The sequence below is a fragment of the Hemitrygon akajei genome, unplaced genomic scaffold (assembly GCF_048418815.1).
Source record: "Hemitrygon akajei unplaced genomic scaffold, sHemAka1.3 Scf000074, whole genome shotgun sequence".
In the NCBI taxonomy this organism is placed as follows: Eukaryota; Metazoa; Chordata; class Chondrichthyes; order Myliobatiformes; family Dasyatidae; genus Hemitrygon; species Hemitrygon akajei.
Genome location: NW_027331960.1, coordinates 4,045,046 through 4,117,134, shown reverse-complemented (window position 1 = coordinate 4,117,134; position 72,089 = coordinate 4,045,046). Strand labels below are relative to the sequence as shown.

The window sequence follows — 72,089 nt, the reverse complement described above, 5'->3', positions numbered from 1 at the left end:
TTCTTCATCTCTCTTTCTCATTAGCAGCATAGTTCCCGGGGCGTGGGTGGGGGGGGGGGGCGTGGGGGTTAGCTCTGGACCACATTTCCATCTAGTTTGTTCAGCACACATAACACCCCCAACCTTCAAGGAATTTTCACCGGGTGAAAATTAACTAATAAGGCACATTACAGAATCTAATATAATACAGAAGTGTTCATTAACTAACAGGGTAACACAGATATATTTTCAGATCTAACACCTGGATAAAGAATCAGCAATTACATTGTCAGTTCCCTTCACATGTTGTATTTTAATATCGAATTCTTGTAACAACGGACTCCAACTATTTTTATGCCTCATGTTAGTCAAAAATACCAAGGGGTTGTGATCAGTATAAACTATCAATGGTTTCTGTGCCGACTAAATGTAGACCTCAAAATGCTGCAACGCCAGGATAAGTGCCAGTAATTATTTTGCTACAGTGGAGTAATTTCTCTGGTGCACATTGAACTTCCTAGAGACATCCGCCACTGTGTGTTCAATTTCATTCCCAGCTTTCTGCAATAGGACTGCCCCTGCAGCCTCGTTACTTGCGTCGGTTGCCAGGGAGAAGGGTTTCGAAAAGATCAGGTGCGTTTAACACAGGGTTGTAGCACAGTCTGGTTTTCAGCCTCTCAAAGGCTTCTAGCAAGGATTGCTCCACACAAACTTTTCATCCTTCTGCAAGAGCTTTGTAAGCGGGAGGCCAATATCCGCAAAGTTCTTACAAAACTTCCGATAGTACCCCACCATTCCCAGAAACCTTCTCAGTGCCCTCCTATTTGTTGGGACAGGGACTTCAGCAATAGCCTGTACTTTCGTCTGCACTGGTGCTAGTTGCCTCTGTCCTACCACATACCCCAGGTACGTGACCGTGGCATGGCCGAACTCACTTTTGGCGAGGTTCACTGTGAGATTGGCTGAAGATATTCGTTTAAACAGTTCCTCCACAGCCGCAATGTGCTCGTCCCCCGTATCACTCCAAACTACTAAATCGTCAATGTAAGCCTCTGTTTTCGTTAACCCTTTAATCACTGTCAATGATTCTCTGATATGTCCCTGGAGCATTTTTCATTCCAAAAGGCAAAACATTGTACTCATATAACCCTGATGGAGTGACAAATGCTGAAATTTCTCGTGCACCGGCAGTTAGTGGAACACACCAGTATCCTTTTAGCAAGTCAATCTTGGTGATGTTCTAGCCTTACCCACTTTATCAATGCAATCATCCACCCTGGGAATAGGGTAAACGATAGATTTTGTGATGGCATTCATCCTTCTGTAAACTGTACAAAGCCTTACACTACCGTCAGGCTTCGGGACAACCACGCATGGAGATGTCCAGACTGAGGAAGATTCCTGGATAATACCAGCAGCTAGCATATGTTCAATTTCTTTTTCCACTAGCTTGCTCTTTTCCAAATTCTTCCGATAAGGGGGTTGGTTAGTAGGCTGGTCTGAAGTAACAATAACATCATGCACTGTTTTCTTGCTCTTCCTTGGAACATCTTGACATAAATCTTTATGCCGGTTAATTAGCGTTGTCAGCTGCTCCCATTGTCCAGGCTTCAAATGACTGACCTTATCAGCAAAATTAGCTAAAACAACAGAGTTCTCTAGTCTAGTGGGCACTATATTTATCTTTTCAAAATGTTCGAGCCCCTCCTTATCTATCCTTACTGCTTCAACTGTTTTCGTGACAGCACCAACCGGCGCGGGTTCAGCATGTTAACGTGTACTAACTGGCTCGGCTTTCTTCTATCAGGAGTATCGATCACGTAATTCAGGGAGTCTATTTTCTTGATCACTTTGTACGGCCCTTGGAATCTCGCCTGTAGGGGGTTGGTAACTACAGGGAACAGAACCAAAACCTTATCGCCCACCTGAAATTCTTGTTCTCATGCTCGTTTATCATACCATTGCTTCATTTTGGTTTGGGAGTCTTTGAGTTTTTTCTCTGCAAGGTCGCAAACCTTGTGGCGCCTCTCACAGAACTTCAAAACATAGTCAATCACATTGACATGCACTGTCGGGCTAGACCATTTCTCTTTAAGTAAGGTCCTCTGGGCCTATGACCAAAAGCGAGCTCGAATGGACTGAACCCCAGAGATTCCTGAACCGTGTTCCTCACTGCAAATAACAGAAGTGGTAATGCATCATCCCAGTCTCGATTATTTTCCGGGCAGTATGTTTTAATCATGGTCTTTAGAGACGCGTGGAATCTCTCCAACGCCCCTTCCGATTCCGGGTGGTATGCAGAGGCCAGAATTTGTTTAACTCCCGTTTGAGTCAACATCTGCTGAAATGTACGGGACGTGCAGGTACTCCCCTGATTTGACTATCTCTCTAGGTAACCTTACCGTGGTGAAAACTTTACCACCGCAGGAGTCCTAATGTTCCCCAGGGGCACAGCCTCCGGGAAACTAGTGGCAGCACACATCATGGTCATCACATACTTCCGCCCACTCGCTGTTCTAGGCAGGGGACCCACAAAATCCACAATGATTCGGGAAAAAGGTTCCTCAAAGGCGGGTATAGATCTGAGGGGTTCCTTAGGGATAACCTGATTTGGCTTTCCTACTACCTGACAGGTGTGACACCTTTGCAGTAGTCGGTAATATCCTTCCTCATATTTGGCCAGTAAAAATCCTTCATAGCACTATCTACTGTCTTCCTCACTCCCAAGTGTCCACCTAGGGGTATCTTATGGGCCAGGTTCAAAATTTTGTCCCGATAAACCTTCACGTCCCTGCTCCTTTATAAATTCCTTCCTCACTAATGGTAAATCCACCTCCTCTCCTTTACTTTCCTTAACCCAACCACCCTTTTTCTCCTGATCCGGTAACCCCTTCTGATATAAATCTGGCAAAAACGTCTCGGCTAAATTCACGCTGGATTCATTTAAACTGGTTCCTGTCTCAGCCGCCCTTCTCGACATGCTGCGAGTTACTGCGCAGGCGGGATAAATCTTGGAATCTATGGGCGGGTCCCCAGCACTTACAGGCTTGCTTGTCAGCTTCACTGCTGAATACACGTCCACACCGTCCATCGGTAGTTCAGACCGCACCCCTATTTCGACTTGTCCAGATACCAGGTCACATTTCTGAAATATCTTGTGCAAAGGTACCTTTTCCGTTACCGTTTATCACAGTTACCTCCCCAGTCTCGGTCTCAGCACCGAATTCTAACACCTTCCTTAGGATCAATGACTGACCAGCCCCAGTATCTCTCCAGATCCGCACTGGAACCGGGGTCTCTCCTTCCTTCACCGATACCATCCCTTCCGAAATAAACTTCTCGCGCCCCTCTTGGCCTCTGTCTAACCACGCCTTCCTCATTGGTCTGCTGACCGGCTCAATGCAACCAGTCGGGTTTGTCGTCTTTCCTCTCCCTGTCTCCTTCTTCGAGGCAAAGCACTTACATGCTATGTGGCCAGCTTTCCCACAATTATAACACGTAAAGCTGGGAACCTTCTTGCCAGCCTACTTTTCCTCCTCCTTGCCTTTTCCGGTAGGCCCCAGCTCATTGTCTGACTTAGCCGGTGGGCTTTCCCTACCGTCCCTACTCCCTCTCTGGTATCTCTTATTTGGAAGAAATTTTGCCTTGTGGGTTAAGGCGTACTCGTCTGCTAACTTGGCAGTCGCAGAGAGTCTCTGCCTCCTTCTTATCTAGATAGGTCCGCATACCTTCAGGGACACAAACCTTGAACTGCTCAATCAGCATTAGCTGTAGCAGTTTGTCATAATCTCCAGTGACCCCTTTCGAGGCGCACCAACGCTCACAATACATTTGCATCTCACGGGTAAACTCTAAATACGTGCGGTCCCACGGCTTTTGCAAGTTCCGGAACTTCCTCTGGAACCACCTTGCAACTCATAGAAACATTGAAAATAGGTGCAGTAGTAGGACATTCGGCCCTTCGAGCCTGCACCGCCATTCAGTATGATCATGGCTGATCATCCAACACAGAACCCTGTACCTGCTTTCTCTCCATACCCCCTGATCCCTTTAGCCACAAGGGCCATACCTAACTTCTTCTTAAATATTGCTAATGAACCGGCCTCAACTATTTCCTGTGGCAGAGAATTCCAAAGATTCACCAATTTCTGCGTGAAGAAGTTTTTCCTCATCTCGGTTCTAAAATGCTTCCCCTTTATCCTTAAACTGTGACCCCTCGTTCTGGACTTGCCCAACATCGGAAACAATCTTCCTGCATCTAGCCTGTCCAATCCCTTTAGAATTTTACACGTTTCAATGAGATCCCCCCTCAATTTTCTAAATTCCAGTGAGTATAAGCCTAGTCGATCCAGTCTTTCTTCATATGAAAGTACTGCCATCCCAGGAATCAATCTGGTGAAACTTCTCTGTACTGCCTCTATGGCAAGAATGTCTTTCTCAGATTAGGGGACCAAAACTGCACACAATATTCTCGATGCGGTCTCACCAAGGCCTTGTACAACTGCAATAGAACCTCCCTGCTCCTGTACTCAAATCCTTTTGCCATGAATGCCAACATACCATTTGCCTTTTTCACCGCCTGTTGTACCTGCATGTCCACCTTCTATGACTGGTGTAGAATGACACAACTGTCTTGTTCCACCTCCCCTTTTCCTAATCGGCCACCGTTCAGATAATAATCTGTCTTCCTGTTCTTGCAACCAAAGTGGATAACCTCACATTTATCCATATTAAATTGCATCTGCCATGAATTTGCCCACTCACCTAACCTATCCAAGTCACCCTGCATCCTCATAGCATCCTCCTCACAGCTAACACCGCTGCCCAGCTTCGTGTCATCCGCAAACTTGGAGACGCTGCATTTAATTCCCTCGTCTAAATCATTAATATATATTGTAAACAACTGGGATCCCAGCACTGAGCCTTGCGGTACCCTACTAGTCACTGCCTGCCATTCTGAAAAGTTCCCGTTTACTCCCACTCTTTGCTTCCTGTCTGCCAACCAATTCTCTATCCACATCAATACCATACCCCCAATACCGCGTGCTTTAAGTTTGCACACTAATCTCTTATGTGGGGCCTTGTCAAAAGCCTTTTGAATATCTAAATATACCACATCCACTGGCTCTCCGCTATCCACTCTACTAGTTACATCTTCAAAGAATTCTGTAAGATTCGTCAGAAATGATTTTCCTTTCACAAATCCATGCTGACTTTGTCCGATGATTTCACCTCTTTCCAAATGTGCTGTTATCACATCTTTGATAACCGACTCTAGCATTTTCCCCACCACCGATGTCAGACTAACTGGTACAGACTCCTCAGTACAACCCTTTTTACTTCATCCTAATCTTTAGTCTCCTCCATAGATAATGCCGAATAAGCTTGCCGAGCCTTCCCCTTAAGTACACTCTGTAACAGAACAGCCCACTCTCCTTAGGCCAGACCTGATTCATAGCAACTTTCTCAAAATGGAGGAAGTAAATATCGACATCCATCTCCTCGAATAGGGGTACCAATTTAACCTCCTAACCAATCTTGAACCCCTTGTTTGAGTCTGCCTCCTGGTCATCTCCCCTCGATGCCTTTAACCTTTCTTTTTCCAGCTCAAACGGCCTCTCTCTCTGCCTTTCTTTCCTCTGCCTTTCAGCTTCTTCCCTCTTCATTTCTGCCTCTACGCACTCCAGCTTCCTTATCCTGAGCTCATGCTCCCTTTTCTTTTCCTCCTCAGCCAACCTTAATTTGTCCAACTGAAGCTGGAGCTCACCCCCATCTGGTTTACTCTCAGGGAACAGCTCCAACACCTCTACCGGGAACACGTTCTGGGATACATAATGCGAGACTATTGCTCTCTGTATCGCCGACTTCCGCATCGCCGGTTTAACCGCCGAGAGATTCAACCATCTCGCTATACTCAACAATTCCAACTTTCTGGCATCCTCTAATGCCTCCGAAGTCGGTCCCTTTATAAATTTTTCAATCTCCATCTCTGCTGGTTTCCTTTCCGGATTTCCACGTAACCAGATCAGATAATGGAATTCTACCCCGATTCACTTACCCCACAATTTGTTAATCAAATCTCGGAGACGAGGCCCCAATTTGTTACGTACCCCATAACTGGGTTAAAAAACCAGCAGAAATGAAATGATACGTTGGAGTCTGGTGGTACTGTAACTAAAGGTGTTTATTAGTAAACTAAACAATACAGTATCAAAAATGCCGATATACATATAAATCAGGTTAACAATAATAAAAACAGACGTATAGGAATAATAATCAACAGTAAAATAAAAACAAGCTCTATTAAAGTCTAGGGGTTAATGAATTGTCATAAAAGAATATAGAGTTCAGTTCAGTTTAGTTCGTGCTGAGATAATTGTTGTTATGTTGCAATGTTGGAGAGAGAGAGAGAGAGAGAGAGAGAGAGAGAGAGAGAGAGAGAGAGAGAGAGAGAGAGAGAGAGAGAGAGAGAGAGAGAGAGAGAGAGGGAGAGAGAGAGAGACAGACAGAGAGAGAGAGAGAGAGAGAGAGACAGCTGCAGCAGGCAAACCTTCCGTTGTCTTCTTGTTCCGTTGTACTGATGCGGTCATTCGGTTATGATCCCTCCGTTCTCGGCTAGACTGTTCTTCTGTGATGGGCTCGTCACTCTGGCATGAGTAGACACACTCTCCCACAAGCCCCCACCGGCCCTGCCATCACACTCGGAGCTTTATGACCGATCTCCTGATTCGGTCCTCTAAGCCCCCACATTCCTGGGGGTGCACAAAACTCTTTCAGTGTTCACTGCTGTGTTTGAGGGTGTCTCCCCAGATCCGTCTTTTTATCCCTACTGACAGGGCATCAGCCATCCATCAACTCAACATGGCCATGTCCATCAAACTCGTCCACTCTCTGCTGCCTCAGCATGAATGTTAACGAGCAAAGAAGTGTCCTTGCTGCGAAAGATTGTTTACCTTTCCATCAGTGAAGAAGCCATAATACATAAATCAGTCATCTCTCTCTCTCTCTTATCTGTAGCAGATGCCTTTACCTCTGTTCTTCATCTCTCTTTCTCATTAGCATAATAGTTCTGGGGGGGGGTGGTAGCTCTGGACCCCATTTACATCTGGCTTGTTCAGCACACATAACATTAGACATATCAACATTTTTGAGGGTATAGGTAGGGTAAATGAAAGCAATGTTTCCACTGAGGTTGGGTGGGAAAGACAACCGATGGGGTTGGGTAAGTGGGGAAGGTGAAAATTTAACGGAAACATTTGGAAAAGCTCTTCTCTGAAATCTTCGTGAGAACATGCCAGCACAAGTGAGCTCGGTTTCAGCATTTAATGAAAGGTCAGATTGGAGCCTGGATGGTAATGGTATGGAGGGCGATGTTCCCAGTGCATGTAGATGCATTGGAGAGCTTAAAATTTTTTATCAGCATTGACTAGATGGGCCAAATAGCCTGTTATCGAACTGAACTTCTCCATGACACAGAAGCTGGCCAAATTGTTTGGAAGAGAAAAGGTAGGAATGTCAACGGAGCAGCATTGGCTGGAGTTTCTGTGATCAATTCGGGAGCTGAATGATCGATACATCCCAACGAAGAGGAAGCACTGAAAAGGCAGGAGAACACAACCGTGGCTGAAATGAGAAGCCAAAGCCAACATAAAAGCCAAAGAGAGGGCAAACAAAAAGCAAAAGATATAGGCAAGCTTTTAGCAACCAACAGAAGACGACTAAGAAACAAGTCAGATTAGCCCACGAGCTCATGGCATGGAATTATGATATTGTAGTAATTAATGAGACTTGGTAGCACCCAGCAGTCTGAGGCATATAGAGGAACATAATATCAGGGGTGTAAATTTCTCTTGAAATCCAAGTTTCCCTACAACTGTTACCTTTCAGCTTTCATTCTGACAGGCACATACAAACTCTACTCCCTCTTAATTTCACTTCTGATGGCATCCCACTTATCAAATACTCCTTTGCCAGAAAACCGCTTGACTATATTGTCAAATGCACTTCAGGAAAATCTTGTCCATCTGTTAAGGCATTCCCCAACAATAGAGAAAAATCATTCACAGGCAAGACGGTTTGTAGTCCTACTTTACCAGGTCTTGTAACTAACTCTGACCTTAAATTATTCTATACAATGTAGAGGCATAAGAGCACTCCCAACACCTCGTACATAGTTTTCCTCACCAGTGTCAAACTCATCACTAAACTTTAACACATTGTCTGACATTAGAGATTGAGAAGCTCCAGTACCCCTAAGAATATTTATTGGCACCGGAGTGGATCCCTTTTTCAAGGATACAAATCTTTCGATTGTAAACTGATTATGCCCCCAACCCCCTAACTTGGCAGGCTCTGACAAAGCTTCATTTATTTTTATCGGAACCTTGGATTTACAGGCGTTTCAATGTGGTGCACTCAAGTATCTGGAACTGCTTCCATCTCCTTCTTCTTCAATCGGAAACAGTTAGTTATTACGTGACCAGGTTTCTTACAATAAATACAATGGGACCAAACTGTCTTTCCTTCACATGTTTCCCTTCCTCCTTACCTTTCTCACTAACTTCTGATTCAATTTTTGTTTGCCTTGACTCTCTGTCCCATTTTTCCTTTTAAAAGATCTATAATTTACTCTTATGGATTAAAACATACTCATCAGCTAATTTAGCAGACTCCTGCAATGTAGCAGTGTCTGTCTCCTTTAAGTATGTTCTTATTTCAACAGGGATGCCACTTTTAAATTCCTCCATTAAAATCAGCTCTTTCAATGTATCATAGTCCTCATTTACATTTTTAGAAGAAACCCATCTCTCAAAACACACAGCTTTATCATAGGCAAATTCCACATAAGTTTTTTCCACAGACTTCTTCAAACTTCTGAATCTTTCTCTATACGCTTCTGGGACCAATTCATATGTTTTAAAATATGCATTTTAACTTCATTAACTTCTGATTTACCTTGCGTCTCTGTGTTATTTTTCCTCTTAAAAATTCTGCCCTGAGGAAATTTATTCTTATGGATTAAAACATACTCATCAGCTAATCTAGCACGGTCCTGCAAATTATCAGTATCCCTCTCATTTAAGTAGGTCCTTACTTCAACAGGGATGCTCCTTTTAAATTTTTCCATTAAAATAAACTCTTTTATTTTATTATATTCCCATTTACATTTTTAGAGGAAACCCATCTCTCAAAACACACAGCTTTATCGTAGGCAAATTCCACTTAAGTTTTTCTCCACGGATTTCTTCAAATTTCTGAATCTTTCTCTGTAAGCTTCTGAAACCAGTACATACGTTTTCAGTATATGCCGCTTCACAGTATCATAATCAAATGTTTGCTCAGCAGTTAAAGCTGTATAAACTTGTTGTGCTTTTCGTTTAATTACACTCTGTTACATCACTGGCCATTTCCCTTTCTGCTACTCTGAAATCTGAGCAACAGTATCGAAATGTTGGAAATATTTATCCACTTCTGTTTCATTAAATGGAGGAGCTAATATAACTTCTCGACTAGCAGCAAACTGTTTCTTAGAATCAGAGGACTGTTTCTCGGACCTTAATTTCGCCAAGTTCGAATTCCCTCCTGTTATTTGCTTCTTCTAACCAACTTGGTTCCAAGTCTGCATTACATTATTCTAACTTCATTTGTTCGATTTGTAACTGCATCTTTAGATTACTTATTTGAAACGTATCTGACACCGCTTCATCAAAATCATCCGACTCTACATAGTGTGAGGCGATTTTTTTTTGTCTGAATTGCAGGTTTTTGTTGTAGCCTTCGAAATACCTTTAAGTTCCAACCTGCTAGCCATCTCAGATACATCACTCTTTCTCGCCTTCGCTAATAATTCCGGGTCTGGCGATACCAGAAAGTCGTCAATATTCACAATTGCCGAATACCACCACAAATCAATCAAACAAAGAAATCGGGAACTACTTTTTTCCAAATCTGACTGATGATTTCACAAGCCCTTAAGCAAAAAAAACCGGAACAATCTCGGACGTGCACTCAATTGTTACGGTACGTTTCCGGCAACAATGGATGTAGAGTTGAGACAGTTTTTCTATAAACAAATAAACAATTTATTAAAATCTGCTCAACAAAAATGAAAAGTATATAAACGACTACCTTAACCGGAAGTTAGCTGCTATACGGCAACTTGAACAGTTCTTAAAGTGATAAATGCGAAGACAGTTCTTAAAGTGGTAAATGCTAAAGTACAAATGATTTTTACAATCAATTAAGAGAGACTTTCATAAAACGACGAATTTCTCGGCGTTGTGACGTTACTGCTGATTCCAGCTGAAATATGCCTTGCCCGAAAGACTCACGATGAAGGAAATAATAACGGCTTAAAGGAATTGACCTTTCCCTGGGCGAACAGCACTGCCCCAACCCTTTCTGCTCTTGCAGGTAAGGGTTATTTCGGATGCAGCTGACTATTTCCTGAATGAAGATCTAATAAGGTCGATCCTGTTTTACCGCCGACCATACCAACTTTACTCGATTCTTCGGGTTTCCGTACGTCAATACATTCTTCACTCTCCAGCTGAATTGTAAAGGTAAATCAAACCAAAACTGGCAGCGTTTGGCGAAACTGCAGGCAATAACATTTCAGACTTAAGATTGAAAGTAAAACTCCAGTTTAAAACAAACTGTGTCATGAAACTAATAACGGAGTAACAGACGACTTAAACGATGTCCCAACAAAATCTCCTGCGTCAACGCAGGCTTTCCCCTTTTTATACCTCTTGGAACAGGCCATCGCATGACCTCACACTGGAGGGAAAATTACATCATGTAACCTCACACTGGCGGGAAAATACATCGCCCAACCATCACAAGGCCATTACATCATGCTCAACAGATTCTCAATTACATCATGGTCATAAGACAGTCACAAGATACCCACGGGGTATGTACGCTATTGTATATTGTCGGTGGGATGAGATCGGTTGTAAATTTTACTATTCTGTAGGCCTTCAATTTCTCCATCAAGCAGCAGGTTTCTGTTGCGTTTCAATTATTTACTGCTGTTTGTTATGTGTTTTATATCTGTAATGCAATTTGTTCTGTTTATTTATCCTTGAAATTGAACCTCAGTGTTTTTTCTGCCTTTTTATATCAGTCGTGAGGATGTCTTCCATTTAGAGTCATGCTTTTCCATTACTTCACTGTTTTCTATATTTTATGGTAAGTACTTCATTTTCCTGGGCCGTGCTTTCATTTCAATTTAGCGCTCTGTACTTTGTACCAGAATTGCACATGCTTCCATGGAGTACTATATCCTCTCTTCGATGATGGAAATATACCCTTCGCAGTTTTATCTCACTGTTCTGCACGTATTTCATGTCCGCGATTCTTCTTCCTCCTCCTGTGCTAAGTAATGCATTCGAGTGCCTAGTGTTCTCAAAAAAGTCTTATCAGTGTTTGTTTTTCTATTAAAATTTTCAGTTGGATTTTAAACCGAAGTATTATGCTAAAATAATATCTTTATATTGGTAGAACAAGCGTGGTTATTGACTTCATTATATATTTATTTTTACTTTTAAGATCCGATTGTCAGATATTCTTAGCCCTGAAGGAAATTATGTTAAAGTTGTTGTTGTTGTTGTTGCCTCATTTGTTGTTTAATTCCTAACTTTATCTATTTTTCTTGATTTATCCTTGTTCCGTTTTATATGCTCTCAGATCTATCTCATCTTTCGTTATATTTCATGTCTATGTCTTTCGAAAATAGTGTTAGAATTTCACGTAATTGTTTTAGCTTTACTGATCAAGGAGCGTACATGTTTAAATTTCCTTGTATATAAGTAACGTCAACGTATGATGAATTTGTTTGCTTTTGATTTAATAGCCACCGTTCATTCTTTTCAGCGATTTAAAAAGCGTGTTTTACATTGTAGAAAAAAACACAATGGTCTTAGAGAGTCGCCCTGAAAAATATCTCGTTGTATTTTGATATCGGCAGTTGTAGTTTCTTGGGTGTTAATTAATACTTCTTCGGATGTGGTACAACTGTGTGTTATTGTGATTACCAGGCAGCACACACAAATGCAGGCCGAACTCCGCAGGCCAGGCAGTCTTTATGCAAAGAGTACAGTCGTCGTTTCAGGCCGAGATCTTTTAGTAATGAATCGTAGTATTTTACTTCGATTTCGGGAATCTTCAGATATTCTCTTGTTTGCAGGATGACACCACTGGTTAGCGGCATTATCTGCCAACTTGCCGTTGAACAAGTTAGGTCTCTATTCATTGGAGCGTAGAAGGTTGAGGGGGGATTTGATCGAGGTATTTAAAATGTTGAGAGTGATAGATAGAGTTGACGTGAATAGGCTGTTTCCATTGAGAGTAGGGGAGATTCAAACGAGAGGACATGATTTGAGAGTTAGGGGGCAAAAGTTTAAGGGAAACACGAGGGGGTATTTCTTTACTCAGAGAGTGATAGCTGTGTGGAATGAGCTTCCTGTAGAAGTAGTAGAGGCCAGTTCAGTTGAGTCTTTTAAGGTAAAATTGGATAGGTATATGGACAGGAAAGGTTTGGAGGGTTATGGGCTGAGTGCGGGTAGGTGGGACTAGGTGAGATTAAGAGTTCGGCACGGACTAGGAGGGCCGGAATGGCCTGTTTCCGTGCTGTGATTGTTATATGGTTATATGGTTATAATTTATTCAAGTTGAAGTTCGGCCGTGAACCAGGAAGATTACTGCTTTGTCCCCATGGGGGCATAAGTAACTGGACAGGGACGAGGAGTGGGAAAGCGTTCCTGCCCCCGGGGTGAAGACCATGTGTCAGTTTGCCATCACCGTGAACGTAGAGCGGTGGATCAATTGGGAGCTTCTGATGACGCCATTCTCCAAATTTACAGATCAGCTGCTCAAATTGACATCAGGGAAGTGGTACCTGCTATGCAAGACGACCAGCTATAAGTATTATTTGGTCAGCGGTCGAAAAGGGAGACATGGCTCAGGCAGAGAAGGCGAAACATGCGGCGGTGCCCTCAATTACTCGGTTGGAGTTGCGGATTCACATGCAATATCCGGTCACGTCACACACGGACTAACTTCGCCGTTGCCAACTTGTTCGACTGGAGAAGTATCGGAGGATTTCACTGAAGTGACCAGGATGATTCTGGACATTTGGGGAAAAGACCCATGGATTGCTTAGAAATCGTCTTTTCTGGCCCGGGATGAAATCGGAGTTCTAGGAATTCTGCCAGTCATGCATTCGATGTACAGGCGGAAGACATTGCCTACGTGGGCAGCTACCTTGTCCAACCTTGTCCAGAGTGCGGTGTCTCTGGACCTGGTGTGCATGGATTCAGGATTGGGATTTCGAGTGCAGACTCAGCAATGTGTTACTGAACATGCTTGGAGTCGGGAAGTCAGGGACCATGTCCTCTCATCCGCAGGGTGATCCCCAGCCCGTGAGGTTTATTCGGACTTTGCTGAACATTCTTGGGGCTTTGGGGATTAGAAAGATGAGCAGGTGGAGTCAACATATATTACATCTGGTCCTTAGTTACTACTGTACCCGAAATGAAGCTACCGGGTATTTGCCATACTATCTGATGTTTGGACGCGAGGCATGGCTGCTGATTGAACTTTGCTTTGTGACTGACGAGGGAGATTTACTACCGAAGCATTATCTGAGGTATGTGTCTGATATGAGAAGAGAGCTGAAAAGGGCTTATGAACTATTTGGGACCGTGGCTGCTAAGCTGAATCAAGGAAATAAGAGGAGTTATTATCAAAAGGTGAGGTTCCCCCAACACTTGCCGGGGCAGAGTCATCATAAAGAATTTGGCACTACCCGGGAAGCATAAGCTGGCGGATCGCTGGTCGGGAACGCCCTATGTGGTGTAGAATCAGATGCAAAACCTACCAGTTCTCCAGGTGAAACCAGAGGATGGGAATGGGCCTGACAAGATTCTCCATCCAAAGCCCGACCGGAAGTCTGCAACTAGGACTAACCCCAACTCAGAGAGAGATTTTGATTCGGAAAATGGAGACCTGGATGTGTGATATATGCTGCCTTTCGATAACTTCCCATTGATTGAATAAGTGATTCCCGGACCTTCCTCCGCTGAGTCAATTGAAGTGGAATGGGGGCTGTGTGCTATCTCTGGGCAGCGTGGGCTGTAGCGGGGCTCTGCAGGGGATGAACCGGGACTTGGCCAGGGGACAGAGGGTTCTGAGTTGCAGTTTGGCACGAGTGATAAGTCGGGGAAGTCCTCGTCAAGTAAAACGTGAGTTCCCAGTCGCGCCTGAAGCTGAAGGGTTGGCTGAGGGCATACGGAGGTGTCAGAGAATTAGGAGACCACCGGATAGGCTGGCCAACATAGCACCGGGTGAACAGAGTGTGACCCCTACCTTTTTGGAGAGCTATGTCACTGCTGTTTAAATCTACTTTGGACTCTGTGCTTTGCAGGAAGGATTGGTGAATTATCTCTACGTCATTTTATGTCATTCTTATAGACCTTTATATGGAATACCTGCATTGCCTGAATGGTCGCATTTGTGTTTTTCCAGAGAGTGAGCCTGATATTATCAAAGGATTAAGCGAGATCAGGCTGGAGTAAGACAACTATCTGGAAGGTTTCTTCTTTCTCTTTACTTTTCATACCTTGTGTATTACGGCACAGTTAGTGCAGAGTAACTGACTGCATGGACTGTGTTTGCTTTGTGTGTAGTGTCTGGGATTTCTGGGATCCCCACAGCCTCCCAAATAATCACATTTGTAACACCTGCACAGACTTGTAGCCTAATGCCCTTCCTTTCCTAGGGAAATCTGAGGAAGTGATAGATAGGAGTTAAAGCGACTAATCACCATTTGGATACAAGTGGAATGTAGCTGAGTGACTGTCACAAGGACGGGGTACGGTCAGCCAATGCAAAGTAACACTGAATTTGTTCCTATCAATAATAGTTACACCACTTCGGAGGCTGTTAAGGGGGACGATCTACTGAGGGGATCCGCAGCGACAAGGAAATTTCTAAAATGGTGACGGATATAGGATTCAGTGTGTGAACATTCAATCACTGACAACAGCAGTCCAGTAATGGAGAATGTTGAACACTGACCCATACACAATTTGAGATCGTTTCCTAAAAGTAATCATATTTTGCACCCTTTCTTTAGACATTTTCTGCCTACCGTCAGTGGTGGCATAACGATGGATTGTAATGTTCATAAGCTGCTTATACAACCACCCACCATCTGATTCAAGAGACCATGATCAGGGCTGGGGTAGTTGTGCATTCGCAACACCTTTCCAATTCTGACCCGCTGGATAGCGGAATGAAGGAGAGAACCACATTAGTTAGGGACGTATGACCACCCTCCAACCCGCTGATCTACTCTCAGTAAATCCACTACTGTGTTGATAGACACCAATGCAAACTAGAATTTCGGCGATTACTCAACTGGTGTCAGAATATCAGAAGGTGACGACTAAGAGTGCATGAGTGACATATATTGCCTGGATGTTTGTTGTCGCAGCAACAACTTTGATACATCGTAAGTAGGAATAACGAATTAATTGTGCACTTTTGTAAGGAAAAGTCAAGGAAACATAGGGCAACTCTGATCATAAGTAAGGGGTGGAAAAGGTGAGCGATTTCAATGTCTCGTGTGTCACCTAATTGAAGATCTACCCTGGACAAAACTTTTTGATGTAATCACGATGGAAGCAGTACGTCATTTATGACATGAGGAACGTTAGGATATCTTGTATGTCACTATATCATCTAGGAAATCCCTACAGATATACAATGCAGATCATTCAGAATGATTGCATTACGATGCGTTATGAGGAGGCTACTGCACCGGATCGGAAGAAAAGCAGCCCAGGGTTGTAAACTGAACCGGCTTTATCATTAGCATTGGCCTCCTCATCATCTCGGATATTTTCAAAGAGCGATACCTCAGGAAAGCAGGATCCATTATTAAGGATTCCCACCACCAAGGATATGCCCTGTTTTCAATAATTCCATCAGGGAGGTGGAACAGGAGAGTGAGAACTCACAGCAAAATTTTAGTAGCAACTGCTTCCCCTGTTCCATCTAATTTCTGAACTGATCATTAACTCACAGACACTACCTCAATATTTTGATCACTTTTTGCATATTTATTTTACAGCATATTTCTTCATGTTGTTCATCAACGCTTCTGCAATGCATTCCATCCTTTTCTCCTTGCAGCGATGGAGGATGGGACGTGACTTGATGTAGGTGTACAAGATGATAAGAGGCATTGATCGCGTGGATAGTCAGAGGCTTCTTCCCAGGGCTGAAATGATTGCCACAAGAGGACAAAGGTTTAAGGTGCTGGGGTGTTGGTACCGACGAGATGTCAGGGGTAAGTTTTTCACTGAGAGAGTGGTGAGTTCGTGGAACGGGCTGCCAGCAACGGTGGTGGAGGCAATACGATATGGTCTTTTAAGAGACTTTTGGATAGGTACATGGGAAGACACAAGCAATCTCCCAGATGTATGGATGGGCCAAGGTCATAGGGTAACACAGGAAATGAAACAGATTGACGTTAGAAAGGAAACGGTGATGAGTAGACTGATTGGACTGAAGGCTGACAAATCCCCAGGTCCAGATGGTCTGCATCGTAGGGTACTAAAGGAGGTGGCTCTGGAAATTGCGGATGCATTGGTAATCATTTTCCAATGTTCCTTAGATTCAGGATCTGTTCCTGAGGATTGGAGAATGGCTAATGTTATCCCACTTTTTAAGAAAGGAGGGAGGGAGAAAACAGAGAACTGTCGTCCTGTCAGCCTAACATCAGTAGTGGAGAAGATGCTAGAGTCCATTATTAAAGATGAAATAGTAGCATATCTAGAGAGCAGTGGTAGGATCGGGCCGAGCCAACATGGATTTACCAAGGGCAAATCATGCTTGACTAATCTATTGGAGTTTTTCGAGGATGTAACCAGGAAGTTAGACAAAGGAGATCCAGTGGATGTAGTGTACCTTGATTTTCAGAAGGCATTTGATAAGGTCCCACATAGGAGATTGGTGGGTAAAATCAGAGTTCATGGCATTGGGGGGCAGATGTTGACATGGATGGAAAACTGGTTGGCAGATAGAAAGCAAAGGGTAACGGTGAACGGGTGTTTCTCGGAATGGCAGGTGGTGACTAGTGGGGTGCCACAGGGCCCGGTATTGGGATCACAGCTGTTTACGATTTACATCAACGATTTAGATGAAGGCATTGAGAATAACATCAGCAAGTTTGCTGATGATACTAAACTGGGTGGCAGTGTGACATGTGATGAGGATGTTAGGAGAATTCAGAGTGACTTGGATAGGCTGGATGAGTGGGCAGATACTTGGCAGATGACGTTTAATGTGAATAAGTGTGAGGTTATCCACTTTGGGAGTAAGAACAGGAAGGCAGATTATTATCTGAACGGTGTCGAGTTGGGTAAGGGAGAAATACAAAGAGATCTAGGAGTCCTTGTTCATCAGTCACTGAAGGTGATTGAGCAAGTGCAGCAGGCAGTGAAGAAGGCTAATAAAATATTGGCCTTTATTACAAAGGGAATTGAGTACAAGAGCAAGGAAATCCTTTTGCATTTGCACAGGGCCCCGGTGAGACCACACCTGGAGTATTGTGGACAGTTCTGCTCTCCAGGGTTAAGGAAGGACAACCTGGCTGTAGAGGAAGTGCAGCGATGATTCACAAGGTTAATTCCTGGGATATCTGGACTGTCTTACGCAGAGAGGTTAGAGAGACTGGGCTTGTACACACTGGAATTAAGGAGATTGAGAGGGGATCAGATTGAAACATATAAGATTATTAAGGGATTGGACAAGATAGAGGCAGGAAATATGTTCCAGATGCTGGGACAGTCCAGTACCAGAGGGCATGGTTTGAGAATAAGGGGTAGGTCATTTAGGACAGAGTTAAGGAAAAACTTCTTCTCCCAGAGAGTTGTGGGGGTCTGGAATGCACTGCCTCGGAAGGCAGTGGAGGCCAATTCTCTGGATGCTTTCAAGAAGGAGCTAGATAGGTATCTTATGGATAGGGGAATCAAGGGATATGGGGACACGGCAGGAACCGGGTATTGATAGTAGATGATCAGCCATGATCTCAGATGGCTGTGCAGACTCGAAGGTCCGAATGGTCTACTTCTGCACCTATTGTCTATTGTCTTAGAAAAAGAGAGGGCTATGGATAGGCCTAGCAATTTCTAAGGCAGGGACATGTTTGGCACAACTTTGTGCGTCGAAAGGCCTGCGTTGCGCTGTAGGTTTCCCATGTCTGTGTTTTAAAAGCAGAACATTGATCTCAGAGTATAGTCTGCGTCTACTACCCGTTAATTTGAACATGGCATGTGACACCCACCTTCTAAATTCATGTACAATGTTTATCTATGTCATCTGATGGCCATTGACATCGATGAAACACTTCTACGAACTGAGATTCTTACAAGCTAACTGATGCATCATCGGTCTCACCACACGATAATGAAAAGTTGTATTTTGCTTTTTCATTAAAAGACCCGAATAGGAACAGTGGTTAAAATGTCTGCTTGATATCTTTTGTTCTTACTTTGAAGGGATTAACATTCGTTGGAATATAGGTTTGTTGTCTTGTAGTTGTCGTTGTTTTTCAACCGAAATGACAACATTGATTTCGAATTCCGTCTGATTTTTTAAAAATTGTATTTTATGTTTCAATCATATTTATGTTGAAAAATGCCGCGTTGCACATCCGTAACCATTAAAGGGGAACGCTTTCTGAAACCAAACTCCATCCAATTGAACGCCGTGCCAAACTTTGCCCACACCCCGTGCTCTATTTGCACCTGTTCGGGTAGCAAAAACGCTTACGAAAATGAACAAGATAAATTAATCGATAAAGAAATGTAATTCATTTCCAGAGTTTGAATGTCATAATTTATTCATTCCACCTGTGAGTATTAAGCATAATAAAGAATATCTTTTGCAAGTTATATAAGAAAAGGATAAACATCAACTTAAGTAGTTTCTGACCAAACACGGAGGTCCACTCAGCGAATTCCAGAGGTGCGATCAGCCTTGGGAGCAGAGGACATTGAGGAGATGATTCGCAGGGCGGCGAAGCTGGTATAAACAGGGAGTTTTGTGGGCATTCCAGAGACCCAGTCAGTGTTGGAACAGAGCTCTTTGAATTAAATAAAAGTATGGAATGGGCATGCGGGACGGCATTGTCTTGTGTAGGTCCCCGGTGAGACTAAGGGCTTCATACTTTGTGTCATGAGGCGTGGACGAAAGGAAACAGAAGCCAAATAAATACATTAGTGAACTTGGTCGTGGTTGCCCATTGTACAAAGCAGGCAGGATGGTGGAGGAATGCTCCTCCTGTAGGATGTGGAAAATCATGGAACCTCAGGATCTCCCTGATGACTACACATTCGAGAAGAGCAGCAAACTCCAGCTCATGAAATACCGCATTAAGAATCCGGAGCTGGTGTTGGGTGATCTCAGGACCATCCGGGAGACAGAACATCTAATAGATAGGACTATTAGCCAGGTGGTTACACCCAGAGGGCAGAATTCGGGCAATCGATGTATGAACACCGAGAGAGGTAAAGGAAGAAGTAAGTAAGTGCAGGGTCTTTCTGTAGCCGTTTCCCTCAGCAACATGTAAACCCCTTCGGATACTGCTGAGGGCGATGACATAGCTGGGCACTGTGGTCGGCTCTGATCCTCAGAATCGGGTGAATTCAAGCATATGTTGAAAGATTAGAGCGACTAGGCTTGTATACACTGGAATTCAGAAGGATGAGAGGGGTCTGATTGAAACATATAAAATCATTAAGGGATTGGACACGCTGGAGGCAGGAAGCATGTTCCCGCTGATGGGGGAGTCCAGAACTAGAGGCCACAGTTTAAGAATAAGGGGTAGGCCACTCAGAACAGAGATGTGGAAAAACTATTTCACCCAGAGAGTGGTAATATGTGGAATTCTCTGCCCCAGAGGGCAGTGGAGGCCAAGTCTCTAGATGCTTTCAAGAAAGAGTTAGATAGAGCTTTTATAGATAGCGGGGTCAAGGGATATGGGAGTGGGCAGGAACGGGGTACTGATTGTGTATGATCAGCCGTGATCACGGTGAATGGCGGTGCTGGCTAGAAGGGCCGAATGGCCTACTCCTGCACCTACTGTCTATTGAATGACATTGGTAGTTAACCTCCTTATGCATAGCTCATTTCCACATTATGAGTCATTTTGCCTGCTTCTAAAGGGTTGTTAGAAAAAAAAACTGTCCTCTAGAGACTGAAAGCAGAATTGGAAACCATTAGTTGGATGTTCAACGGAGCAGGGTCAGACACCAGAGGTGGGTCTGCACAGGGCAGAGTTTGGGGCACTGGACGCCGGTTAGGATAAGAACGTATGATGAAGAGAAGGGAATCAGCAAAGGGGCGTGACTGCAAATGACAGAAAAGCAGCATTTGGATGCTAATTGGCAGAGAAAATAATTTGCTTGTCTCACTGATGACACAAACAATGCCTGTAGTGTGGTGTCCCATTGGTCGAGGCACATGTGTGTGTTGAGAAGGGTTATAGCTATTGAGGCAGTTGTTCCTGTTTGTTTACAATGTAATATTATATCCAAATGTTTATTTTAGATTATCCTATCTGTAATAATGTATTGATTATCATATAAATTGTGAGATTCTGTCCCTTACTGTATCAGGCTTGAACTTATGGTGCCCTAATGAAGTTACTGTGGTCATTCATGTTAAAGCAAGATTTTGGTGAATGATATTTGCCACTTGATTGTACCTGCATAAGTAATCAGATTCAGTTAAACTGCTGCAGGATCCCAGAATGTGTTGGATTGTGTCTGGTTTCTCTTTGCATTTTCTGCGTATTGCCTTGTTTGTTTGTATTGTATGTATTTTTTTGTTTTATTTTTCTCTTTGTTAATCATCTTGTCCTGTATTTCTGCAAGGAACCCCTCTTTTTCTAGGAAGATGTCTTCAAATCTCAGTCAGGTTCTCGGTGCTTCCTTGTCAACATCTAGTCTGCTCAGATTGTTGGGATGTCTCCCATGGAGGGTCATACTCATTGTTAATGTTTTCCTGCCTATAAATGATTTATTTTTCTGGGTTAGCCTCTCATTTAACTTTTCTGGTCTGTATCTCTTATCACAATTGCATTTACACACATGGAGCATTGGATCCTTCTAATTTTTGATGAAGATATACACTTAGAAGTTTTATCTGACTGTTGTGTGATTTTTTTTCATGTGTGTTATTCAGCTTCCTCCTTCTGTCTAAGGTAGTGTTAATCTACTTAAATAGAGTTTGAGTTTAAATAGGCTTTTCTAAAGTTTCATTTCAGTTCTTATTTATCTTTGCAATTCTTTTTTCTGACTGAAATGGGACCAAGATATTTTCATTTTAAAAAGCCATTGATGGAAGTGTTTATTTCCTTTGTTGTATTTGTTAACTATTGAACTCTGTTTGGCAGGGTTTTTTTTTTAAGCCTTGAACTAAATTTTGTCAAAGTTTCTCTTGATTTTTGCACTACTTTCTATTGTCTTTGCTTGTTGATTTTCCAGATACGTGGGTATCAAGAGTCCTGATGAAGGGTCTTGGCCCGAAATGTTGATTCCCATCCATAGATGCTACCTGACATGTTGAGCTCCTCCAGCAATTTTTGTGTATTTCTCTAGATTTCTAGCATCTGCAGGTCCTCTTGTTTCCCAGGTATTTCTAAGTTTCTTGAAAGAACAAGCTGGTAATGGGGTTGTGTGGCCCTGTTTCTAAAATATTAAATAAAATCATTCGAAAGAGGTGGCATAGGGTTGGAAGGTGTAGAACTTGTGGCTAGAATTAAGGAACAGCAAATGTAAAAAAAGTCCCTGATGGGAATTGTATAGAGACCACCCAAGCAGTATTAAAGTATGTGGTCCACAAATTACAATGGGAGATAAGAGGGCAATGTTACAATAGTCATGGGGGATTGTCATGCAGTTGATTAGGAAAATTAGTAAGATCCATCAAGAAGGCAGTATCCATTATTAAGGATTCCCAGCACCAAAGATATGCCCTCTGTGCAATAACACCATCAGGGAGGTAGAACAGGAGCGTGAGAATACACATCAACATTTTAGTAGTAGCTGCTTCCTCTCTTCCATCTGATTTCTAAACGGATCAATAACTCATTGACACTACCTCAATATTTTGATCACTTCTTGCAGTATTTATTTTACTGCATATTTCTTCATGTAGTTACTTAACTGGGCACATCGATCCTTGTGGAGCACAGACCATTAACAAACTCCTATCTCTATCGTTCTCTGGAGTCGTGACATGGCTGAGGTTCATCAACGCTTCTTCAATGCATTCCATCGGCTTTACAGGCGTATAAGAGTCCTGTGGTCCGGCCTTGCCCGCTTCCACCCCTCACGACGCAGACGTAGGAAATTTCTTATTGCAGTGAACTGCTGCACAAAACAAGACCTTTCACGACATATGTCAGGGGAAATAATCTTGATTTTGAATGTGAGATCTTCAGTATTCACGCGTGGAAATCATAGACAGGGTGCAGAGGAGATTTACAGGGATGTTGCCTGGATTGGGGAGCAAGTCTTGTGAAAGCAGATTGAATGAACTCGGCCTTTTCTCCTTGGAGCGACGAAGGATGAGAGGTGACCCGATGGAGGTGACCTGATGGAGGTGTACAAGATGATAAAGGCATTGAAATTGTGGCTTCTTCCCAGGGCTGAAATGGTTGCCACAAGAGGACATAGGTTTAAGGTGCTGGGGAGTTGGCACCGAGGAGATGTCAGGGGTACGTTTTTCACTCAGAGAGTGGTGAGTGCGTGGAATGGGCTGCCGGAAACGTTGGTGGAGGCAATACGATGGGGTCTTTTAAGAGACTTTTGGATCGGTACATGAAGCTTAGAAAAATAGGGGGCTACGGATAAGCGGCGAATCTAGTATAAAAAGAGAGCTTTGGGGACATTCCAGAGACCCAGTGAGTGTAGGAACAGAGCTCTTCGAATTAAATAAAAGTATGGAATGGGCAAGCGTGATGGCATTGTCTTGTGTAGGCCCCCGGTTAGACTAGGGGTTTCATGCTTTGTCTCATGTGGCGTGGACGAAACGAAACAGAAGCCAAAGAAATACATCAGAGAACTGGGTCGTGGATACCCATTGTACAAAGCAGGCAGGATGGTGGAGGAATGCTCCTCCTGTAGGATGTGGAAAATCATGGAACCTCAGGATCTCCCCGATGACTACACACGCGAGAAGAGCAGCCAACTCCAGCTCATGAAATACCGCATTAAGAATCTGGAGCTGGTGTTGGGTGAGCTTAGGACCATCCGGGAGACAGAACATTTAATAGATAGGACTATTAGCCAGGTGGTTACACCCAGAGGGCAGAATTCGGGCAATCGATGTATGAACACCGAGAAAGGAAAAGGAAGAAGTAAGAAATTGCAGGGTCTTTCTGTAGACCTTTGGATACTGCTGAGGGCGATGACGTATCTGGACACTGTGGTCAGCTCTGATCCTCAGAACGGTAAGGTGAATTCAAGCGGAGCAATAGTCATAGGGGATTGGATAATTAGTGGGTCTGATAGGAGATTCTGCGGCAGCAAAAGGGAAGCCGGAGTAATGTGTTGCCTCCAGGATGTCTCCGGAAGTTTGCAGAATATTCTTGAAAATGAGCGTGAGCAGCCAGAGGTCGCGGTAGATGTTGGTACCAATGACATAGGCAGGAGAGAGGTAGAGGCCTGGGCAGTAAGTTTAGAGAGTTAGGAGGGAGGCTGAAGAGCAGGACCTCCAAGGTGGTAATCTCCGGATTACACCCGGTGCGAGGAGCTGGAGAAGGTCACAACAGGAATATAGGCAGATGAATACGTGACTGAGGAGGTGGTGCAGGGTTTCATATTCTCAGATCATTGGAATCCTCTCTGGGAAAGGAGTGGCCTTTACAAGTGAGACGCGAGGCATGTGAACTGGAAGGGAATCAATATCCTGGAAGGGAAGTTTGCTGACGCTGAAGTGAAGAGGCAGAGGATGGGGCGGTTGCCGCACAAGGAATGACAGATAATGAAGCACTGAGCTCGATGGTTGGAAATGTGACTATTTTAATGCAGGTCGAACCATAAACAGGGCAGGGCGGATGAACTGGGATCAATACGTTAAACTATGATATTTTGGCCATTACCGAAAGTTGGATCCCTCGGGGCAGGAATGACTGCTGAGTGTTCCGGGAGTCAGATATTTCAAAACGGGCAGGGAGGGAGGAGAAGAGGTGGGACAGTGGTACTCCTAATCAGGGCTATTATCACGGCTGCAGAAAAGGTGGAAGTCATGAAGGGTCTGTCCACTGAGTCATTGTGAATGGAAGTCAGAAACGGGAATGGGAAAATAACACTACTAGTTGCTTTTGTAGTTAACACCCTAACCCCGCAATTGTAACAGAAGCATTGAGGAACGGTTGGGGAGGCAGTTTCTGAAACGCTGCAAGAATAATAGGGTTGTTGTGATGGGTGATCTTAACTTTCATAATATTGACAGTCACCTCCTTAAAGCAAGCAGCTTTGATGTAATGGAGTTTGCTAAGAGTATTCCGAAAGGTTTCCTGACACGATATGTAGGTAAACCAATTGCAGGAAGGGCTGTATCTGATCTGGTACTGGAAAATTAACGTCGTCTCGGTGGAAGAGAATTTTGGAGGTAATGATCGCAAATCTATCTCCTTTACCATGGTGCATGAGCGAAATAGAAGCAGACAATTTGCGAAAAGTTGTAGAAAATCTAGTTAAGAAGAGAAGAAATGCTTGTGAAAGTTTCAAGAAACTATGTACTTTTTCAACTCTAGAAAATTATAAGGGTGCCAGGAAGGAGCCCAAAAATGAAATTAGGAGAGCTAGACGGAGCCACGAGAAGGCCTTGGTGAGCAGGATTAAGGAAAACCCCAAGGCATTCTACAAGTATGTGAGGAGCAAGTCGATGAGCCTTGTGAGTGTAAGACCAATCATGAGTGAAAGTGGAAACATGCTCATGGAGCTGGAGGAACTAGCAGAGGCCCTTTAAGAATACTTTGCTTCAGTAGTTACCAGTGAAAACGACCTTGGCAATTGTGGGGAGTGAAACGGACTGAAACGCTTGAGTGTATAAACATTAGGAAAGAGGCTGCACTAGAGATTTTGAAGCTATTAAGTTAGATAAGACGCCGGGACCGGATGAGTTGTACACCAGGCTACTGTGGGAAGCGAGGGAAGGGATTGCTGAGACACTGGCGGTGACTTATCGGCAGCAGGAACGGGAGACGAGCCATAGGATTGAATGCTTGTAAACGTTGTTCTTGTGTACAAGAAAGAGAGAAGAGATCATAAATTATAGACCAATGAGTCTTGCTTCAGTGGTGGGCAAGTTATTGAAAAGGATACTGAAAGCCAGGATTGATGAGCATTTGGAGGGACATAATCTGCTTTAGCATAGTCAGCATGGCCTTTTCAAGGGCAGGTGCCTAATGAAACTGTCTGAATTATTTTGATGATGTAACAAAGTACATTGATAAAGGTAGAGCAGTGGATACTCTAAGGATTATAACGATTTCAGTAACGCACTTGATATGGTCCCCCATGCGAGGCTCATTCAGAAAGTAATGAGGCGTAGGATCAAGGAGACATTGCTTTCTGGATCCAGAATTAGATTGCCAAAAAACGGAAGTGACGATTGTCCATAGTTCATATTCTGCATGGAGGACGGTGACCAGTAGGGTTCCACAGTGATCTTTTCAGGAACCTCTCCTCTTTGTAAATATTATAAATGACCTGGATGAGCAAGTTGAAGTTGGGGTGGGGGGGGGGGGTGTGGGTGGGTAGCAAGTTTACTGATGATACAAAAGTTGGTGTTGTACTGGATAGTCTGGAGGTTTGTCAGAAGTTACAGCGGGGCATTGATAGGAAGCAGAACTGGGCTGGGAAGTGGAAGGTGGAGTTCAGCTCAGATGTGTGAAGCGGTTCATAATGGTAGGTCATATTTTAAGAAAATGTTTTATTAATAATAAGTGTCTTGGCAGTGTTGCGGATCAACGAGAGCTTGGGCTCCCTCCCCATAGGACAGGCAAAGCTGCTGCGCAGGTTGACAGTGTTGATAAGAAGGCGCATAGCGTGATGGTCCTCATCAACCGTGGGACTGAGTGAATGCAAGAGCCTTGCGATAATGTTACAGCAAGGGAAGACCATAGTTAGACCCCACTTGGAGTACTACGTTCAGTTCTGATCATCTCTCTGCAGGAAAGATGTGGATATCATGGACAGAGTGTAGAAGAAGTTTACAAGGAGGTTGCGGGAGTGGAGTGAATTCCTTCTGAGAACAGGTTGAGTTAACTTGGCCTTTTCTCCTTGAAGCGAGGGAGAAAGAGAGGTGACCTGACGGAGGTGTAAAAGAAGCTGAGAAGAATTGATCGTGCGGATAGCCAAAGGCTTTTTCTCACCCAGAGCTTAAATGGCTACCATGAGTTGGCATAGTTTTAAGGTGCTTAGAAGAAGGTAGACAGGAAATTTCAGAGGTATATTTTTCACACAGAGAGTGGCGGGTGAGTAGAAAGCACTGCCAACAAAGGTGGGAGATGCTGATTAAATAGGTTCCTTTAAGAGAGATAAGTAGATGAAGCTCGGAAAATAGAGAGCCATGCTGTAGGGAAATTCTCGGCAGTTTCCTGAGCAGTTTATATGATGGGTACAACACTCTATGCCAAAGACCCAATAATGTGCCGTAGATTTCCGAGTTTCTATGTTTTCATCAATACGTCCGTTAGTGGGAACAGAGCAATAGAAAATAACAATCTGAAAATCAGCATATTCATCTTTCTGCATTGGAGGAAAGGACATGCTGTCAGTGTACTACATTTTATTTGATGTGAAATCAATACTGTAAATAATAAAAGAAGTTGTGCACTTGTTTATAAATTTGGCCTGCCAAATAAATCAAAGTTATTTCTTGTTGTATAAAAGGGATTGCAATTAAATTCCAATACCGATAAGAATAATATTTTCGTGAATATATTAAAGTGTCCAGATTTTAAGAGTGCAATGTAATCGCACTGACAGTGACATTAACTTTAAAATGGATTACAAGCATCGCTAAAGTATGCTACCTCAATAGAAATGTGCAATTTAATTCAAAAGCATCATATGGAATTCTTCCCTCATTTATTATAGCAGTTCCAGAGCCTGTCGCTAATATTTGACTACGGCACACGTTATTGTGCCTATATTGAACAATTCTACAACAGCGTACTTCACAGACAATAACATATAGAAAGTGCAAGCAAAAGAGTTTGTTTTTCGGTCTTCATCGGGCTGATGTGAAGGATGGGAATAAACCGTTGACGATTTGAGCTGCAAGTGACTTGGAAATCCTGAACTGTTGTCGTTCATTTCATCGTTGTTGTCAGTCGAAGAGAAAACACGGAAAGCCAGATGTAAGCGAACCTAGGACTTGGGCTCTGATATAGAGAAAATTACTGGCGTCAAATTGAGCACAAAACACAGTTTCACCAAACAAACAGCACACACAAACTGCTTGTGGAACGCAGCAGACCAGGCAGCATCTATAGGGAGAAGCAGTTACTACGTTTCGGGCCAAGACCCTTCGTCAAGACTAATTAAAAGGGATGATAGTAAGAGATTCGAAAGTAGGAAGGGGAAAGGGAAATGAGAAATGACAGGAGAAGACCGGAGTGGGTGGGGTGAAGCTGAGAGCCGGAAAGGTGATGGGCAAAAGGCATACAGAGCTGGAGAAGGGAAAGGATCATAGGACGGGAGCCCTAGGGAGAAAGAAAGCGGGAGGGGTGCACCAGTGGGAGATGGAGAACAGGCAGAGTGATGGGCAGAAACAGAGAAAAAAAGAGGGTGGGGGAATCTAAATATATCAGGGATAGGGTACGAAGGGGAGGAGGGGTATTAACTGAAGTTGGAGAAGTCAATGTTCATGCCATCAGTTTGAAGGCTACCCAGCGGTATATAAGGAGTTGTTCCTCCAACCTGAGTGTGCCTTCATCTTGACAGTAGAGGAGGCCATGGATAGAAATATCAAATTGGGATTTGTCTATCTGATATCTGATATCTGATATGTCTATCCATGGCCTCCTCTACTGTCCATTCCCATTCTGATTTGTCTATCCATGGCCTCCTCTACTGTCCATTCCCATTCTGATTTGTCTATCCATGGCCTCCTCTACTGTCCATTCCCATTCTGATTTGTCTATCCATGGCCTCCTCCACTGTCCATTCCCATTCTGATATGTCTATCCATGGCTTCCTCTACTGTCCATTCCCATTCTGATATGTCTATCCATGGCCTCCTCTACTGACAAGATGAAGCCACACTCAGCTTGGAAGAACAACACCTTATATACCAGCTGGGTAGCCTCCAACCTAATGGCGTGAGCATTGCCTTCTCTGAGCTTCCGTTAATGCCCCTCCTCCTCTTCTTAACCCATCCCTGACATATTTAGTTTTTCCCCGCCTAGCGGAATATCAGGACAACCACTGTCCGTAATTTTCACACAGTCTAAGGAATAATTTATGACACTCACAACATCATTGCGATCGTCAGGAACCAGGTCAGGGAGCGATTATATATAAAGCATTATTTCTGACGATTGCCACTGTGCAGCAAATTACTTGGGATGATGACCTATTTTGTCATACTCCAAGTATGCTCGTTTATTTCATATTTAAAGGACTATAATTCAAAGTGAATTAAAAGGGGTAAATCAGACCTTTGTTAAATTGAATGCTGACTACAGGCTTTAATAACACGCTTCTTGTAACGCAAGACCCTTACAAAACCACGAGATTGTTCAATCACATCAATACGCACAAGTTACGACAATTTTCTTTGCCGGTTTATGATCACAGACAGATTGAACTAAAGTACAGCAAAATGAAAATAAGTGTACCGACCGTGTATACTGGAAAACAAACCTTCAGGGTCTTGTGGAGCATGACATGTACTGTATAGATCGTCGTCGGTGTGACATTCGACTTCATTAATGGAATGAGTGGATCCAGTAACTAAAATTCAATGAAATAGATATTCAAGACATTTATTTGGTATTTTTCTTGTTTTTGTAATGAACACATCATTCAATCATTACATCAATGACAGTATCATCATTACCATACATGGCATAATCCTTGAATACTCTTCAATGGAAGATAAAAGGAAGATGTGTGTTCCGCCTTGAATTGATAATAAAATAATCTAAATGTGTACATGGAATCGATTTTATTGCGAACTCGTGTGCGTATTGCTTTTGGAAACGCTATCATTGACGAATGAAGATAACTACGGCAATCCTGCAGCAGGTGAATGAGAACAATATATAGAATGAAAGATAGATAGACTGATAAAGTAATACGATGAAAGGGTACTTATCACGGCTTTTCTTTAAGTGGGGACAGTTTATGTTCGGTTACAGTTCAGTCGATATACTAAGTAGAAGTAAAAGAAGCTAAAGTGACTGAAGTCGTCATCCAGTTAGCAGAACATGTTCAGAGGGAGAATGAGTTCACGTTTCTAGTTAATGTCTTCGTACTAGAATGTGAGTAGGCATGACCCTGGAAAGTTTGGAAGAGTGAGTCATAGTTCGTGGTGGGTAAATTATTCGGGAGGATAGTCTGTGAAATAATTTACCTGATTAAATCACGCTTAGAATATCACATTCACTTCTGGTCAGCTCATTTTTAGAACGGCATGAATCCTCAGAGACGGTGTAGAAGAGATTTAACAGAATGATGCCCGAAGTAGGGGGCGCAATTTTTAATTACAGATTGTTCGGTATAGAGTGCTCCTCCTCAGAGCCTTTTCCAAGATCGGAAATGGCTGATATGAGGGAGCTACCTTTAATCTGATTCGAAGAAATAATGCAGTGTTGTCAGTGGTAATTTTGCTAGGGGTGAAAGCGGGGAACGCCCTTTCGAGGCTGGTATTGGAGATAGATATATTAGGGCCATTTAGAAAACTTTTTATGTGGCCACGTGTGGTCAATTGCTTTATGTGAAAGCAACTAAAGAATGTGTAGGATGGGAGAGCAAAATTGATCCCGTGTAAGTTAACAGGTCGGCACAACATCGTGAGCGTAATGAACCGTAATGTGCCATATTGCTCCATGTTCAGTGTTCTCTGTTCCACATTCTATTGCCGAACAGAGAAAAGTTTAGAAAGAAGGCTCTTCGAAATTGCTGAAAAAAACCTAGTTGTTTCAGGAAAGAGGAAAGGAAATGCCTCTAATACTCTGAGGATTATATCAGCAGATGCTGGCAGTGTATGCTTCAGATTTGTATTATTAATTGAGGTTCCGTACAATGATCGTGAGTGATATCATACCATTCCAGACTCCAGACTGAGATAGCTGAAACCTGGTTCACAGCATCCCTCACAATTCATATCTATTGTGCTACGGAACAATAGATATGCATTTTCATCGTCTATTTACCACACGTCTTTATGCCCTCGAAGCTTCTGACTTAATTTCCCACGTTCTATAAGGGTTCCTTGCCTCTCATCCGATCTCGCCTATCACCAACCAACCTACCCTCCTTTCCCATGCTCCAGCTCCTTATTTTGGCTTCTGTAACTCCTTCACAGAGCCAATAAAATGTTTTGGTTCTAAATGTTGACCGTTCATTCTCTACCATAGGTGCACCTTGATCTGCTGAGTTCCATTAGAATACTGTGTGCTTTGCCAAGATTGTCAGCATCCGCAGAATCTCTTGTGTTTATTGTATGATGCCCCATTATTATTTTTGTTACAATTTCATTTCTGAAGTACCTACAGAGCCGTGAGTTTTTGTTGCTCCTTGATTTTGATAACAATATTGGATGAATTGAGACGGTATCAATTTGTACATCGCGGATTTTGTGTCATAATACACACCTGAATCTTGCATCTCAGAAAAATTCTTGAATGGTGGAATATTCTCAATTTCCTCATAAATTGCTTGGTAAAAGTCAATAGGTAATCCTTGGCCACTCATTAGTGTACCTAATGAAGAGGGAGTTGAGATGAACATCGGCATCAACGAATTTGTACACGAATATTATGATTAAATTAAAATAAATTAAAATGATCTTAGTCAAGTTGAAGAGTCAGGGAACGTGATCGTTGAATCGGACTGATGTGTGCATCATAGCCCTGGCCAATCAACCGAATAAATTTGACATCAGAAGGACGAAGGGAAAGGTACAGAAGAACGAGTATATTTCCGATCTTTGTTTCATAATGAATACACATCACATTTGAATCGAAGACGAGTTTAATATTATTATTAGATAGATGTAGATGCCATCAGTATGGCAGCGGACGAAGACAGGATGGAAATTCACACGTCACTCCAGCACCTAACAGAGAAAGTTTGGCTGTGTCAAAGAAATTTAAAAGCATCGCGAATATTCAATGATAAAATGATAAGAAGAAAAGGAATGGGGAAAATGCATTGTCTTACTTCGATTGGGAGAACCGAATCAGAATATTCGAGAATACACAGCAGATTTTTGAAACTTATACGTCCAGATGTTCAGCGCATGGATGTTTTACAGTGAAATAAACAGTGAAGCAGCCACTTACCAAATCAGATTTAACCTTCAATTTCCATTACTGCATAATGAAAATTTATCATTAATCCACGAACAGTAAGGGACAGTGAAAGCCACCATTATAAATGTCTCACAGAAGTCAAATTAATTTCGAACTAAAGCGGTGAAAACATATTTAATTTAGTCTTTTCTGCACAAAAATATTTTTTGGGAAGACCCCAACAAACTGAAAGCGTCACAATAAAAGGTCGATGTAAAGATTGCCCCTCACCACTGATTGCTGATCGTCTCCACGTTATCGTGAACAGTATTAAAAACTCAATGATGAATATTAATCCAAGAGTTATGCAGACAGTAACCATGATGGATGGGGTCCAGTTTCCAAAAGCTTTAAACGAAACGTAAAAACATATATTTCAATAAACAGAAAGCAAACACTATAGATCCAATGCATCGAAATTTTGAGCGATGTTTAATGAATTTAATCACATATTCAGTTATCACGATTTTTGAAAGTTATATCCCTATACATTTCATGAGAGAAAGAGCGGAGCGGAAACACAAGGACTATTTCACAATAAAGCCGGATATGTCAGAAGTATTTCCCAGAGCAATAACCGTTCTCTCCAGCCACCTGGTATCAAATCAGGATAAACACCCCAAGCAACGTCGTGTTCAAATTCTATTTTCCCTCACATTGCTGGATTGGAACAGCAAGAAGGGAAGTGAGTGTAATTTTATGAAAACATTTCCAGGAAGAAATTATTTCAACGTACTTATCTATGGTTTTTTTTTCTCTTATCCGCCTCTAATCAGCAAACAGAGATTTAGCTAATAATTAGCTAATAATTTAAATAATAATTTTAAAGATAGTGTCACTCTTGGACCTCCGTTACTCTCCTTTCTTCCATCACCTACTACATTCCCCTCAGCTGTGGCGAAGAGGGAGGGCCACAGGGGTTAGGAGGGAACTGTGGAAGGGGAGTGAGTTGGGACATTGTGGGAGTGCTGAGGAGAGAATGCTGTGGGAGTGGAGTGAGCTAACTCGATTAAGGCAACCCATACGACACGCAATGGATCCAGAAAATGTTGGTAAGCTGCTGATTATTACTGCTGGCAGTCTGTATGTAACTAGCAGTAGTGCAATTGATTTCATTCCAAATATGCATTTATAGGCCAGGTCCACATGCGATGTTGGTCTTTGTGAAGTCAGAGCAAAACAGAGGAAATAGGACCTCATAGCCTTGATACTTCTTCCTCAACGCATGCATTAAGGGTTCAAAAATAAGACTGAGCACTTGCACTCTTACAGATCGTCACCAAATCTTGAATATTATTTCGGGTCCAAAATATTATTCAATCATACTGCCGTTGAGCACACATTACATGCTGCGCTGTCGCAGGATGACTAAATACTCATCAGGCCATGCTCTATTAGGGCTGATGTCATCAGGAAGAATGTACCGGAGCCTTGGGTTCACACAACTGGGCTCAGGAATAGTTATTATCTATCAACAGCCATGATCCTGCTAGGGTGCGTAACTTCAATTATTCTAGTAGTGAACAGATTCCACAATCTATATTTTCTTTCAAGGGTTACACAACTCTTGTTCTCAGTATTAATTTTTACTGATCCATTTGTTGACATTTTTGCTGGTTTTCCATTTGCGTACTTCGTTGCCTTTTGGTGTTTGTTATTTTTCCGCGCTTGTTTTTGAGAATTTCTTTAGAATTTCTGTTATGTCTCTATGTATGTACACTGAATGCCGTACGAAAATGAATCTCAAGGCAGTATATGACGATATATGGATATCTGATAACAAATTTCCTTTTAACTTTAATTTTTACTATCTGCAAAAATCAAAACTTTCTCAAGAGTATCGAATGTGCTACAAGTTGAGTCACAAAAAATGTTTGAACGGGAGTGGAGTTCAAGTTTTTCAGAATTCTGCATATTCCTGCTTAAAATTATTGGCGAGACAATCAAGGTCCCATGCAGTTTCCAAATCATCTCTTGTGAACTTAGCAGTTAGGAAATACGAATAATCAATTCTTGATATCTGCAGCATAAATGCGATATTTAAGCGTCAAAATCCATACCTGAATTGTTGCGTTCAGCAGGAGTCACTCTGGAACCTGTGTACAGATTGAAAAGAAGTTTCAACAAACGCATCTCTGTTGGTGTTTATATTTGATGTTTCTAATTACGAAATTTACAAATCAGTTGGAGAGAAATTGAAATGTCAGACAAAGCCCAAAGCATACCAGAACAAAGAACGATGACATCTTCTTTGTGATCACAGTCGTGTTGACCAAATGATGAGGAACGACAGCTGGACAGAAACGATTCACTTCCGGTGCATTTTACTTCATCAAGCCAGACAGCAGCGGCTACCTGGGTCATTTTAACTTCTTCTGGAGGCCAGAGAGCAAGGCCACACCCTAGCTGTCTGCAGACTACATTGGCATCGGCCAGATCCCAAGAGTCGTCACACACCGTGCCCCAACTTTTATTAAACCGTATCTCAAGCTTTCCGGAGCAGTTGTGACTGCCGCCAACAAGTTGCAATGGAACATCTAGGTATGAAAGAATAAAATGAAAATGTATTTAATACTTAACCTGGGAATCTGAAGTTCGTCAGAGAGAAAATAGAACTAATTATAGAACGCAAGGGCAGGCACCTCGGCACACCATTTCTTAATCCAACACTATGCAAATTATGCCACCTCTCTTCCGCCTCATATAATCGATATCGGTCAAATATTTACACTTGCCTACTCCAGCGGAAAGCCTATCAAAGACGGTAATTGTAAATATTTCTATATCACTCCTCAAAGCCCGTTCCAAGCAACATCATGCTCAATTTACGAATAAAGGTTTTCCTCTAACACTTCATCTAAGCCGTCGTCTGTCACCTTAAATACGTCCGTTAATATTTGGTATTTTTTTTACAATGATTCAGACTCTCTACCTGACCTGTCTCACCTAATATTATGCATCTATTAGGACTAATTTTAGGTCCGCAGAATGAGTCTGAAGTGTTTCCGTCCTTTCGTATCCAGGCAGACTTTGAGTACGTCTCATTTATAGCCCCCACATGCTTCTTGAAATGTAACGAATGGCAATATAAATAATTTGAAACCATTGCCTTACATATCCACGAACACTTTTTGCAGTCAATTCCTTGCTGAATGAACACGCAACATATCTTATTCTTACCATCAGTGTCCGATTAATGAAGGCAAGTCACAGACCTTCCTCTTCAATTCATACTTCATCACGAAATGCTCAACCAGACCATGAAGACACTATCAGCCGCCGTTTTTCTGTCTTTAGTTCATGCCGGCGAAGAAAATAGTCGGATACAGCTCATGCATATCTTTCAACTCCAACCATAAATTGTAGGCTTTGAACATACGTCGCCCTATGTTCCATCTAGTTAACCACTTGTGTTAGTTTGGTAATGTAACACAAAATACCTTGATGTTTCCTTTTCTCATATTTCCAACCAAATAGATATCTTTATCTATTGATCGCAGCCTTTATTCATCTCTCTATATTGCCTGTAGCCCGACCGCATTTATGAATCCCTCGGTTTACATATATTTGCTTCATTTATTTTGATCAAACCAGCAATGTCTCTCACCTTTTAATATCCCCATACATTCCATCGTTCACTTCCCTCCTTCCCAGGTAATACCGATTCCCAAGTCCGTCCAGCTGGTCATAAGACAATTACTGCATATCATTTATAATCTTGCCAGATAACAAATTCTCCCAATTATTTCCAATTAACTCCCTCTATCTTCTGTCTGGGAATGGAATTTTTCACTAGACACTCCCATTTGGCAGTGCTGAACAGAGCCAAGGGAAACCAGGATTCTAGTCAATGCGGGCACAATTTCGTAAAGGGCAAAAGGAACGAAATTCATTTTTCTAATAGCGACGTTTATACAAGGTTTTCTGATTTCAGCAAAGGCGTTTCGAATTCGTTACCTTCTGAAGGAAAAGAGGAGAATGTGTTTTCTTGCAAGCAGGCTTTTTCGGTGAATCCTTCCGTCATGTTGGTTTCTGTTGGCAAAATAGATATTTTGACGATTTTATACAAAAAGATGTAAAACGTAAATAGATAAAAGACTCTCTTATTTACCCTCACATACAACTCCTCCGTCATCCGAATGGTCACACTGGTGTTTTCCCCACGGTTGTGACTGACACTGCCAAAGGGTCGATTCGTGTGCAGTACATTCAATCTCATCCAACCATATAGGTCCAAGTCCCTTTCCAAATTGATATGAGCCAGGATAAAAATTTTTTATTGGTCCACATTTCATTTGTTTGCAAATCACATCTGCAGATTTGGCATCAAGATCCGTGGAGCACACTGTTCCCCAGGTCCCGTTGTACCACACTTCAATTCTTCCTTCGCATCGACTACCTCCGTTCTGCAGGCGCAACTTTTTGTGCTCTGATAAGGATGCATTTGAAACAAAGGTTTTCGAAAATTAGAATACAATGATAATCGCGTTTTTTCTACTACAGCAAAAGAAATTAGCCGTCTTTGAGTGTGTGTGTGTGTGTGTGTGTGTGTGTGTGTGTGTGTGTGTGTGTGTGTGTGTGTGTGTGTGTGTGTGTGTGTGTGTGTGTGTGTGTGTGTGTGTGTGTGTGTGTACGTGGTGTGTAGAGCTAGGACAATCAAATAAAATGTGCATCTTCAGTAGGAAGTGATAGATTAGCAAAATTAAGCGAAACCAGGACGCACGGAGTGATATATTGTGCTGAATTACTTAAAGGAGAGAAGTGGTTTGTGACGGAAAATTAAGGAATAGCTGACTGAGTGTCTGATACTGGAATCTCATCGGATTCGCCAACAATTGAGAAAGGTAAATATTTGAATTCCTTAGGGGAAGAAGTTGAAGAGCAAGGAGAAACTGTCCATCCTCAGTCCTTAACGAAAAGTGTGAATTGAGTCGTTGGAAATAAGTGGACCGAGACAAAACGTCACTTGCTCTTCGGGGCAAAAGCGGTACGTGATTAAATGTGTTGACTGTACCTCAGTACCTTATTCTTAAGACTGCACCAACTAAATCCAGACTAATAGCAGACTGTGATGAAATAAAGGTGAAATTACAATATTATTTTCATTTATTCTATCCCCCGATTCAATAACAGTATTTGAAACAGATTTTAGGATTGATTTAAAAAAAAAACATTTTATATGTATTCCAGTCATTATCTTTGGAGATTCTAATGTGATCACCTACACTATTTTGAAAAGAAAATAGTGTTTTGAGTTCAGAAAAGCTGACCTCACATGAGCTTCTGGCTTTTTGGCACTTTACTTCATTATGCCACAACTACACTGATCGTGTTATCTCACGTTTATTCTTCTCTGCTGCATTAAAACTCAGTAGAAAATTTGTCTTCTCTGGACACATTACAACCTTCCAGTCTCAGTATCAAATTTCTAACGTTGGCTCCTCTAGTTGATTTTGTTTCGAGAGGTACTTTTACTTCAGATTTTTTTTTTACCAATTGCTTTAATAAGTGAGAAGCAGAGGTAAAGAAACATGGGGAGAAAGGATCAGTGGAAATTGAAAAAACAACAACGGCATGGTTTTGAATTCAATTAGTTGTTTTTTTTTTGGATTTTATTAAGTGGAATTTGGATTTTCCAGTTTGATAAATTGTATTATTCCGTCTCTCCTGGTTTGGATTGCTATGTTACTTCTCGTCACCAGCTGGCTCTGCTTACTTGTATGTTCACAGCTACTACCCAGTGCATGGCTAAGTAATTGAATTTCCTCAGGAGATCGGGCATTTAAGAGTCGCTTGCATATTTTAGTCAGGCGCACTTTTCTATGGGTCGAAAGAATTTGAATCAACATCTGGATTCAACATTTGAATCTATCTTTTGTAAGAACGCCTCACAGTGCAGTCTTTCTCACAGCTCCTTGAGTAGTGTAAAGAGTTGGTGAATAATCAGTCGACCATCAAACTGTATCGATGCATAGACTGGTGATTCTTTACTTGCCTAGCTTGAGTAAAGAAAACGGGGAAACACTGGATCGAGGGCAGAAGAGTTATTAGGCAGAATCAATACTGAACTCAGGGTGATTAATGTTATGACATTAGTAATGGGAAATATGAACATTCCAGATACGTAGGGAATAAGTTGATTGTTTCTGCGTAGGTGTGCTCTCACGCATTATCAACATTTTGACAGTTCATCCTGGCCCAATGGTCTCCTTTCCTGCTTTGTTTATTTATTACAATTCCGTAGTCACTGCGTGCTGCAAAATTTTAACAAATTCAAATTTTCTTTACCAGAGCATGTTAATGTCACAGCTTCTTTTTGACTGCAGTCATGTTCGCCCCATGGTGCTGATGGACATTCCCAGAGAAACGTTTCGTTACCCGAGCATCTCATTTCATCTAACAAAACTGGGAGAGAGCGTCTTCCGCAGTAAACGTGAGTTTTATCCTCCAAAGCATATCCACAACCCAGTTGTCTGCAGACCACGTTAGCGTCAACCAGATCCCAGGAGTCATCGCAAACCACGCCCCAAGATCCACGGTAATAAACCTCTAGCTGACCAGCACATGAATCTTCACTTCCGGAGAGCCGTAACTGCAAGTGGCCTATCGAACAGAAACATGGAAAATAAATCAATATATTGGAAATTATAAACATCACCAGTTTGTCGTTTCCAAAGATGTTTCTGGAATTATTAGTATTACTCTTTAAAAGTATTGTGCCGGGATGTAACAATTATTCTGGAATTTAAAAATGTTTGAAATCTAAACATAAAATGTAAGTTTGGAAGAATAGAACATATCGATAAGCGTAGAGTTGCTTCTCTCATTAAGGACGGAACTCAGCGGCTGGTATTTTCACGTTTTATCACATCTGCTGCCTTTCCATTTCCCTGCCTTCTGTACAAACGAGGAAACTACAAGCCAGTTAGCCTGATCTCAGTGTTTGGAAATATATTGAAGTCTATTATCAATGAGAATGCAGAAGATAAACAAATGTCTGACAAATCTGTTGTAATTATTTTGAAGAAATAATAAGCAGGATAGTCAGAGGAGAATGGGTTGATTTTGTGGTACTTGGATCTTCAAACGGCCATCGTCAACTGGCCACACATGTGGCTGCTTAACGAGTTAAAGCCCATTGTATTAAAGGAAATATTCTAGGATGGGTAGAACTGTCGCTAATTGGCAGTAGGCAAGGATCGGGAATGAAGGGACTCTTTTCTCGTTGGCCGCCGGCGACACGTGGTGATTTTAGTGATTTTGGACCAATTCATTTTATGTTCTGTGTCAATGATTCGGATGATTGTGTTGATGACTTTGTTCAGAAGTTTGCAGACAATATGAAGGTAGCTGGAGGGTCAGTTAGATTTGAAGAGGTGACAGGCCACAGAATTACAAATTTTTCTTAAGAGAGCGGACAAAAAATTACAGATGCAGTACAGTTTCGGGTAGTGTATCGTCATGCCCTTTTGTAGAAAAAAAAATGAAAGGTTTGACTGTTTCCTAACTACTGGAGAGAAAATACAAAAAAGAAAAGAAGCGCAAAGGGGCTTGGGAGCCCTTGTGCAGGATTCTCCAAACGATAGTGAGCTTGTGGATATTAAGGCAAGTGCAATGGATGTAATTCTGAGATTATTTGAAGCTCTGGTGAGACCTCACTAGTAATATTCTGTGCCGTTTTGGGCCACTTATCTCAGAATGGATCTGCTGAAAATGGAGTGGGCCAAAGGAGGTTCACTAGAATGTCATTTCATAAGAAGAGCGTTTGATGGCTCTGGGTTGTGTTCACCAGAATGACGGGTGACCTCATTGAAACCTATCGGATGATGAAAGGCTTTGACAGAGTGGATGTCCAGAGCATGTTTCCAATGTTGTTCGTGTCTGAGACCAAAGGACACTGCTTGAGAATATAGGACAATACAGCTGTGTCATTGTTGATTATCAGCGAGGAGGAGATTTTGTTTTCGATCCTACCTGTTGTCCCCGATGAGGAAGTCAATAATCCAGTTGCAGAGGGAGGAACAGAGACCCAGGTTATTGATCTTGTTTATTAGTTCTGGGTTTTTAGTACAAAATTAATCTATTATCAAGGTACGTATATGTCACCAAAAACGACGCTGAAATTCGCATATTTAGTAAATTGATTTCCACTTCCTTTTGTAGGATTTCCCTTCAGTAGAATTGAGGTTTCCATACCTAGCTGTGATATAGCTTGTTAATATACTTTCTACTACAAACCTTTCGATTTTTTTTGTTTTTTTTTTAAATACCATGCCGAGTCTTCGAAGTCTCCCAAGAAACTCGGGACTCTGTGTGCTGTCGCTGTAATTGCAGTTATGTGTTGCGTCTCCGACAGGTCCTCCGAAAAAATAACAGGGTGTAATTGAAATTTCTGACCATCTCCGCATCTGATGCTCAGTTGAGGCCTGACTCATGGACCGCTGGTTTCCTCCTCCTGTACTGAATACCTCCGATTTGTCATGCTGACTTTGAGGAGGAGGTTAGAGCTGTGGCACCACTACTCCTGCTTTTCTAATATCCATTTAAAATGCTGTTGTGTCATCAACTTTGATTCGGTGTACGTCAGTAGGGTCATCAGCAAATTTGAGAATGGCAGAGGTGTAGTTTAAAGCGAATGAAACACGAAGCTGTGCTCACAAACTTTTGGATCACCAGTGCTGATGGAGATTTTAGACTAGACGTTGTTGTCATTCTTAACATATTGTCTGGGTCTGCAGTGCAGGATACAATTGTACAGGTAGTTATTGGGAAACCGACTTCAATTTTTTGATCAGTTGTAAGGGGATGGTGGCATTTTATGCTGAACTGCAGTGAAGAAACAACCCTATAATGTGTGTATCTTTCCTGTCCAGGTGTCCCTGGATAATATGAAGAGCCAATAAGATGGCATCTTTAGTGAACCTATTGCTCTAATAGACAAATATGGGATGTCATGGTCCTTTCTGTCAAACCGCACCTTGCTATTTACCTCCGGAATTGGGCCTCACTCCCCTCAGTTAACTTCCGATCAGTCCCAGATTCCACTAAAAACGTACTCAGAAAATGCAGGATAAAGACAACAAAGAGCTGCTAGTTCGTTGGTCGATTCCGGTGTGAGTAACCTCGTTTCATTGTTCTAAGGACTGTCAGTTCTAAGTCTAACATCGCTCCTGGATTCTCTCCAAACCCAGAACTCCCGGTAAAGACTCTCCCGGATAACGATACCGACTCTCCTCGATACGTCAATAACGCCTCCCAAATCTGCCTCCGCGCCCGTGTTCTGTACTTGGTTTCGTCCACCTACACGCCTGTGTAACACGGACTTGTGTCCTCTGAGGCAGAGGTTGATATGTTCCATTAACAAATTCTCAAAACACTTCCTCATTGTTGTTGCCATTGTAACTGACCGATAGATCTTCAGGCAGATCATCAGGTTCTCATAAGAAATCGGTATGTGACGTTTACTTGTACTTCTATCAGACTGCAGAAGCAAGATGCTGACGATCTCCCTGAGCACGCCAGGCAGTTGATCAGCTCAGGTCTGAACTTCATGGCCAGAGATCCCTTCTAGGCCGGATGCTTTTGGTGACTTTGCCCTCATGAACGCTAATTGCATGTCAGCCTCACAGACTTAAATCACAGAATTATCGGTGGCTTCGGGAATTCCTGATGTCTCGTCCAGATTTTAACAGTCAAAGTGGGCATAAAAGGGATTGAGCCCATCTGGAAGCGAAGCTTTTTGTCCACTACGTCGCTTGATTATACTTTCTGCAATCTCTTCCAAAATTGTCAAGCTTCCTTCATGGATTTCAGCAAGGTATTTAGAAAGGTACACTAAGCAAGGCTTAATGAGAAAATAAGGAGACAGGGGATCCAAGGGGACATTGCTTTGTGGATTCAGAACTGGCTTGCCCACAGAAGGCAAAGACTGGTTGTGGATGACTCCTATTCTGCATGGAAGTCGGTGACCAGTGGTGTGGGTGAGTGATCTGTTCTTGGACATATACTCTTCGTGATTTTTATAAATGCTCTGGAGGAGGAAGTGGACAGATGGGTTCGTAGTTTGCTGATGAACCAAAGTTTGGGAGTGTTGTGGATTGTATAGAGGGCTGTCGGAGGGACACTGATAGGATGCAAAACTGATAGGATGCAAAAATTAATACAAAGTATTAATTGTAAGACTCTTAGCAGGGCGGAGGATCACAGGGATCTTGGGGTCCGGGTCCTTTCGACAATCAAGGTGCTGGACAGTTTGACTCCGTGGTTAAGTAAGTTTCCGGTGCATTGGCGTTCATAAATCGCGGGACTGAGTTTAGGAACCGACAGGTAATGTTGCAGTTGCATTGGAAGCTGTTCATACACCACTTGGAGTATTTTCCTCAGTTATGGTCGCCTTACCACAGGAAGTATGTGAAAGCCTTGGAAAGTGTGGAGAAAAGATTTACAAAGATGTTGCCTGGACGAGGGAGCATCCCTTATGCGAATAGGCTGAATGATCTCGGCCTTTTTCCCTCGGTGCACCGGAGGATGAGTGGTGACATGATTGAGGTGCATAAGATTATGAGAGGTTTTCTTTTTATCCAGGGTTTTAGGGTGCTTGGAAGTAGGTACAGAGATGACATGGGTATTTTTTTTAATGTAGGGAGTGGCGAGTGTGTGGAATGGGCTGCCGGCGACGGTGGTGAAAGAGGATACGTTAGCATCTTACAACAGACTCCTGGACAGGTGCATGGAGCTCAGAAAAATAGAGAGCTACCTAGTTAACCCTAGGTAATTTCTAGGGTAAGGGCATGTTCGGCATTTCCGAAGAGATAACAGATGCATTGGTCGTGATCTTACAAGAATCACTTCATTCTGGCATGGTCCCGGAAGGCGGGATGATGGTAAATATCACTCTAAGAAAGGAGGAAGGGAAAGGAGAGAGATAATTATAGTCCAGTCTACCGATCCACAGTGGTTTGGAAACTGTTGGATTCTCTTATAAATGATGATGCTCCGAGGTACTTGGAAAACAATGATAACATAAGTCAATGTCAGCATGTTTTCTGCTGAGGGAAATCTTGTCTGATATATATGTTAGAGTTAGTTCTTTGAAGAAGCAATACGTAAAGTGGAAAAAGGTGAGGCAATGGATATTTACTTAGACTTTCGATGTCATTTAATAAGGTGCCACACATAACGTTACTTAACAGGATTAAATCCCATGGCGTTTAGGAAAGGGACGGAGACGGATAACGGAATGGCTGATCGGTAAGAAGCATCGAGTGGGAATGAAAGCGGCTCTTTCTGATTAGTTGCCATTGACGCACGCTGCTCCTCAGGGGTCAGTATTGGGACCGCTGCTTTTCACATTGCTTTCGGTGATTCAGATGATGGGTTTGTTGGTCAAAGCTTGCTGATATTACGAAGAAGTGTGTAGTGGTAGGTAGTGCTGAGAGTCCAAATGTATGATAACACATTTCGAAAAAAAGGAGCAATATGCTGACTATTATCTAATTGGGGAGAAGTTTCAAACATCAGAGTTGCAGAGGGACTTAAGAGTACACGTGAAAAACGACCAGAGGTTAATTTAGAGCTTCAGTCTGTGGAGCAAATGACGAATGTAATGTTGGCATTTCTCTCAAGTGGAATAGAATATAAAAGCTAGGAGATAATATTGTATCTTTATAAGACACTAGACAGACCGCACTTGGTCTATTCTCAGCAGTTTTAGCCCTATCTCTCTGAAAGGGTGTGCTGCTATTGCAGAGAGTGCAGAGGAGATTGACGATGATGATTCCGGGAAGGAAAGCGTTAACATAAGAGCTGTGTCCGACAGGTGGATCTATACTCACAGGTATCCAATTGAAATCTACTGAATGTTGACGGAACAAGATAGGGTGGGTGTGGAGAGGATGTTTCCTATGGTGTGGGTATCCAGAAGTAGATGACGCAGCCTCAGTTTTGAGGTGCGCCCGTTTAAAAGAAGGGTACAGAGGAATATGTTCAGCCATCTAGTAGTAAATATTTGTAATGATATGCCACAGACGGCGGAGGAGCCAAGTCGGTATGGAGAGTTATGGCGGAAGCTCATTGTTACTTGATCAGACAGAATTTCAAAAGATATGGCCAGAAGGCAGGTGTTTGGTGTAGATTGGAATCCGAGATCAACCTTGATAGATGCGTAGCAGATTCCATAGAACCATAGGACACTACAGGACAGTACAGGCTCTTCCGCGCTCCATGTTGTGCCGACCATATAATCCTTAAAAAAAAATACTACTAAACACACCCTACCCCATAACCCTCCATTTCTTCTTTCATCCATGTGCCTGTCGAAGAGGCTCTTAAATACCCCTAATGTTTTAGCCTCCACCACCATCCCTGGCAAGTCATTCCAGGCACTCCAACCATCTGTGTAAAAAACCTAACCCTGATGACTCCACTAAACTTCCTCCCTTAATTTTGTACATATGCCCTGGATGTACAGTGTCCTGAATGGCCTTATTCTGTTGCTATGTCTTATTTTTTTTATGCGATAGCATCAAATTTACCCACAACCTGCTGCAGCTTTCAGGATGAACCTATCAAAACACAAAGTGCAGCAAAATATCACTGATGGAACAAATGATACATTCAAAATTCAGTGTAGTGACGGCGACAAGTATAAGTCAGTCAAACAGGAAGAAATCTATCGATCACTCTACATGAAAATCAGCTAGAAGGTACGACTCAATTTCGCTAGATTCAACTCATGAAGACGTAAAAGGACACCATTTTAACTGGAAGACATCCTGAGACCGGATTCAAGCAAGAAGAAAAAACACAGTGAGATTTTTTCGAAGCGTGGTTTTCTACAGAAGGATCCATCAACAGACACATCGCCATGGATCCGATATTTGAAAGCTTAGGAAAAATAAAAGATAACCCACGACGTCAACAATCAACGAATCCCTAGTGACCTCGAGACCAATATTTCTAACGGATCCCCCTGTAAGATAGCCAATTAGAATCTTCTGTTGTTAAATGCTCATAGTTTTGAATTAGACAATCAGATTACGATGTGTAGTCAATATCCATTTGGGACCCCTGAGGAATATATATAAGCCGGTATTCTGAGGATACAACACTCCCAAGTTCGCACTGATTATGGCTTCTCTGTTGGAGCCGAAATGTCTGCAAACCATTTAGAACCATAGAACATTACAGCACAGAAACAGGCCTTTTGGCCCTTCTTGGCTGTGCCGAACCATTTTTCTGCCTAGTCGCACTGACCTGAAAAGTTTGTCAAGCTCTGTGATCAACTGAACTTCCAGGCACCCTACATCTTGCTATGACAGTGATCTGCTGAGTTGAAATATCTGTTGCTGTAGGTTAAATGATGATGGTAATTAGTTCGTGTTTTCTTTAAATAATCGTATTTGAAGTCGCCGATTTGAAGGTGCTCGTGGAATGAAAGGTATACTGAATAATGCACTGATTCGAGCGCTTGACTGTAATCAGCCGCTGGCATTATCCGGTCAGGATTGTGGCGGAATGGAACTCCCTAGGTAAATGGAATGCACGGCATTTGACTGTTCGTTGTTTAAGTACCGGGAACAGGATTTTGACAATAATGCAACATGGAACCGCCACCTAGGGGTATTCTGAAACACACACTTCCACCTTTTACTTTTTTCGAATCAGCAGTTCAGATCATCCGTAAATTGAAAAGCCTTCCCGTCTTATCGCCAGCATAGGGGATTGATACCATTGATATGCATCACATTTATGCCCACGAGTATGTGTCACTTTATACAAAAGAATATAACTGAATGCACCAGTATATAGACAACCAATTTCATCCCATATATTGAAACATCAAGACTAGAGTTTCAGAGAAAATCGACGGAATATAACAAACGATTAGTGTTGGTTCAGAATTAATATCACAAAACTGATCTCTGTCAGACACTCCTGGTAACTAGACATACTGATGCACAAAGAAAAAAAAAATCCATGAATAACGGTATTAGTGCACGAACAAAAATATCACCAAATTATTTCATTAAAAGTTGTAGCGAAACATATTTGAAGTAAAAGACAATTATTTCCGTCGTATATGAACTTTTATTTGAGTCCTTATCCCTAATGGTTCCGATCAGAAATAATGCCGGGCTTCAGTACCATCGCTTCGTTTTTTCACTTACTTGCAAATTTCTTGTTTCAAATTCCCCCTCCAGAATCCCTTCCTTGAGCAACTCAATTTCCTTTTTTTCACAGCATATGACAAAGAACATAGATGTGCCCAGCATGTAACCCACTCTTTACACTGCATATAAATACCCCAACACATAGCACTCAATTTTTCTAAGCTCAAAGTATCTATTTAAGAGTCTCTTAAAAGACCCTATTGTATCCGCATCCAACACTGACAGTGCATTCCATGCACCCATCTCTCTTTGTAAAAATCTTATCCCTTACATCCCCTCTGTATCCACTTCCAATAACCTTAAAAGAATGCCCCGTTGTACTACCAATTCACTCCTAAGAAATGACCCAAAATATAATTTCTATAATCTTTGTATGCACTTCAATCAGGTCACCTCTCACCCTCCGTCGTTCCAAGAAGTAACAGACGAGTTCACTCAACCCACTCTCAGAATGCACGCTCAACAATCTAGGCAAAATCCTCGTCAATCTCCTTTGCACACCGTCTACAGCATCCGCATTTTCTCTGTAGTAAGCTGACCAGAACATAACAGAGTACTCCAAGTGGGGTCTGACCAAGTTGTAACATTACCTCACGGTTCTCGATTGTGCCATTGCTTTAACTTAAAACATCATATATTGAGATCTGAATGGAAGTCTGATTTTGGAAAGGATAAATAATGAGACTAGCAATAACATAGAGGGAATAAGTGAGGGGTGTGGGTGGGGTTGGGGCAAGAGAGAGAGAGATAAAGCAGGTAGAACCCTTGGTACTTAATTGTAATCAATTGAAAAATTGTCGAACTGCCAGGACGATCCCGTTCAGTACATATCCCAAATTATGGATAAATCGTTGAAAACATTGCAGCAATTTCGTAGTTCTAGCGAAGCAGAATTACTGTTGAACTTCTATGCGAAGTTTGTACATTTAGTCCAGATAAATACGTTTTTATTCATTCGTGCTCAGTTTTCTATGCACCTTCCCAACTTGTACTAGCTACTAAGTTAATTGAGTGCAATAAATTCGCTCGTATGTTTTAGGAGCGGGGATGCCGTAGGAGCTGTGGTGGGTATATAAATTGGAAACCCTGCAAGAGGGTATATGATTATCAACCGATTTGAATAAACAAATGGAGATATAAATATCGGCAAGTCTCAGTGTGTCTAAATTTATCTATATATAATTAATAGCCACACGATATTAAAAATTAAAATTTCCAGTTTTCCAAGCTATTCACCTGAACACAGGACGCCAACGCCGATGATGTCGGAGGAAGACCGATTCAACATGGAAGTCCTGCAATTTTGGAGATGTGATTCGCTTCCTTCACACTGAAGGTCGGTCACCCACACGGGCCCTTCTTTCCCTCTGTGCCCAGAGGCGATATAGGAGGATGTGGCCACACCGCAACGCAGTTGATTACAGACAACGTTGGTTTCATTGATATTCCAGAAGTTATCCTGAATTCTGCTCCATCTGCCGTTCTCATAAACCTCCACCTGGCCGTCGCAGCGGCTTCCCCCTTCGGTCAGCCGCAGAGTCCACATTTCATCTACAATATGGATGGGATTGTGTAAAACAGTTAATAATTAGCCAATGTGTCCCAGATATGTTCAGCTATTAGCGGCAAAAATTAATTTATACACCGATTTCCTACAAGGCAATTTCCCCAGAAGCCATTTAACCTCTCTTCTGAATCCGCAGGATAAAAAAAGACATGCACAGAGCTGTTTCAGGTATTATTCTTACTCGCCGAACATAAAGGAAGCCATTTATTTTTTTTTATTATCAGTCATCGTTTTTTTTCAAAGGTTTATAATATGAGTTAACTCACCTGCAAATATTACATCTTTATTTTTACAGATTTTAAAATGGTACTAAAAATTACTATCTTGAAACAGTAATTGACATAATTCTCTGCACTTTCAAATATTTTCTCCTCACATTTTGGTTTTAGTCACTGTGTACTCAAGATCTGGATATCCACAGTAAAACAGTCCAAATTGCAAACACCGATTGTTGCCACAAAAAAAAAATAGATTCATGACATGGTTTTGCAGGAAATTTTTGGATACACCTGAATGAAATTTTATTTATTTATTTTTGTCTCTGTTATGGATATCTCTACGACCAAAGAAAGGTTTCATTCAGCCTAACGCTTCAACAACTCACCGGTGCAGATCAAGCTGGCGTCATCTCCATGCGAACAACTGATCTGACTCCACGCTGAGACTTGACAATCAGCTAATCGGGACTCATTGCCCAAACAAATGTAGTCATCCTTCCACATTGACCCGTTTCCTGTGCCAAAGTATGCATCTCTGGGAGTTGCATTTACTGCACCACACTGTAGCTGTTCACAGACCACGGCAGCATCTTCCAAGCTGAAGTAATCATCACAAAGTGTTCCCCACTGGTCCCCGTGCCGAACTTCCACCCGGCCGGAACATCTGTTGTCCCCATCAACGAGCCGTGCTACATCATTCCCTGTTTTATTCATAAAAGAAGTCAGTTAATTAATCGCAACATAAACTAATTAAAAAAACTTGCACAGGATAGGACCGCCATCCAGTGCGTCTGCTCGGCAGAGCTTCGCGAAAATAACACTGTATAGCACAATGCAGACATGTTATTTTTTTAATCTGTTTGACCCGCAATCATTTTTCAAATGCATTTTTAAGTGTTGTGAATAATCTGCTTATACCACGACAGGAATCTCGCGTTTTTGAAGGATATTTAACAGAATGAATACGATTGTTTCAAACATTGGGCCATGCAGGTGAAGAAGGGTTTCCTTGTCTGATTTCTATACAGTGCTCCTGATTCTGTTGATCGTTCAGTTTCATGCCCATCACTCTAAATGTTATATTCTGTCCGAGTTGAAAATACCATTATTCAGCACCATATTCGACCCATGCAGTTCTTTCCCACTCAATGGCCAATATGCATATGTATTATATTTATTTATTTTCTTATTTATATGTTATATTTGAGGATGCTTCATGCATTCAAATATTGAGCACACACACGGGACATTTTAGAATTTATTTTTCGTTATTGACGATTAAATTGATGCTTGTGATGTATATTTGCTTTGCACTTTTCCATTATCTGTTTCCATGTTTGCTAATTTCACTGACGACTCATTTATTAGGTTCATAAGCAACTTTCAAGCTGTTAATCACGTTAGGTTCCAACAAATGTCCGCTGATGATTATAAACTATGTGAATTCACAAACTATCTATCGTTCAACTAACAGCTATATAGTTGATATTTTATTTATTTTTCTGCTGTTTTTTTATCATTTTACAGTCAATATTTCTAAATTTCTAGCAGTAAAATCCGACGCTATTGCAACAAGTTACCTCGCTATAATCATTTATTATCAATACTAGTGCAGATGCATGCTTCGAAGTTGTGCGGCAAAAACAATGGTTTGTATTTATCTACAGTTCCGCACCAATTCATCTGTGTCGTTCCGTTCAGAAGAAAGGAGAATTGTTTCGGGCAATATTCAATAATCCATCAACGTATCACTATTGAAATAAATCATATTTCATTGACTTGTGTTATTAGAGATAGCCGTTTTATTGCTACAAAATCTACTTTGCATTTTAATGTTTCATCAGTTTTATGTCTGTATTCAGACATGTGACAAAATCCAGTATCATGAAATTTATTCGAATTATTAATTTTTACGTTAAGGTGTACGGTATAATTTGAAAGGTGTGCTGAGTAAATTTGCGACATGTATTTCACACTCAATTTCTAAAGGAATATACCAGTTCGCATTTTTTATATATTTTCCACTGCAATAATGTATTGCTTAATTTATAATAACGCTGCGTGACCAACTATTTTGCTACAAACATAGAAATGCGTATGTCTCTGCATGTTTTGTGAACTTAACGCAACTTAACATGCACGTTTTTGTGAGCGTGTATCATCGTGCATAACGCCAGCCATTAAGTTCCCCGATGAAACAAATTTCACGTCATTAAGGACACTCAGTGTCTTGATGCAGAAGTAAATGTGCGAAACTACAAACTTCCAGGCTATGTGATTTTAACAGCGTAATTGTTACGCTTTTGTTGGTGATTTTTGTTTCAACTTATTGAAGTCTTCAAATATCCTAATTTTTTTCGTCGAAACCAAATTGAAGTCAATTTTATTCTTCCGGCACTTTCACCCTCTTAATCTGTCCGTCAATGTCAGATGAAAATCATATCGAACAGTGCTCTGCTGATGCAATTTGCAAATCGCTAATGGGAGAATTGTCGATAATAGACACCTGGATCCCAGGTACTCACCAGAGCAGATCACACCGACATCATTCACATGGGTGCAGCGATGAGTTCCTGAGGAAAATGGACAGTCCCATAGCCTCGACTCATTACCCTGACATTCAAAGGCATGAGTCGAAACTTGTCCTGTTCCTTCTCCAAAATAAGCTCCTCCCCGCACAGCAACAAGGACTCCGCATTGAAGCTGACTGCACACCACGTTGGCATCATTCATATCCCAGTGCAGATCACACACCGTTTTCCAGGTTTCTCCGAATTGCACTTCCAGTCTTCCCGAGCATTCATCATTTCCAGACACCAATCTTGGAGCTCGGTGGTCTGAGGAAAAAGACCATTTAAACAATATGCAGGGAATTCCTATTGTGTTCATTGCATATAAAGTCCCAATTGGTTCTAAAACAGATGGCACGTTTTTCCCACGTCCAAATGTCATAATGGGATATCGGAACTGAGTATCATAATTACTTTCTCTCTTTGGCGTTAATTAAGGCTAGATAATAGATTCTTAACACGTTTATTTGTTTTTTATATCCTCTTTTACTATAAGAAATTATATTATATTTCTTATGGTATGATACCAAAGGCATGAACATATCATTATAATTAAGGAAAAAAGTAAGAACATCATTATTATTATTATTATTATTATTATTATTATTATTATTATTATTATTATTATTATTATTATTATTATTATTATTATTATTATTATTATTATCATCAACATCATCATCATCATCATCATCATCACCATAATTATTATTTCCAGATACGGTGACGTCTGTATTGGAATTCTAAAAGCATCATTCATTTTTCTCAAAGAGAATACGCGGAAATGGAATTGTAAAAAAATATATACTGTAACTTCCCCCGTCGTCGCCCTATGGTGGAATTAAGTATTCATTGAAAAACGTGTGTACAAAAAAATGAAGTAAGCGTTATATATAGGAGATAAATACTTCAAACATGAAATAAATTTGATGAAACTAAGTTACTATTTTCGACGAAGAGATCATGGTTAAATAATAAGTCCACATTCATTATTTCTCATTCGGAATTCTATAAAGGCGTGGGATGCAAACACGGTAATTAAGTTCAGTCAAGACCGACTCAATATTGTTCTGGATTTGATGGGAAGAAGAATCGCCTGTTTAACTGACTGCACTGACATTCAAAGAAGTAATGGTTGGCGAATTTTGTCAATATGGTTATATTTAATCCACCTTCATCAACCTTTTGGTTCACAGGTAGATAGGGTAGTTAAGAAAGCTTATGGGGTGTTAGCTCTCATAAGTCGAGGGATAGAGTTTAAGAGACGCGATGTAATGTTGCAGCTCTGTAAAACTCTGGTTAGGCCACGCTTTGAATACTGTGTCCAGTTCTGGTCGCCTCACTATAGGAAGGATGTAGATGCGTTGGAAAGGGAACAGAGGAGATTTACCAGGATGCTGTCTGGTTTAGAGAGAGGGTGATCAGAGATTAAGGAAGCTAGGGTTTTAGTCTTTGGAGAGAAGGAGGCTGAAAGGAGACATGATAGAAATGTACAAGGTATTAAGAGGAATAGACAGAGTGGCAATCAGCGTCTCTTCCACAGGGCACCACTGCTCAGTACAAGAGGACATGGCTTTAAGGTAAGGGGAGGGAAGTTCAAGGGGGGTTATTAGAGGAAGGTTTTTCACTCAGAGAGTGAAATGCACTGCCTGAGTCAGTGGTGGAGGAAGATATACTAGTGAAATTTAAGAGACTACTGGACAAGTATATGGAGGAATTTAAATTGGGGCGGGGGTTATATTGGAGGTAGGGTTTGAGGACCGGAGGGACGAAGGGCCTGTAATGTGTTGTACTAGTCTATGTTTCTATGTTTTCTACAAAAGCGCCATTCCAAAAGATTCTCGAACTTCTTCCATCTTTACATTTTTACTAGTGCCTCTGTCATCTTATATGTTAGTTTCATATCTACGGCGGCCCCTACATTGGAAAACAATGCAGTGATGCTGTTCCCTACCGTTGAAATTAGGTAGCGCTGAGGCTTCACATCCAACATATGACTCTCGTAATTTCTTCCATCTCAAAAGGGACGCTACGCAAAATTAATTTTTATGCCTCCCGTCCTAAGTATGCACACGACGCTTTCTACAGACATCGCTCCCTCCGTAGTTCCTTTCTCCAATTATCCCTCCCCTCTAATCACTCACCGGGCATTTATCCCTGCAAGCAGTCAAAATTCTGCACTTGTTCATTCACCTCCTTCCTCCCCTCCATAACAGGCTGCACTGAGTCCTTCCAGGTAAGGTAACATTTCCCGTACGAAATGCTAAGTTCGTCTACTGTAACTATTGTTTCTATGCTGCCCCCACTACATCAGTGAGACCTCGTCAATCTGCAGTTCATTTTCTCTCTCACACGCGGAATTTCCCCATGGGTCAATAATTTAGTTTCGACTCCCCATGCAATATGACGGTCCATAGCTCCATTTGTGCCACGATGTGGACACACTCGGGTTGAAGTAACAAAACCTCATTTACCGTTCTTGTAGATTTTGATGCCGATGGCATAAATATGGTTTCATCCTTGGAGTTAAAAAGTCGCTTCCCCACTCTAGCCTCTTATGGCGTCTCACCTACACAGCACATCCCTTGCTATCCCTCCTCTTTCCATTTCTCTGAACTGACACTACCTTCCTGTGGCAGATTCCTTCTACGCGTCTCTATAGTTTTCCCAAACACTTGCTTTCACCTATCAACTTCTAGTTATATTTCCTCATCACCTCCCATCTTTTCATTCAGACGACTGCCCATTTCCAAACTGTTCTAAGAAGTGTTCGCCGAATCGTTTACTCATTTGCATGGATGCTGAGACCCTGTGCTGTGTTCCAGCAGCGTTTTTGTTGGCTTCTGTAGATTTCCGGTATCTTAATAGTTACATTTAATGCCACAGAATTGTCGACAATATACATCTTGAAATTATTGTTCTTCGCAAACATCGACGAAAACATGAGTGTCCTAAAGTCTGAATAACAGTTAAAACGTTGGAACACCGAAACACGTCCAGCTCCCCCTCCCCCGCACAAGCAGCTGCAACTCAGCGATAACCCCACCCACCGACATAAAACATCAGCAACCTCTATCGACCACTCAAGCGTGCAGCAAACTATCAATAAAGACCCAGACTTGCAGTATCCTAAAAACGACGTGCAGCCGATAATGTGTCATATCACAGGCTCACTCTCTCCCTAATTAGGGAACAAGAGGTGCCGGAGTTTCACAGTGAGAGGGGGACATAACAAACAAATCGTTGACTTACGAGTTTAGAAGTTTGTTGTGTCGCTTTTCCCGAGCACTCCGGCAAGTGAGTCGGCAGCAGAAAGGCGCTGTTTTCCGGACAGACAATCCACGGCAATTAGCCCGCTGCCGAACCTGTTGTCTATGCAACGAGTCATGTTTTTTAATATGCGCTATAGGGTAATATCTCAGTCCGCTTTGGTGAAAAATAGCTTTATCTATTGTTAAAAGATCTTAAACATGTCCCCATATTCACATAAGATTAAATATTTGTCATTGTGTATCTTACACAATTGTTAAGTCCAACTCTCTTGCCCCCTTATAATATATATGCATTAATCAAACCACGTTTCATCTTGGGTCACACGTTGGCGTAGCATTTACTATAACAGTGTACAGCGCCAGTGATCAAGATCCAATTCCCTCCACGGTCTGTAAGGTGTTTCTCCGTTCTGCCAAAGACCGCGCATGCTTCTTCAGGATGTTCCTGCTTACTCACATTCAAAATATGTTCACGTTATTCAGGGTTGGTGAGTGGTGAATATACTGTGTCGTATCATGGCCGATGTTCGTCTTCAACTTATAAGACGCGTTTCACTGAATGCTTCTATGATTCAATGTACAGATGTTTAACAGAGAAACTTCAAAAAAAAACTTAATTCACTGAATAATACGTTTTTCCAAGTTATCCAATCTGTCTCCATTAAGTTACTCAATTCCCAGCAATATTTCTGTATCACGAGTGGATTAACCACAGCTGCATAAAGTTCTAATTAGTGACAATCTTCTCTTTTTAACCATATCCTGTTGTATTATATATTAAATATCTATCAATTTCGTTTCCTCTAAACAGTTGATAATCTTACGACAAGCATTTATTTCCTAGTTATTGATACACATCGTAGACACGGAAGTTCAAGCACCAACCTTTGGATGAAAAATTGGTCACAGATTAACAATAAGACAAACATTGTTCTATCTTTGGATTCTGTCTCCTGCAGCGCAGCGCAATATCAAAATCATTCAGCTTCCCTTGCAACCCATGTGTTTCACCTTTACGAAAGCCTGTTATGCAAATCCCTGTGTAAAAATATCTTTAATGTCCACTGCTGTGTCATGAAGAATATTCCATGTTACTTGAACAATTAATCAGGTATATTAGAAACACGGGGTTACCCCATCACAAAGTTATACAGAATATGCAGAATCAGACGCTGCCTTTCCAACAATCTGTTTTCCCGAGTGAATACCAATATCGTCCTGCGAAGTATCTGTCCGTTGATGATGTTAAGAGAAGGCAGAAATTGTTCCAGACGATGGAAGCCCAGCAAGCCAATGCAATTACCAGTTTTAGGAAAAGTTACTTAAAAATTAAGGACTGCTAAAATTAACTAAATGGAGGTTAGTAAAATCGAAGAATCATATTGAAAAAAAATATCGCTAGGCGGTATATTAATATATATTAGGTATGCTGTCCGGATTTTATGAGAACAGATTCCCTTGTCAAAGGCGGAGAAATCACAGCTGAACCTGAGTGCGTAAACCATAGTAGGGCTCAGTTGTACAAATTGCTACCGTGTAAGCCGAGTTTGCTTCATGGGATTTGATGGAGAGATAATTGCGTGACTGCAGTCATGAGAAATTGATTTGACTAACTTTCAAACCATTAAGTCTTTCTCACAGTCTTCGACAGCGAGACAACTGCAAGGATCTTGTAAGCTGAAAAAGTTTTAAATTTTGTCAGTCCCATCATGAGAACTGGTTTCTGTAATATCCAAGTCATCGTCAAGGAGCGGTGCCTCAAAGAGGCGATGTCAATCATTAAAGTGACTCCCTCCACCAACGACATGCCAATTCTCATTGCTAACATCAAGAAGCGGGTATAGAAGCCTAAAGGCTGTCACTCAGCAATTCAAGAGCCGCTTCATTCCATCTGAATGGTCATTGAGCCCATGATCACGAACTCACTATTCTTTTTTTTCTGTTTTTGCACTCTTTATTGAAATTAACTACTTCATACACACACACGCATCATGATATATATATATATACACACACACATATATATATATATATATATACATACAGATATATACATACATATATATACACTCACACATACATACATACATACATACACACATTGCATGACATATGTGGAACAAATGGATCAGCCCTGATGACGTGGCGGAGTGAGCTTGATGTGCCGAAAGGCATAATGTTGCTCTGATATTATATACCGAATGCAATTCACATTTTTTTCTATATTTTCATGTATTGCATTCTACTGCTGCTACAATGTTAACATATTTCAAGACAAATGCCGGGAATATTAATTCCGATTCTGATTCCGGAAACCCGATAGTCGAAGCTGTATCTCTCTAGAAACGGCAGCATGTACTACGGAGCAATTTTCTTTTCTACTATTCATAGAAACCCCTTTCAGCCGTATCTCCAGTTTTATGAGGTCGAGAACTCCCTGAGACTCCCTTGCTCTCTATTTCCTGTTCAGGCAATCTACAGCATTGTCCCGAAATGGAACGGTGTTGTTCATATTTTTTTCTCTATACAGGACTGGTGATTAATTCAGTTCATCCGGCGGTTTAATTTTGTTCAAGTTTCCTGAAGTCCCGATAGCTTTTGATCCTCTCAAGTGTGACAATATCTGGGAATAATATTCTATGTAAAAGTAATTTCGGAATTGCATTAACCCTATTTTTTTCACATTGTTTTCATACACTGTAGGTTCAATTACTGGTTCTGCGAGACAAAGGCAGTTACACAACGGCAAAACTTGCTTGCATTTGAAACTTAACATGCAAAGCTGCAGTTAACACAAATCTGAACCGAATAGAAAAGAACACAGAAGCACACAGACGGCATCATCAACGCAAAGGGGAGTACACGCACGTTCTGAGGTCGAAGATACTTCGTTATAACTAAAAAGACAAAAGGTTCTTTGCAATGATACCAAGCAATAGCGATGGTCCGAAATCATGTTCATATTTTCTCACAGAATGAATGTGGAAGTTAATCCGGAAGGACGTTGGCATTCACAATGCCGTGAGTGTGATCATAAGACCATAAGATATAGGAGTAGAAGTAGGCCATTCGGTCCATCAAGTATGCTCTGCCATTCCGTCATGGCTGATCCAGTTTTTCCAGTCATCCTCACTCTCCTGCCTTCCCCCACCCCAAACACTCTGATGTCCTGACTAATCAAGAACCCACCTACCTCTGACTTAAATGCACTCAATGACTTGATGTCCACAGCCGCTCGGAGCAACAAATTCCACAGATTTACCATCCTCTGACGAAAGTAGTGTATCCGGATCTCCGTTTGAAATCGCCCTTCAATCTGTTCAGGACTTTTAACATTCCGAATGTTTCTATAAGAACCTCCCTCATTCTCTGGAACTCCAGGGAGCACAGCCCAAGAGCTGCCCTTCAATTCCTGGAATCATTCTCACGAATCTTCTCTGAAAACTCTCCAATGTTAGGATATCATTTCTAAAATAAGGAGGACAAAACTGCGAGCAATACACTATGTAGTCTGCAACTAACTTATAGAGCCTCAACATTACATCCGAGCTCTTATATTCTGTACCTCTAGAAACCAATGGCAAAATTGCATTTGCCGTCTTCAGCACCATCTCACCCTAAAGGTTAACCTTATGGTATCCAGCACAAGGCCTCCCAAGTCCCTTTACATCTATGCATTTTGAATACTCTCCCCGTCCAAATAATAGTCTGCCCGTTTATTTCTTCCCCATGCACTTTCGAAAATTGTATTTCATTTGTCACGTATTTGCCCATTCCCCTAAACTATCTAACTCTCTAAGCATTACACGCTCTTCCACCTATCTTTGCATCATCGGCAAATTTAGCCACAAGTCCAGTAATTCCATAGTTCAAATCATTGACATACATCGTAAAATGCAGCGGTCCCAACACCGACCGCTGTGGAACTGAACTGCTAATCGACAGCCAGCCAGAATAAGATCTGTTTTCTGCCGAACAGCCACTGCTCCACCCATGCTAGTAACTCCCCTGTAATTCTATGGCTTTTATCCTGCTAAGCACCCGCATGTACGGCACCTTGTAAAAGTCCCTCTGAAAATCCAAGTACACCATTTCTACTACTTCTCCTTTGTCTACCCTGCTTCTAAGTTCCTCAAATAATTGCAATAGTTTACTCATGCAGGAATTTTTCTTTCAAGAAACCATGCCGGCTTTCGCCTATCTTGTCATGTGCCTCCAGGTATTCCGTAATCTCATCCCTATCAATCGATTCTAACAACTTCCCAACCATTGATATCAGCTAACTGTTCTCTGGTTTTCTGTCTGCTGTGACCCACCCTTCTTAAATTGTAACGTAACGTTTGCAATTTTCCAGTCATGCGGTATAATGCCAGAATCTTTCGACTCTTGAAAGATCTTTATTAAATGCTCCACAATCTCTCCAACTAATTCCTTCAGAACCTGAGGGTGCATTATATCAGGTCCAGAGGTTTATCCTCAGCCATTAAGCTTCCTGAGCACCTTCTCAGTTGTGAATTTCACTGCACATACTTCATTTCCATGACGCTCTTGAATGTTCGATATACTCCAGATGTCTTCCACTGTGAAGAATAATGCAAAGTACGCATTTAGTTCCTCTGCCAACTCTGTGTCTCTCAGTACAATATCTCCAGCGTCATTTTCTATTGGTTCAATATCTACCCTCAACTCTCTACACTTTACAATACTTAATAATGCTTTTAGTATATTTTTTGATATTAGTCGCCAGCGTCCTTCCATACTTCATCTTCTCAATCCTAATGACCTTTTCTGTAATCTTGATCTTCACTGTAGCTTTGATCTCTTTGTACGCACTCTCTTTTGTTTTTACTTCGGCTCCCACTTCACTTGTCAGCCAGGGAAGTGTCCTTCTTCCATTCGATTTTATTTTTCTTTTTTGCCATATATCTGTCTCGTCCTTCTCTCATTTTTCGCAGAAACTCCAACCATTGCTGTTCTGCTGTCCTTTCTGCTGGTGTCCATTTCCAGTCACCTTTTTCTGTTCCCTTCTCATGCCATTGTAATTTCATTCACTTCACTCACATACCAACACATTGGGATTTAGTTCTCCTTAGCATATTGCAAAGTGAACTCCATCATAATCTGATCACTTTTCCCTAAGTTTCCTTAACCATAAGCTACTTATCACCGCCAGATCATTGTGCAACACCCAATTCAGCACAGCCGATCCCACAGTGCGCTCATCAACAAGCTGTTCTAAAAAGCTATCCTTTAGACATTCCACAAATTCCCTCTCTGGAGGTCCAGTACTGACCTGGTTTTCCCAATCCACTTTCATGTTAAAGTCCCGAACCAATATCACGACATTACTCTTCTGACACAGCCTTCAGAAATCTTCTGCTGCAATTTCTAATCCACATTCTGGATGTTGTTTGGAATTCTTTGTAAAACTGCCAGTAGATTCTGTCATACGGGAGGCGTTGGAACGGACCCAAAATGCAAGATACAGACACTGAAGTACTAGGGAGAGGACTAGGTGTATCAAGAAAACAGTGTGGTAGAAACGACACTGGACAAGACACAGGCTCTGGACGAGACTAGGAGACAGGGCCTGGGCTAAAACTAAACTAGGAAAGTGGGACCTGGACGATGAACTAGGAATGGGATCTAGGAACGAGGAATCTGGACATGGACTCCGAGCCAGAGACTGGAGAGGGACACGGAACCTGGGTCTTGACTCAGGCTCGGAGGCGAAGACTGGACGTGACAAGGCAACAGAACTGGACGCGGGGGCAGGACGCGTGACTCCAGGGCTGGACGAGGACATGAAGCTCAGACTTGGTCTTGGTGGAGGGAGAGAAAAGCAGAAGCGGGGAGCGGCGTAGCTGGACACGAACACTGGTCCTGGACGAGACCAGGACTCATGGCCTGGGCTACGACTTCGACTTGAACACGGGCTGGAACCTCCTCGGAGCATCGGGCACGGACTGGAATTTCCTCGGAGTCTGAGACACGGACTGGAACCTCCTCGCAACCTTGGACACGGACTGGAAAGTCCTCGGAGCATTGGACATGGAGCACAGGAATACAGAACACAGAGCCAGGACCCTTCCTTGGGGACAGGACATAGGGATGGGACTCATACACGGTCGCTAAACACAGGGACGTAAAGAGACTATTCCAATCTCAACGATAGATATTTCCTTCTTTTGGCGTGGCAATTCTCCGTTCTCACTCCGGCAGCTGAACTTGACGGCGATAAGCGCGAGGATGCAGGTAAGGTTGTCCCCTAGGCTTCAGACGTGGGTAGCCGGCAAGGATTCAGGCCAGGGTAGCAGGCAGGGCTACAGGCGTAGGTTGCAGGGAAGGCTTCAAATGGAAGGAAGGGAACTGTTCAGCCTCAGCGTAACGGCAAACGCGGCCTGACTTACCCTGCGGAGGCAAGGACAGGAGGGGTCACATCCCACCATAGGTTAACGGCAGAAACGTCCTGATACCACAGAGGCAAGAACGGGATACGGACGAGCCGAACTAGAAACCACACTCGAGCCAAGGATCACTTATATTCCAGCCACAATATGAGAATCAGGTGCCTGATTAAGCACCGCTGAAACAACAGACAGCCAGAAGACCGGGAGTCCGGAGTCCACGGACCGGACCGCGAACCGGAATGAGGACTTCACGGAACGGACTATGACGGGTTCCTTTTACCCTTGCCATTTCTTAACTCACCCCAGAGAGACTATGCACCTTCCGATCCTATATCATCCCTTTCTGATGATTTTATATTATTTCATATACACAGGACAACACCGTCTGCTCTGTCCACTATCCAATATTCCCACCACACCATAGATCCTTGAGAGATGTAAGGGCAGGTTCCTGATCCCTTACTTCCTACAGGACTTAGCACAGTTTAATTTATACTTCGCAATTATCTGAAGTTTGCTGACAGCTTCGAAATAAGAAGGAACCCAGTGGGAGTAACGACAGCTGTGGTGCAAGAGAAATTGCCAAAATATCGAGTTTGGTCTATCTTAGCACTGACGACAACATTTTGTATTTTCTTACCCACAGATGTCGCTTGATCCGTTCAATCGTTCTGGTGGCTGTGCCGACTGTCACGCATTTACGATTTTATGTAGGTGTTTGATATCAGAATGCTCTCTCAACAGGACAGTAATAATCTCTAAACAGATAGATTTAGTACCCTATCTCTCGCGGTGAGCGGTAAGCTTGTGTTATTTTGACTCTCGGACAACCCGGATCAATAAAGATCCAATAAAGTACCAGAGAAAAGGGGCTCAATTTACCTGCGCAGATAACGCCAGCACAGTCAGGTAGAGAATGGGTGTAGTAACCCCATTCTTCTGATTCACATTCCCGCAGAGCAGCCTCGGTCCCGTCGCAGTTAACATAATAGGTTATAACGTAGTCAAAAACCTTTCCAAAGTGATATTCGTGTGGGGTTTTCAGCGCGGCGCCGCAGCTCAACTCTCTGCACACCACAGCTGCATCCAGCAGATCCCAGCCGTCAGGATCGACAGGTCCCCAGTCTCCCTTATAGTTCACTTCTAGTCTCCCGGCGCATGGACTGCCTCCTTTTTCCAGTCTCACCTTCCTACTTTCTGGAAGAAAAAAAAGATTAAGCGTTAACACAAGAGTTTTAGAAAAGGCTAGAAATGTTGAGTCGCAGACACAAAATGCTGGAGGAACTTTGCACATCAGTCAGCATCCATCGAGAGGAGCAAAACACACAAAATACGAACATTGATTGTTCACGCTGAGGAATGGCCTCAGCCCGAAGCATCGATTTTTTGTTGATTTCCACATATGTTTTATTTAGATACTGGGTAATTGAGATCACTGCTGGGGGAAATATGACTTGTACCAAAGTTCTGGGTTGCGCCTGAACCCGAAGGGTGCCGATAACCTCGCGGTTAGATAATTGGCTGACTGATAGGAGGCAGCGAGTGGGAAAAGCCATTTCAGTTGGCTGCCATTGTCTAGATGTGTTTCGCAGGGTTGGGTTTCTGGATTACTTCTTTTTACGCTGTATGTCAAAGATTTAGATGATGAAATAGATGGTTTTGTTGTCAGGTTTGCAGATGATATGAAGATTGGTGGAAGGACAGGTAGTATTGAGGAAACTTGCAGGCTGCAGAAGGACATAGACGCATTTGGCGAACAGGGAAGAAAGTGGCAAATGAAATACAATGATGGAAAATGTATGTTCATAAACTTTGGTAATAGAAATAAAGGTTCAGACTATTATCTAAACGGGGAGAAATTTAAAACAAAATCTGAGCTGTCAAGGGACCTGGAGGTCCTGGTACAAAACACCCGAAAAGGTTAACTTGCAGGCTGAGTCGGTGGTGAGTAAGGCGAATGCATTATTTTGCTTTAGCGTCTTCATTTCCAGAAATGAAAAAGAATAGAGCAGGGATGTGATGCTGAGGCTTTATACGCCACTGGCGAGGCTTCACCTTAAGCACTGTTAACAGTTGTGTGCTCCCATTCTGAGAAAGAGATACGCTGGTATTGACAAAGTTTCAAGCAAAGTTGCGACGATGAGTCCACGAATGAAAGGATTCTCACAGAAGAAGGTTTAATCCCACGGATCTGTACGCGCTGTAATTTAGAAGGATGGGGAGGGGATATCAGTGAAAATTTCGGATATTGAAAGCCCAGTCGGAAAACATGTGAAGAGGACGTTTCTCGTGTCGGAGGATTCTTGGACAGGAGGGAGCATCTTCACGAAAGAGGGACGTCCATTTAGAATAGAGATGCTGAGAAATGTATTTTGCCAGAGGGAGATAAATTTGTTAATTTATTACGAAAGACTGCGCTGAAAGCCAGGTCGTTGGGGATATTTAACACAGAACTTGATAAGCTCCAGATGGACACGGCAAGAGAATTTACAGAGAGAAGGCCGAGGAGTGGAGCTGAGGAGAGGGAAAAATGATCAGCTGTGACTGAATGCGCAGCAGACTCGTTGGATCAAGTAGTCTAATTCTGCTCCTGTGTCTCAGGGTCCTACGGAGAATTTCTCTCCCACCACAGATGCTGTTCGACCTGGTCATATGAACGTGTAGTTGTGCAGAATGACAAGTATGTTTCCGGTGTTTACCATCAGTACAGGATACGATAACACGAATAGTAATTGCAACATGACGAAAATAATCCCGACACGAACTGGATTTAGTTTGACGCCGAGGGCGTTCTGTTCGAGTATTGACATCAGTGATAGGCCGGAGGACATCAAAATCTCGGGACCGCCGATATAAAAAGATGACTTTTACCTTTACAAACAACAGCAGCATCACGACTGTGTGAATAGCCAGTGTCACCCCATGGATCTGATTTACACTCCTGAAGAGCGGACTCGCTCCCACCGCACTGAACGTTCGTCGTGAAAACAGGTCCGGATCCTTCCCCATAGCCACCAGCATAGGCTTTCAGTGCAGCACCGCAGCCCAGCTGCCGACACACCACATTCGCGTCTGGTCTACTCCAAGAACGATCATTCACAGTCCCCCAGTTTCCTTTGTAGTGAATCTCCAATCTCCCGTCGCATCGACTGCCGCCATTCACCAACCTCAGCTTCACGCTTTCTGGAAAATATCAGAAAATAACCACCCACGGTAAACAGCGGTTTAAGCTGGGGGCAATTTGCGCTCGGCAGATCACGTACGCTATTAAACGACGCCTGAAAATACCAAATTCTGCATGCAAAACGTGTGATCAAGCGGGGCATCAGGATAGGGAAACCCCTTTTGAGCTACTTAACGTTACAAAAAGACAAGAAACTAGTTGACGACTGAGAGCTAGCGGCAGTCTGTCGTCCCAGGAGAAGAATCGGGTCGCTCCCAAAAAGACAAGGTCATATGCATTCTTCGGAGAGCGGCAGATCTGTTATTCTGTCATTGTCCTACTGCACACAATCCACGTTTATTGGGTAATAGAAACCAAAGTTTGTTGGAAAGTGTCGAACTGAGACTTCGGGTGTCGTCAGCATCAGCAGCAAGAGGATGAGTTTAAGATTATTTAAACCTGGGGAATAATAAGGTCAGGGAAAGTACTTTCTCTGTTATCTGCCCTGCCTGGAGATGACAGATTATCCTTCCAGGTAAAAATAAAATCCTATTTCCTTTCCGGAAAGATACTGGCATGGGCAGAAGGCAGCGTCTTGGAATAAAGTTTGCAGATTATTTTGGCTTCCTGTGACCAGTGGTGATCCTCGTGGGTCAGTATTGGGGCCACTACTTTTCACATTGTTTGCCAATGAATTAGATAATAGAACTTATGACTTTACGGCAAAGTCTGACGATGGTACAAAGATAGTATGAGGAGCAGTTACTGCAGAGAAAGCAATGCGATGGCAGAGGAACGCAGACAAATTGGAAAATCGGGCAAAAAAGTGGCTGATGAGACATTATGTTGGGAATTGTATGAGAATGCATTTTGGTAAAATGAACAATGGTGCAAATTCCTGTCTAAATGGTGAGAGAACTCAAAACTCAGTGTTTTTTCAAGACTCGTGCAAGATTCCCGGAAGGTTAATTTACAGATTCAGTCTGTGGCATAGAATGCAAATAGGCCTTTATTTCGAGGGTATTAGAATAAAAAAACAATGAGATAATACTGAGTTTTTACAAGACACTATTTAGGTCACATTTGGGGTATTGACAACTGTTTGGGCCGCATATCTCAGAAAATATGTATTGTCATTAGGGAGAGTTCAGATGACGTTCACGAGGGTGATTCCCCACGAAAAATGGGGTTAACATATGAAGAGCGTTTGGTAGGTTTCCGTCTGTACTGACTGGAATTGAAAAGAATACGGAGGGACAGAATCTCTTTGACTCCAACCGAATGTTGAATGGAATAAGTTGTACGCAGAGAGGATAGTTACTATAGTGGTGTATCCAGAACTAGAGCACACAGCCTCAAAATTGAGGGGCGATGTTTTAAAAGAGAGTTAAGAGGGGATCTTTTTAGCCAGACGGTAGTAAATCTCTGCCCATGCTCTGCCATGGACTTCGGCAGAGGCCGTTCTGGTTATATTTAAAGCGGAAGTTGATAGTTTTCTGATTAGTCAGGGCATGAAATGTTATGGCGAGAAGGCAGGTGTATGGGATCGAGCGTGATCCAGAATCAGATATGATGGAACGGCAGAGCAGACTCGATGGGTGGAATGAACTAATTCAGCTCTTAAGTCTAATGGTGCAGTCATCTATCAGATGTAGTTTCAATAGCAATTAGTTGTAATTGCCCAGCCCTCCGCGCAGTGAAAAGTTAGCAAAGTTACCTGACGGTTCTGGCTGACAATCCCCGACGCGGCCTGAAATGAGAAATGCAGAATTAGATTTGTTTGTGAAGTAGAGGGATTAGGTTGTGTGGCCGTAGGATGTTAGGCGGGATATTCAGCAGAAGAGAAATAAAGTCAAAAACACAAGACAGATTAAGCTGTATCTGCGGACAAGAGTTATTTATATTTCTTTTTTTCTTTTCATAGATATTGCGCATTCTGCCTGACCGTTAAGTGGATTTCCCAATTCTTCGGTGCCCCTGTTTCCCTGGGTGTTTCCATTTCATACGGCGGTCAAGTATTGAACATTTTATACAAAGTACTTGAAAGGAGGTAAAAAAAAAATCGTCGCATTTTCCAAGAGAATCTAAATCATAATTTAAACCAAGACAGGGAATAAGAATATAAATTTCAACATGTCATTAACTGTGCTTCGTCGCATCCATGCACTGAACGCAGGAATATGAGCTGCAAAACAAAATGTTTATTTGCATTTCACCTGACACGCAATAAAAGGGAAAGCTAAATATAAAATGTGATACATAATGTTATATAAGATCATAGATAACGAATCATATTCCATCACTGTATAGTGGATTAAAACTTACATTTGAATATACCACATGGTGGCAGAAAGCGCTGTAACTAATAAATAACAGTAACACGGTTGTGCACAAGCCTTCAGCCTGGAACAACAACAGCTTTGGGTGCTGCGCACATTCACTGAGTAATTCATTCCGGACGCCGATGCATAGATTCCTAACATCAATTTATCTCCAGGTCTAATCATTTCCAATTTATAATCTGTTTGGAATATCATTTGACAACAGCCGCTATTTTTCGGAGGGCTAATTTCTGAGAGGAGACAGCTCCCTTAGTGTAGGTGCAATTTCAGAGTGAACCGTTTCACAAAAACCTCAATAGGAGGTTCAAACGTGTAAGAACATGTCAGGTCGCACCAGTTCTAACATCAGCGATTCCAACGAGAACTTTCTCAAACAATGGAATAAAAAAAAAATCAATGAATCTGCAAAGTAAACAAAGCTGAGTGTGGCTTTTTCATCGTCATGAATTTGGAAGATCATACAAACAAAATAAGCTTTCCTTTACACGGGAAATTAGCAGGGGAATTATATGTTTCTATATATCAATATTGCTTAATCGTAATGTTACTTCTGTTCGTTGCTCAATAATTCCCAGAATCTTAATATACTCACCGGTCCAGATATGCATCATCATCAGTGCCACGACAGTGTGCAGCATGATACCGGTGGTCATTTAGAAAGGTTTCTCCACAATGTTAAAGGAGTCGGTACTGCAGACAGCTAAGAATCTCTCCAAAACCTTCTCACGCTCCACTTGATCTGAACTTCCCCCCACCCCCCCGAGTACACAGTATTTCTCTCTGAGCTGTCAAATTTCACATACTGAGTTGTGAACTGTAATTTGCTGAAACTCACCAATGAGATAAATCTTGCCCTTTAATGGACATGATGGGGCCATCGTCTTTCATTGGCTGTGAGAAACCAATGAGCTGTGAGGAACTGAAAAGGCCATGAATCACCGACCCGATGTGTGCATCGAAACATATCATATCCTGTAACTTTGTTTGAGATCTGGTGAGCTTTCTCTGAGACCAGATAACTCAACTCCCATTTCCCAACATCATGCTATTGGGGACATTGACAATTTGCTCAGCGTTCCTGTCCTGACTCACACTATCATTAGTTGCATGACATTATCGTACCTTGTTGAATGCTCTTTTAATTCATGTTCCTTGCTAATCAGATTCCGGTGCCGAGATGGCGGTGTGTGTAGCAATACAAAAATACTGCATTCTGTCGTCAATTTGTCCATTTATGTCTCACGATTTCAGGCGGAATATTTTATGTTATTTCCATGCAAAATCACCAAAGAAATAATAAAAGAGTGTTGTATACCATTCTCTGATGATACATGGAATTATCTGAAGCATATCTCTCCAAAACGGAGACTGTTTTGCAGAAATTCATAAATCTCTGGGAATATTAGAACACACTCCAAAACTTATTATGTTTTTTCGCGTCTTAAAATGATTGTGAGTCCCATAACATTGAGTTCTAATTTTCCCTCTTTTTTTGCGAGATGCTTTATTTCCCGGTAGTTTACTCCATGGAGATTCTCTCGCTCAATCAGTCTCTCACCCGAATCAAGTTCCTCATATACCCCAGTTCACTGACTTAGTCCTTCTCCATAGTTTTTTTTTCTGAGCGGCAAGCTGTTGCATAGAATAATTTGGAAACAGGCTGAAGACAGGCATTATTTTTTCAGTGAGAGAAATCAGAATACGAGTAGACAAAGAGGCACCAATGTGATTGCAAATGATGACTAATTGAGCAAATGCAGCAGGTATAATTAAAATTATATAATTATATTGTAAATAGGAACTTGCTTGTAATAAAGAAAGGGAAGGTCCGCGGTATAGTGGCAACTATTTTGATGAATTTGTGATAGATATGCGGCTAGTAGGTTAAACTGCGGGAGTAAATGCCAGGAATCACTAATGACACTATCACGAAGGTGCAACTGTTTTCATTTCAGCTACATCATAATGCCTCTGAAGAGCTGCGACTGGACATACTTGATCAGGCATCATCTGCAGCGATACCAGAAAACCAGCTATCTGTTATCAGATACCAGACTTCATTGTAAAGGAAAAGGTACAAGGTAACAGCAAAATAAGTTGTTGTTGTTGTTGTTGTTGTTGTTGTTGTTGTTGTTGTTGTTGTTGTTTTCTATTTATTTGTTCATTTAGTTGGATTTTATTTTGTTGGATGAACAGTAATGACACTCCGTAGAGTGATGTTATCCTTCTGTCAGGCTTGGGAGATGACGGAGCAGTCAAGCGTCCCTGAAGATTACGTCTGAAGATGTATCTTCAGATCCAGCTCTTCGGAGGCATGATGAGGTGGTTGGAATGAAAGCTGGAGCCATTGACCAGCTGGAAGCAGAGACAATTGTAGTTAGTCGGTTCAGGTATGCAGCAGGCCATTATAGATTTGTGTCTGACGGGGGATGTGTGCGGCTTGCATACATTGATGGGGTGCCCTGGGGATACGCAGATCAGAAACAAATATACCTTCGCTTTATAGATGCTGCCTGGCCTGCTGTGTTCCACCAGCATTTTGTATGTGAAGTGAGATCAGAGTGTGCTATGACAATAAGCTACTGAATTGCGAAACAAAGAGGTAGATGTCATTAAGAGTTTTGAAGGACATTAAGATGGCCACATTCCCATGGCCTAATAGGACTTATCCTACCTTATGGAGATGCACGTGGAAAGAATGTAGTGGAATCGATGAAGCTTTCTGTTTTTACTGTCCATTCAGCTGAGCTGCCAGTGAACTGGAGCTCAACACTAAAGAAAGGCAGTGAAGAGTAGAGATGAAAAACATAATCGATTTTTATTACAAATTTCAGCAATCTATTTTAGAAACTAAGACTTCAGGAAAGTCCGGGAAAATTGGAAGTATTTTGGGCAGAATGGAAGATGAATGTCTAGCTGGATTAGACGCTGCCTCAAGCTGTGATTTCCCTATGCCAAAGTACCTTTGATAATGATCTGATCATATTTACTTCTGGATTGTATGCAGTGCATCGATATACAGAACAGCAGTAATACAAAGAAGCCTATTGACATACCGATAAACACGATGGTACTGTATCATAAATAGTTTTCCCTGAGAAATAAGGACACAGAACATATGACAATGGCCTCGTCTTCGACTCATTTGGAAAACTAAACTTCCGCACATATTATATATCTGTAACAGGTCACCACTGATTCCAATGAATATTGTTTTGCTACTCCAAATCCAGATCACCAACTGCTTTTTTCCCCAATTTCAAAACATTATTGGTGTTACATGCTTAACCATACTCTTGGTATTTCTCGCACCAGTCATTCCTGAGTACAGCTTTGAGACGGCAACAAGCTATATAAAAAATTAAAAAAATGCATCAGCTGTTTATGTCTTCGATCATATCTTTAAGGTTAAACTGTTTGTTCTGTTAATTTACAATAGCAATTTGGAAAATTCTACTGTATTTGTCCATTCAGGTTGAGCAAGTTGTTTATTGTCAGATCCTGCACTCGAGTTATTTCTGCTCTGGCTGTTAGCAGAGATTGCATTGATTCCAAAACTAAGAACATCTGTGTTTTCTTTTAGTTTTCGTGGCATCTTGCCATGATTTTATGGTAATGTAGTCACTCCTACTTTAAAATAGCATTTCAAAATGCGTCTTGAACTTCCAGAAAGAATACTTGCACAGTAATAATTGAATATTGTGCCTAATTTTCATTCATTCTCTGTATATATAAACTGTCTTGTCACATTCTGCAGCAATGTAGTGCATTTCTGTTGAGCTCACAGGAAACACCTGTTGTTGCACATATCTCTAATAGATCTTCTCCTCTGAAACACTGACATGCGGTTTCTATATTTATTCTGTAATTACATCCTGTCAGATGTTTATGGGCCTAATTTTTGTTCCAGTCTTTTTATCCAAGTCGTAATTGTGCGAATGTTTAGTTTAAGTTTCTGAATAGTTATTGAGGAGAACTTACTGAGCTGCCCGAGGAGCAACAGAACAATTACCGTCAATTCAGTTCAGAAATGGTTAGAATCTTGGAATGAAAGTCATTGGCAGCCATGTTGTTTCAAGAGTTAAATTATACGTCCAAAGGCCTGGAATATTGTTCTATTGGTGCAACTAGGCAATGTTAATTCACATAATCACAGAATTATTGAATGAAACCCTAAATATACTCATGAGAATTTTGAAACAAATATACTGTTGCTGAAAAAAAACACACTCCAGAAGAGGACCTTGGCGATTGTAGGGATGACGTAAAGCGGACTGAAAAGCCTGAGCATATGGATATTAGAGACATGAAGAAACAGGAAATGCTGGAACTTTCGGAAAGCATCTATTTGGTGTGGACTCAGACTTGCCCACGATAGGACGTTAATTCTCTTATTTTAAGCTAGTTATGTACAGCTTTGGCTTTCTGCTTGATGATGGGGTGATAAATTTAATTAGTAAGTATGCAGATTATACTAAGATAGGTGGCGTTGTGGATAATGAAGTAGGTTTTCAAAGCTTGAAGAGAGGTTACGGCCAGTTAGAAGAGTGGGTTGAAAGATGGCAGATGGATTTTAATGCTGATAAGTGTGAAGTGCTACATTTTAGTAGGACTAATCAAAATAAGACATACATGGTAAATAGTAGGGCAGAGTGATCTCGGAATAATGGTGCATAGTTCCCTGAAGGTGGAATCTCATGTGGATAGGATGATGACGAAAGCTTTTGGTATGCTGGCCTTTATAGATCAGAGCGTTGAGTATAGGAGGTGGGATGTAATGTTAAACGTTTACAAGGCTTTGGTGAGGCCAAATTTGGAGTATTCTGTACAGTTCTGGTCTCCGAATTATAGGAAGAATGTCAACAAAATAAAGAGAGTACAGTGGAGATTTACTGGAATGTTACCTGCTTTTCAGCACCTAATTTACAGAGAAAGTTTGAAAGAGTTAGGTCTTTATTCTTTAGAGCGTTGAGGGGGAACTTGATAGAGGTATTTAAAATTATATCGGGGATAGCTAGAGTTGACGTGGATAGGCTTTTCCATTGAGAGTATGGGAGATTCGAACAAGAATTGAGAGTTAGCGGTCAAAAGTTTAGGGATAACACGAGGGGCATCTTCTTTACTCAGAGAGTCGTAGCTGTGTGGAACGGGCTTCCAGTACAAGTGGTAGAGGCAGGTTCGATATTGTCATTTTAAAAAATTGGATAGGTATATGGAGAGGAAAGGAATGGAGGGCTAGGGGCTGAGTGCAGGTTGGTGGGTCTAGGTGAAAGTAAGCGCTCGGCACGGACTAGAATGGCCGAGTTGCCTTGTTACCGTGCTGTAACTGTTATATGTTACAAAATATATGTCATTGTCTAGCTGGAAGACAAATCTTCTCCCAATTTACATTTCTCTTGCAGGCCTCGTCAGGATTTCCTGCAGGATTTCCCTGTATTTTTTAGCAATCATTTTACCCTCTACATTCACTCGCATTCCAGGGCCCAGGGCCGTGAAGCCTCCCCATGGCACGATGCAGCCAAATATAACGTTTAGTCAGTGGGCAAAATAATCCCATTTTTGTTTTTATCAGACCATAGAACTTTCTTCCTGCTAACGTCAAAGTCTCCCACTTGCCTTTTGGCACGCTCAAGCGGAGATTTCATGTTAGCTTTTTGCTCAGATGTGGTTTTCTCTTTGCCACTGATGCGGCTGCTGAAACACTCGGGCAACAGCTGTTGTATGCACAGTCGCTACCATCTCAGCCACTGAAGCTTGCAACTCCTGCAGTGTTGTCAAAGATCTCTTGACGGTCCCCCTCACTAGTTCTCAACTTGTGCACTCACTCAGATACTGAGGGCAGTCTGCTGTAGCCAGATTTACAACTCTGTCATCTTCTTTCCATTTCTTGATGACTTACTTAACTGTACTCAAAGGGATATTGGGTGATTTAGAAAATACCCTGTGTCCATCTCCTGACTGTTGCTTTTCAATAAAATTTTCGCCGAGCTGCATGAAGTGCTTTTTTATCTTCATGCTGTAACTGTTTTGTGTGTCAAGATACTGACTCACCAGCAGCTGGACCTTGCAAATACGGTTGTGTTTTTACTGCATTCAAGCGAAAAAGCCCTGACTGAACACGGTGATTTCCATTTAACTCATTATGTGACTTATGAAACCGACTGACTGCACCAGTGATGATTTAGTGTGTTACATTAAAGTGGGGGAGGTTGATACTTATGTAACTAGTTATCTTGTATTTTACATTTGTAATGAACTTAGATAACCTTGTAGAGATCTGCTTTTACTATAACTCGAAAGTGACTTTCCATATTCTTTTGATCAGTATATAAAAATAAAAATAAATCAATCTTTACATTCTGTTCAGATTGTATACCTTCCCAGTATGGTAAGGGTCAATTTTGACCCTGGCCCAAGATTCCCTCTGAAACAGGTGTCTATAACAAATTGTGAGCCACTCATCTATTTACAATGTCAGAGTAGCCTATCTGACATTAATAAAAATGTGTCAAATCCTTAACTAATGTATCAGAGATGAGGGACAGTTATTTTTTAGGTTTTACACCTCTCATCATTGGAGAAAACACCAATACTGTCACATAATATAATGCCCTGTTCTACTTAAGACATGAAAACATAACAACCATAAAGAATGTAATATATTTTATTGAAACTGAAAATTGCAACAGCATTTGTGAACTTTAGGGTTTATTTTATAACCAGTATTATATACCCATTTGTAACCATTAAGATCAGCAAACACTGTCCACACTGCTATATCATAA

The 72,089-nt window shown here is 41.9% G+C and overlaps 1 protein-coding gene across 1 annotated transcript; it reads right to left on the bottom strand.

Moving 5' to 3' along the window:
* Positions 1-26,734: 26,734 nt before the first annotated feature.
* On the bottom strand, positions 26,735-65,957 carry LOC140722311 (scavenger receptor cysteine-rich domain-containing protein DMBT1-like). Its single transcript, XM_073037097.1, has 15 exons — positions 65,897-65,957; positions 62,671-62,982; positions 60,682-60,996; positions 50,073-50,384; positions 47,934-48,248; positions 46,999-47,313; positions 37,880-38,194; positions 35,703-36,020; positions 35,549-35,623; positions 33,817-34,128; positions 33,652-33,687; positions 31,823-31,939; positions 30,893-31,000; positions 28,938-29,027; positions 26,735-27,454 (listed from the first exon to the last, which is right to left on the bottom strand). The coding sequence occupies exons 1-15, from the start codon at positions 65,955-65,957 to the stop codon at positions 27,441-27,443; spliced, it is 3,015 nt and encodes a 1,004-aa protein (XP_072893198.1). The 3' UTR covers positions 26,735-27,440.
* Positions 65,958-72,089: the final 6,132 nt, after the last annotated feature.

Coding starts and splice junctions, on each gene's coding strand:
- LOC140722311 (XM_073037097.1), bottom strand. CDS start 65,957: ATGACCACCGGTATCATGCTGCACACTGTCGTGGCACTGATGATGATG. Junction 48,249..50,072: donor TGTCGGTGTGATCTGCTCTG/GTGAGTACCTGG, acceptor TGAATAAAACAG/GGAATGATGTAGCACGGCTC. Junction 31,001..31,822: donor GAGACGATCAGCAATCAGTG/GTGAGGGGCAAT, acceptor CCTCTTCATTAG/GTACACTAATGAGTGGCCAA.